The sequence below is a fragment of the Staurois parvus genome, unplaced genomic scaffold (genome assembly GCF_062004578.1).
Source record: "Staurois parvus isolate SC_StPar_1 unplaced genomic scaffold, SC_StPar_1.0 ptg001681l, whole genome shotgun sequence".
In the NCBI taxonomy this organism is placed as follows: Eukaryota; Metazoa; Chordata; class Amphibia; order Anura; family Ranidae; genus Staurois; species Staurois parvus.
In genome coordinates, this window is record NW_028319477.1 from 23,391 (window position 1) to 95,479 (window position 72,089).

Sequence of the window (72,089 nt, forward strand, 5' to 3'; positions counted from 1 at the left end):
TCAAGCCTTCAATTTCACCTCATGTTGCTACAGAAAAGAATTTTCATGGCCAAGAATTTTCTTTTCTTTCCAGGTCACGGTTCACACTCATTTTTTTTTCGTTTATATTTCTCACACGATTCTCCCATCATTGATTCAAAATTCGTTCGTCATTCAAAAAATTTCCAACATGCCCTATCACTCAAATTCGATTCACACGAAAATCGGCCATTTCTGTGACCCACAAGGACCGATCATCCGATAATCGGATCGTTAGTACACAGCTTTTGAGAGCCGATCACGACAATTCGTACGACAATATCCGAAGGGACAAGCGCAAAAACTTTTCTCGTACGATACCAGATCGTATGATTTTCATTTAATCAGTACAGTAATGCAGGCCATAGATGATTTATCGGCCAATTTTTGCACTGTTAATGGGTTAATTGGTCGGCCGTTTTTCTGGATTTTGGCACATTTTTTGATCGGTAAAGTTGTAAAAAAAATCGGCGGATTTTCACGGCAATGATGGGCAAATCGGCCGATCTTTTTACCGATAAAAAAATCGGCGCATGAGAGGAGATGAAGGAAGAAAGAAAGATGAAGGAAGAAAGAAGAAGAAGGAGGAAGGAAGGAAGGAAGAAGAAGGAGGAAGGAAGAAAGAAGAAGAAAGAAGAAGAAGGAAGAAAGAGGAAGGAAGAAAGAAGAAGGAAGGAAGAAAGAAAGAGGAAGGAGAAGGAAGAAAGAAGAAGAAGAAGGAAGAAAGAAGAAAGAAGAAGAAGGAAGAAAGAGGAAGAAGGAAGAAGAAGGAAGGAAGAAAGAGGAAGAAGAAGGAAGAAAGAAGGAAGAAAGAAGAAGAAGGAAGAAAGAAGAAGAAGGAAGAAAGAAGAAGAAGGAAGAAAGAAGAAGGAAGGAAGAAGAAGGAAGAAAGAAGAAGAAGACGGAAGAAAGAAGAAGAAGACGGAAGAAAGAAGAAGAAGACGGAAGAAAGAAAAAGAAAGAAAGAAAAAGAAGAAGAATGAAAAAGAAGAAGGAAGAAAGAAAAAGAAGAAGGAAAAAAGAAGGAAGAAGAAGAAGGAAGAAGAAGAAGGAGGAAAGAAGAAGAAGGAGGAAAGAAGAAGAAGGAGGAAAGAAAGAAGAAGAAGGAGGAAAGAAAAAGAAGAAGGAAGAAAGAAGAAGAAGAAGAAGGAAGAAGGAAGAAGGAGGAGGAAAGAAAGAAGAAGAAGCAGGAGGAAAGAAGAAGAAGCAGGAGGAAAGAAGAAGAAGAAGGAAGAAAGAAAAAGAAGAAGGAAGAAAGAAAAAGAAGAAGGAAGAAAGAAAAAGAAGAAGGAAGAAAGAAAGAAGGAAGAAAGAAGAAGAAGAAGGAAGAAAGAAAGAAAGAAAGAAGGAAGAAAGAAGAAGAAGGAAGAAAGAAGAAGGAAGAAGGAGGAAAGAAGAAGAAGAAGGAGGAAAGAAGAAGGAAGAAGAAGAAGGAAGAAAGAAGAAGGAGGAAAGAAGAAAGAAAGTAGAAGAAGAAAGAAAAAGAAGGAAGAAGAGGAAGAAGAATTCCAGTCCGCTATTTTATTTGACATTAAAAAGTATTGCGGTTGCAACAATGTATCTATTTGTATCAGAATAAAACCATCTGTATCCGAAATGAATACAAATGGATACATTGTTGCAACCGCTATACTTTTTCATGTCAAATATAACAGCGGAGCTCTCTGCAGGGACAGAAGTAATTAATTGCCGGCCGTAGATGGGTCAAAAATCGGCCGATTTTGTTACCGTTGGTGGTAACATCGGCCTATTGAACGACTAATTTTTCGTTTTTTTGTTAAAAAAACTGCCAGTTTTCGACCCATCTATGGCCTGCCTAAGTCATCTAAAAATACAATACAAATACAACGCAATACATGACATCACTTTTGAAATTCTTTTCTTTCATAGGTGAATTTTTGGAACTTTAGTAACCTTTTCACTTTCGATGTGAGACTAGCAGGCAAAAAAAAATGGCCGATCGTTCGTCCGATTTTCTCATCGTGTGTACGGGGCATAATAGTGCGAAATTCGAACGAAAATTCTTAGAAAAGATTTTCGAAAGAATATCCTTTCTGATTTCGACCCGTGTATGGGCGGCTTAAGTCAGGGGAAGAGGCTGCCTTAAATTTGGCATCTAAAGTGGAATACTCCTTTTCCAATCCTGCTGGGGCTCTTCCTTAATTGGAGAAGCTATTTGGGTTATGCTGTCTCTAATAGCTGTTCTCTGGGCACAATACATTATTCTTTCATCCCTCCTCTATCCTAGTCTATTGGGGGGTCCCGTTGTCTTGACTCTGGGCTTATGATGGAGATCCTTTACTTTTTCCACCTTTGGTGTAGGCGTGTGCGGTTCTATTCGTTCCGAAATGAAATTTGGGCGAATTTTCCATTTGGAGATTTGGATGTATCAAATTACAATAGTAACAAATTTAGAGGCAAATACATCTTTATTTTATTTTAGTAGAAACATCATAAAAGAAAAGAAAGGTACATACAGGTTATGCCAAGCCAACTGGAAAGTGCGCAAACAACACGCGTAATGAAAGTCTACACGACTCAGAGGCAAAACGGAGAATATAACGTATGAAGTCCATGTGAGCGCTACATGAGCAAAAACAACAGGATGCGTCTGGAGGAATCCACTTGGCGAGGAACATCACATGGTACAATGATAAAAGTGGAAAATGTAGAGAGCGAGAGCCGGGCAAGAACAAGAAAGGTAGTCTGAGAAAGCTAAAGAGAGAGAGGAGGAGAAAAAATAAAAATAGAAGAAAGTAAAAAGATTTTTTTGGGAGGAGGGAAGGTAGTGGGTTAGGGGGGGTGAGAGTCAGGACCAAAACAGGGAGCATCAAGATGAGGAAGATCAAAATGAGGGGTTGGAGCAACCATGGACACATAGGCCAGATGTCAGGGGAGTGAAACAGGATGAGACCAAGTGAGGGGTGGAGAGATGTGCCAAGAAGCGTTCCACAACTAGCCCATCTATGAGGGTGAGGCCTCGCTGTGCACTTCAGGTGGTAGCATCTCCTTAAGGGCGGCTGAGGAGGAGAAATGAAGCCAGATAAACCAAAGCATTTTATATTTCTCAGAAGAAAGAAGAATAAAGGACACAGGATAGGAAAGTAGAGGAGAGAGAGGGTAGGATCACCAACTCCGTTTAGGGCAGGGCATGGATGAGTGTAATTATAGAGATGGAATCCACCCGAAAAGTAAGAAAAAAAGGGAGAGCCACTAGGTGGGGTGGCTCTAAAAAACACAGAAAACATAACAAATAATGGACAGAAATCTGTCCAAACATCAAACAATGCACAATGGTAGCACCGAGAGGTGAGGAACGTCCAAAGAACATAGAGCAGAACAAAGCCCAGGCCTCCCACAGGGAATGAATGGCGTGGAAGGCCACTCAACTGGGTGAGTAACACATAAAAAAGTTGAAGTAGACCCTCATACAAAAAAAGAGCTACTATTTTGGTTTTTATTAACCACACAAACAGATTAAGTGTGCTGCATAGGGAGTTCCAGGGATACCCCGAAAGCAATAATTATGAAATACCCCATAGGATTGAAGGAAGCCCCACACTACCCACCTAGGAGACACACAAGGGGATGTGAGAGCCTTCCACAATCCAAGGTGGTCAGAGCATGAAATCATTATTGGATATCAACAGAAGCAATCAACCAGCAAAACCTCATAGATCGCAGGCCAAGGGTAAAAACCCTCAAGGAGGAGGCAAAGAGGGAACACCCCCCCATTTAGGCAGAGAGTCAGTCAATCATCTGGGGCCTTGTGGGAGGAGGACCTTGAACGTTTCTTCTTGCCTTGTCATTGCCATTACGGGTTGCCTTGTCGTTGCCATTACAGGGTGAAAGGTAAACCCGGCGTTGTCGGTGGAAAAGGCCAATCCGGTAAAGACACTTGGGACAGTTCGAAGGTGCCAAGGAAGGCAGGTAAATCTCCAAAAGTGCGAAACTGTGCAGTCTTGCCATTGTGGGAGGCCTGGAGTTGATAAGGGAATCTCCACTGGCACCGGATTTGGCGATCTTGAAGTAGTTACGTGAGTGGATTTAAGGCCATGGGCATATTCAGGGTCTGATGGGAGAGGTCTGGAAGGATCATGACAGGAGTCTGGTTAACCCCTTGACGCCGACGTCACACAAATATACGGCCCCGCGGAACTGGGCTTTTTTCCGTGGGGGCCGCATATTTGCTCACCTGTCTTTGTGCTGGGAGCGCACCGCACTGCACGATCCCAGCACAAAGACCGTGGTGTCACTGAGAGCTCCGGGTCCCATTCTAACGGTCGGGACCCGGGACTCCCGATTCCGGGTCACATGATCACTGTGATAGCCTCTGATTGGCTATCACAGTGATCAGTCACTGCAGCATGGCCCCCTTGTTTTTTTCTCTCTTTCTATGAATGGAGAAGAGAGATACATTGTATCTCTTGAACTCCTGGCATGGAGAGAAAAAAAAAGTTTGTAAAGAAAAAAAGCTAAATAAATATCTATTTAAAAAAAAAAGAAAAAAAGAAAATATAGCTAGATCAAGGTTTGATCTAGTTCAGTGCCAGGGTTATTGTTTGGGTCAAGGTCAGGGTCAAAGGTCAAGATTAAATAAAAATTAGGTTAGTGTCCATATCAGTGTGTTTTAGGTAAAAAAAAAAAAAAAAAAAAACTAAAACAAAATGCGCACTATTGTTTCTGGGCTGTACTCCTGTACTCCGGGTACAAACAACAAATACATACACATATGTGGTATCGCTGCAATCATCAAGAGCTGGAGAATTTATTTTGGGTTGTTCTTTGGTGGTAGGTTATGGTAGTAACAAGACACACACAGCTAATTAAAAAAAATATTTTTTTTTTACTATTTTGGGTCAGTTTTCTTTTGATAATAAAAAAAAAATCAGGAGATATCCATTACCATTTACCACCAAATGAAAGCCCAATTTGTCCTGAAAAAAACGCGGTATAATTCACCCGGATGTACAACATAGTTGTGATGATACGGACGGTTTTACTAACACGTGTCAAAGTTGCAAAATTCTGCGTAGGCATTTAGATTAGTTTTACCCTCAGGCGTGAAGGGGTTAAAAGAGTATGGTGTCCTGCGTACTGGCTGCGCGCTTGATGGCATCTTTGACCTTGTGATAATGAACTCTGCACAGCGTGTCCCGAACAAATGAGGGGTCGGGATTTCTCGGGTCTAAGGTCCTATGTACCCGATCCAATTCAATGGGCGCATCTTTGGGCTGTTTCATTAGTTGACTGAAAATAGAAGTAGCTGCTGCTGCTAAGTCTTTAGGTTCCACTGATTCTGGAATGCCCCGAATTCTGATATTGTTGCGACGGTTCCTGTTTTCGGTCATCCTGTTGGTACATAAGTTGCTGTAATAGTACCGTGTGAGAGCTGAGAGTCTCTTCATGGGATTGCAAGGCGTTACAAAGTCCATCAGAGGTGTTTTCAATTTCTTCCATTCGGACACATATATATATATATCTCTTTCTTAAGTTCTGATATCTCCTGTTTATATGTCTTTTCAATGCGCTCAAAATCATCCTTGGTAGGTAGGGATTTAATATAAGAATGCAGAGATCTGATGTGGGACTGCAGGTCCCAGCCGTCCCCGGAACATAAAGAGGTTTGGGAGAGGCTGCGAGAGCGTTGAGATAGCCGGTCCTCCTGGGGAGGAGAGGTGATTGAGGGACCCGTAGGTCGGCCAAAGGCTCTGGTCCAGGAGGAGCAAGAGGCGCCATCTTGCCAGCCGGGGTTGGCGAGGCTGCGGATCTCGTGAAAAAGCGGCCCAAATCGCCTCCAGAGCGGCCCCCTCCTGACTTTTTCGGGTCCCTCTGCTGGTTCTTACCCCTGTGTGGGGTTTAGAGATCCTTGGTGAGGGTACATAGCCCTGCGGGAGGAGTGAGGACCGGGAGCTGCCGAGGGACACGTCCTACAGCTCCATGGGCCAAGTCATGCCCCCTAGTAACAAATTTAAATGAATCCGAAATAACAAAACAAAATTTGACCGAAATTCGAATCGATTCGAACTCGAGACAAATTCTAAGGCAAATTCGAATTCAAAGACAAATTCAAAAATAAATTTGAATTCGAAAACAAGATAAAAATAAAATAGAATATAAAAATAAAAATAGATTAGAATAGAAGATTAAGGAATAGAAAAGGATAGAAAAAAATAGAAAATAAAAGAATAGAATAGAAAAGAATAGAGAGGAAAAATCACAACACAAAAGAAAAGAATAGAAAAGATAAGAATCAATTAGAATAGAAAAGAAAATATTAAAATAGAATAGAAAATCAAATAATAGAATAGAAAAGATTAGAAAATAATAGAAAATCAATAGATAAGAATAGAGGAAAAAAAGAACAGAATAGAAAAAAACTGAACGTAATACAAAGAAAAGAATAGAAAAGAATAGAATCAATTAGAATAGAAAAGAAAAAATTAAAATAGAATAGAAAAGATTAGAATCAATTAGAATATAATAGAAAAGATTAGACTAGAATAGAAAATCAATTATTAGAATTGAAAAGATTAGAACAGAAAATCAAAGACTGGCAAACAATAGAATAGAACAGAAAAATAGAATAGAATGAAATAGAAAGAATATAACGGTCTTATGAAATTCAATTTTGAATAGAATGAATTTTAATAGAATACATTGGAATAGAATGTAAAATAATAGAATAAAATAGAAAAAAATAGAGGAAAAAATAACAGACCAGAAATTAAAAGAACAGAATACAAAAGAAAATAATAGAAAATAATAAAATAAAACAGAACAAAAGAGATTAGAACATAAAGAAATAGAATAGAAAAGAATAGAATCAATTAGAATAGAAAAAACGGAAATAGAATAGATAAGATTAGAATCAATTAGAATATAATAGAAAAGATTAGACTAGAATATCAAAGAATAGAATAGAAAAGAACAAATAGAGAAGATTGGAATAGAGAATCAAAGAATAGAATAGAAAAGAAGAGAATTGAACAGAAAAATAGAAAAGAATGAAATAATGAAACAGAAAAATTATAACTGTCTTCCGAAATCTGAATTTCGAATAGAATGAATTTGAAAACAATACATTGGAATAGAATATAAAATATCAGAATAGAATAGAAAAGGAAAGAATAGAAAATATTAGAATAGAGGAAAATAAAAGAATAGAACAGAATACAAAAGAAAAGAATAGAGTAAAACAGAACAAAATAGACTAGAACATAAAGGAATAGAATAGAAAAGAATAGAATCAATTAGAATAGAAAAAATTGAAATAGAATAGAAAATCAAAGAATAGAATAGATGAGATTAGAATCAATTAGAATATAATAGAAAAGACTAGACTAGAATAGAATATAAAAAAATAGAATAGAAAAGATTAGAATAGAAAATCAAAGAATAGAAAAGAAGAGAACTGAACAGAAAAATAGAAAAGAATGAAATAGAAATAATATAACTGTCTTCTGAAATTTGAATTTTGAATAGAATGAATTTGAAAACAATACATTGGAATAGAATATAAAATATCAGAATAGAATAGAAAAGGAAAGAATAGAAAATATTACAATAGAGGAAAACAACAGAATACAAAAGAAAGGAATGGAATAGAAAAGAATAGAGTAAAACAGAACAAAATGGAATAGGAAATAAAGGAATAGAATCAATTACAATGGAATAGAAAGATTAGAATAGAATCTGAAAGAAAAAAATAGAATAGAAAAACAATAAACTAGAACAGAATAAAATGAAATAGAAAGAATATAACGGTCTTCCAAATTTCTAATTTTGAATAGAATGAACTTGAATTCAAATAAAATTCATTAGAATAGAAGATAAAATAATAAAATAGAATAGAATAGAAAGAATAGAACAGAAAATGAATGAAAAGTTTGCTGAAAAAAATAGAAATTTCCAATATGGTCGCCCAACTCTTCCTATCGCCCGTACACCATCAGAAACGCACACAGGTTGTGGATTATGGACTGTAACGCTTTAATTATTATTGAGTCCGTTAGAATGATTTTTAAATCCGATCGAAGTTTCGCATTCGAATAAATGAAACGAATTCCGAAAAACGAGTTAAATGGATCGAACGGAACGAGTCAAACAAGGAAGTGAAGAGCTTATCCCTGTGCTGCTCTACAAGGTTGACTCCACCACAGGGGCGGACTGACTATTCGAGCACTCGGGCGCTGCCCGGGGTCAGTATGGGGGCCCCATAAAATGCCTCTGGTACCTTTTATAGGCTTTTTGGGGGGTGTTTGGAGTGTGGGCACAGGGGCCCCATGATCCCCAATTGCCCGGGGGCCCCATGAGTTGTCAGTCCGCCCCTGCTCACACCAGATCTACTTACGGGAAGGAATGGAAGGCGGCCGAAAGGCGATTTTAGAGACAACACGATGCGAATTCAGACTCAGAATACTTTATTAGTCCCGACATTCTGACATCACACTGATATCTTCACCAACAGCGTTTGGCTCCACAGGGAGAGCGAGGGCGGCGATTGGTCTCAGCAGGTTATATACATGCAGGTCAGGACCACGAGATGAAGTAGAGGGCACAGTGAGCAGCAGTTGCCATGCGATTTTCCAGCTGGAAACAGAAGAGAACGATCGTTTTGAGTGAAGCGATTTATATAACCCAATATGATTCCCCTCTAGAGCAGTGTTCCTCACCCAGGGTGGCATATAGGCTCCCCCCCCCCCACCCCAGGGACCCAGTTTGGACTGGATTACTGTCTCGAGTTGCCATGGTGTAGGCAGGCTGGCCTCCAGAACCATCATGACCAGGGGCGGACTGACCATTCAAGCACTCGGGCACTGCCCGAGGGCCCGGGGTCAGTAGGGGGCCCCATAAAATGTTCCTTGTCCCTTTTATAGGCTTTTTTGGGTGTGTTTTGAGTGTGGGCAAGGACACAGGGGCCCCATGATTCCCAATTGCCCAGGGGCCCCATGAGTTGTCAGTCCGCTCCTGATCACGACCAATGACGTTCTAAGGCCAAGACACAAGGCGTCATTAGTTGTCATGGTGTTGATGGTGGCCCACTTCCCCAGCATTCAGGAGAAGATGTAAGTCCACAGAGCCAAAAGGTAGGGCTCTGATGTGAGGAGGGGACTGTGTGATTGGGGGAGGGGGCTCTGTGATGGCACACCGTGAGATTGGTGGGCTCTGTGATAGAGGGAAGGGTTGTGTGATTGGCTGGCTTTGTGATAGGGAATTATAAGACTGGTAGATTGAGATTGTGATGGAGGGGGTTGGGTCATTCTAACGTGATGAAAGGACTCTAGGATAGGGACTCCGATGTGATGGGGGGTTCTCATGTATAGGGGGGCTTCTGTGGTTGATGTGATTGGGTGACTCCCTAAAGGGGGGGTGCCTTTGGGCTTCCCCAAGGTGGTAGATTGAGATTGTGATGGAGAGTGCCGTGTCATTCTAACATGATGAAAGGACTCTAGGATGGGGGACTCTGAATTGATGGGGGGTTCTCATATATAGGGGGGCTTCTGTGGTTGGCTTGATTGGGTGACTCCCTAATGGGGGGGGGGTGCCTTTGGGCTTCCCCGAGGTGCCATACGTACAGGAACCAGTTTGCCCTCAAGAGTTGACATGGTGCAAGCAGACTGGCCTCTAGCGCTATAACAACCAATGGTGTTCCAGGGCCTTGACGTACTGCGTCGTTCGTTGCTCTGGTGTTGGTGGCCCACCTGCACCATGACATTGCATGATACTAATCCCGCACAGGCCTGCCGCCACATTCAGGAAGGGAAGGAAGTCCACCTCCTCCAAAACTGCTCCATCTCCCGAACCTCTGCCATGAAGCTGAAGCCAAAAGCTAGGGCTCTAATATGAAAAGAGGACTATGTGGGCACTGTGATGGGGGGCCTCCGATGTGATGGGTGGCTTATGAGTTGCCATGGTGCAAGCAGACCAGCCTCCAGCACCATACCAACCAAAGATGTCCAGCATCATTCATTGCTGTGGTGTTGGTGGCCCACCTGCACCACGGTATCTAATGATCCCAGGAAGACCTTGCCTCACCATTCAACAGAAGAAGGCATCCACCTCCTCCAAACCTGCTCCATCTCCTGACTTCTGCTATGAAGCTGAAACCAGAAGCTAGGGCTCTAATGTGAAAAGAGGACTATGTGGGCACTGTGATGGGGGGCCTCCGATGTGATGGGTGGCTTATGAGTTGCCATGGTGCAAGCAGACCAGCCTCCAGCACCATAACAACCAAAGATGTCCAGCATCATTCATTGCTGTGGTGTTGGTGGCCCACCTGCACCACGGTATCTAATGATCCCAGGAAGACCTTGCCTCACCATTCAAGAGAAGAAGGCGTCCACCTCCTCCAAACCTGCTCCATCTCCTGACTTCTGCTATGAAGCTGAAACCAGAAGCTAGGGCTCTAATGTGAAGAGAGGACTGTGTGATTGAAAGGCTCGCTGATGGAGAGTCTGTTTAATTGGTGGGCACTGTGATGGGGAGGCCTCTGATGTGATGGGGGGCTTATGAGTTGCTATGGTGCCGGCAGACCAGCCTCCAGCACCATAACAACCAATGATGTACAGCATCATACGTTGCTGTGGTGTTGGTGGCCCACCTGCACCATGGTATCGAAAGATCCCGGGAAGACCTTGCCTCACCATTCAAGAAAGGAAGGAGTCCACCTCCTCCAAACCTGCTCCAACTCCCACCTTCCGTAGGGCTCTGAGGTAAAGATCATGGTAGGGCCCTGCATGACTGAAAGGCTCTCTGATGGGGAGTCTGTTTAATTGGTGGGCACTGTAATGGTGGGACCTCTGATGTGATGGGGGGCTTATGAGTTGCCATGGTGCAGGCAGACCAGCCTCCAGCACCATAACAACCAATGATGTACAGCATCATTCGTTACTGTGGTGTTGGTGGCCCATCGACACCATGGCATTGAATGATCTTGGGAGGACCTGCCCCCCACCATTCAAGAGAGGGAGTCCACCTCCTCCAAACCTGCTCCATCTCCCACCTTCTGTAGGGCTCTGATGTGAAGATCATGATAGGAAGGCCCTCTGAGGGGGAGTCTATCTGATTGGTGGGCACTGTGATGAGGGAACTGTGTGTATCGGTGGGGACCAATGGGGGAGACCTCTGATGTATAGGGAGTCTCTGACGTGATGGGGGGACTAGTTTTGGGGTGCCGCAACTGAAAAAAGGTAGAGAAACGCGACACTAGAGCGCATACATAGTTGTTCTGGCCTAAAAAAGACAAAAGTCCATCCAGTTCACCCCCCATACCTTTGTACATCTGGCCTCCGCTGTCTTCGTTGAGGGCCAACGTTAGAGCTACCTGCTGTTCCATGTCTAGCGCTTTCTTCTGCTGATCGGTTACTGCGTTGGCCTGAGACCAGGAGAACATCCGCAGCTGCTGGGCTGAGAATGATACCTGGGATGGTGAAGAGCGGAAAAGAGAAAATATTCAATGGAAACTGGCAGCCAAATAGGAACGTACACGCAAGGCTGCTGTTAGAAACCACAAGGCCCCATACAGCCAACCTGACAGGCCCCCCCCCCCCAAAAAAAAACACAGTTTACTATGTTACGGTCACTATTTATGAATGAACACAGCTAATGATCATTACCGATCACTCATTGTGTTCATTCAGGAAGGGAAGGGGCTGGTAAATGTGACATATTTATCGGACTCTTTCCCCATTCTCCATCCTGAAGGATCCTATTGTGTGCTGGCAGCTGCCAATGGGAAAGAGGGGAGGGGAAGCCGGCAGGACTGTGAGGGTGGGGGCAAACAGGGAAATGTATAGTGCACAGGGAGGGTGATTGGCACAGTGGGAGGGGGGCAATTACTGAGTTATTTGCCAGACTCTCCCCCCCCTCTCCACCCTGAAGGATCCTATTGTGTGCTGGCAGCTGCCGGAGGGAAAAAGAGGAGGGAAGCCGGAAGCACTGCGGGGGTGGAGGTACACAAGGGGGCCTTGGCAGCAGGGGGGTGATGGGTGGGGTGGGGTGTGGGGCAATTACTGGAACCGATCCCCTGTGTGGTTCTCGCTGCAGCAGCTGAAAGCCAGTGGGAGGGAGAGGAGAAGAAGTCGGCTTTCAGCTGCTGCAGAGAGAGTCATACAGGGGATCGGTTCCAGTAATTGCCCCACACCCCACCGCACCCATCATCCCCCTACTGCCCAGGTCCCCCTGTGTGCCCCCACCCCCGCAGTGCTTCCCTCCTCTCTTTCCCATCGGCAGCTGCCAGCACACAATAGGATCCTTCAGGATGGAGTGTGGGGGAAGAGTCCGGCAAATATCTCAGTAATTGCCCCCCCTTTACTGTGCCGATCACCCTCCCTACCCACATCCGAATCTCCCAGCTGCCTGGGACCCCCCTGCTGGCCTGGGCCCCGTACAGGAGGACTGGTGGTATCCCCTTATCCATGGCCCTGTGTACACGTGCCGCTGCCGCAGCGCAGTCAGTTATCCCCTCTGTCATATTCAGCGGGCAGAACCATCACCGAACATGACCCATTCATGGAAGAAAAATATATTTGAAATACTACAATTTTGGCCATATTCAATATATTTAAAAATATATCTCAATAAAAAAAAAAAATAAAAAAAAAATATATATATATATATATATACACACACACTGTATGTTGAAATGCATTTTTATTACAAAATATATGAATATTTTTTAAAATACTTTTCAAATATACTGTACGTCTTTAAAAATACAAATCTACATTTTTGGAACACATTTACAAATCTATGTAAAGATACAGTATATGTTAAAATGACTTTTTTATGTGAAAAAAAAATCTGAAGAATATATTTTAAAAATATATATTTTTAAAAATATATAATTTTATACGTTAAAATTTTTTTGAAGAATCTATTTTAAAAATATATATTTTTAAAAATATATTTAATTTAAATATATTCTTCAGATTTTGTTTTTAACATATAAAAAAGTCATTTTAACATATTTTTACATATATTTGTAAATGCATTCCAAAAATGTAGATTTTTATTTTTAAAGACATGAAGTATATTTGAAAATGTATTTTTAAAAATATTTTTCATATATTTTGTAATAAAAATGCATTTCAACATACGGTATATATGCGGTGACTTGTAGCAGGTGTCACCCGGTGCGGCGCGCACCCCCCGCACCTCCCTAGGGACACCCCGCACTGGGCAGGATATGGTGCACAGAGGGGCTATTACTGGAACCGATCCCCTGTATGGCTCTCTCTGCAGCAGCTGAAAGCCAGCAGGAGGGAGAGAAGAATCCAGCTTTCATCTGCTGCAGAGAGAGCCAACCAGGGGATCGGTTCCAGTAATTGCCCCCCCCCCCCATCGTGCCGATCACCCTCCCTGCCCATGCCCGGTTCACCCAGCTGCCTGGGCCCCCTTGCTGGGCTGGGCCCCATACAGGAGGACTGGTGGTACCCCCTTATCCACGGCCCTGCTCACAAAAATCACCTTCAGAACCATGTCCTGTGAACACAGAGCTGTACTTACTGCAAACTTTGTAGGTTGGATGAGGGACACAGCAAGAGGGGTGAGACCCTGAATCTGCTGTAAGACCAGTGCGGAGAGTTCCATATCATCCAGTCCAGCTGTTAGGAGAGAAGATCCAGGACAGAAAAGGTGAAGCTGGGGGGTGACGCTGCAACAATGGCGGTCACACGAATCATGAACAACGTGCTAAGCGGAAAACTAACAACCGCTGTATGATGTGTGACACAAACATTTCCGAAGTTGTCTCACAGCCAAACTTACAAAAAATACATAAAATGATACAATATGTTATAATAGATTGGATATTATAATCATTTATTATTTAGAAAATGTAACACTGTAACTGTTGGGGCCAAGGAGAGGTAAGTCTATGCAGGGCAGGGAAAAGGGGGGTGGGGGGGGAGGGAGGGCAGGAGGGGAGGCCGCCCCAGGAGCAGAGGTCTTGGTGGGCTAGGGCAGGGCACCTACTCACTGCATGCTCCAGATTAGTGGCTGGAAACCAATGAGCCGTGGCTTCCTGTCTTCTCTACTGCCGTACTGTGCTCCAGGGCTGTTGTTCAGCGGGAACGCAGTTCCGGCACCTCCAGCACTGAATGTATGAAATGGCAAGGGATGCTGGGGAGTGCTGGAGGGTCTATTGATGCTAGCTGCTGGGGATCTATTGTTGTGGGGGTCTATTGTGCTGGGGAGGTCTATTGATGCTGGTGGGGGATCAATTGATGATGTAACGGATCTAATGTTGAAAGAGGGGTCTATTATTTCTGATTGTTGAAGAGTCTACTGATGCTGGCTGCTGGGGATCTATTGTTGCAGGGGGTCTATTGATGCTGGTTCTTTCTTCCCCTCCTCTCTTTCTTTCTTTCCCTCCTTCTATACATCTCTATTGTTTTTCTCTCTCCGTCTCTTGTTTCCTTCCTTCTTTCTTTCCCTTCTTCCTTCCTTTCTCTTTCTTCCTATACTTCTCTTGTTCTTTCTCTCTCTGCCTCCTGTCTCTATTCTCTTCTCTTTCTTTCCCTCTCTCCCTCTGTGAACTGTTTCCCTCCTTCCTTCTTTCTATATGTTTCTCTTTCTCTTTCTCTCTCTCTCTCTCTCTCTCCTGTTTCTTTTTTTCTTTCTTTCTTTCTTTCTTTCTCTCTTTCCCTCCTTCTATACGTCTCTATTATTTTCTCTCTCTGTCTCCTTCTCTCTTTCTTTCCCTCCTTCCTTCCTATCCCTCCTTCCTTCCTTCCTACCTCTCCTTCCTTCCTATCTATCCCTCCTTCCTTCCTATCCCTCCTTCCTTCCTATCTCTCCTTCCTATCTCTCCTTCCTATCTATCCCTCCTTCCTTCCCCTCCTTCCTTCCTTCCCTCCTTCCTTCCTTCCCCTCCTTTCTTCCTTCCTATCTTTCCTGCCTTCCTTCCTATCTTTCCTGCTTTCCTTCCTTCCTATCTTTCCCTTCTTCCTTCCTTCCTATCCCTCCTTCCTTCCTATCTTCCTTCCTTCCTATCTTTCCCTCCTTCCTGCCTTCCTATCTTTCCCTCCTTCCTATCTTTCCCTCCTTCCTGCCTTCCTATCTTTCCCTCCTTCCTGCCTTCCTATCTTTCCCTCCTTCCTATCTTTCCCTCCTTCCTGCCTTCCTATCTTTCCCTCCTTCCTATCTTTCCCTCCTTCCTGCCTTCCTATCTTTCCCTCCTTCCTATCTTTCCCTCCTTCCTATCTTTCCCTTCCTTCCTTCCTTTTTCTCTTTCTTTCTTTTTCTTTCCTTTCTTTCTTTCTCTCTTTCTTTCCCTCCTTCCATTTTCTCTTTCTTTCTTTTTCTTTCTTTCCCTCCTTCCTGCCTTCCTTCCTTCCTTTTTCGCTCTTTCTTTCTTTCCCTCCTTCCATTCTCTCTTTCTTTCTTTCTCTCTCTTTCTTTCCCTCCTTCCATTTTCTCTTTCTTTCTTTTTCTTTCCCTCCTTCCATTTTCTCTTTCTTTCTTTATTTCTCTTTCTCTCTCTCTTTCTTTCTCTCCCTTCTTCCTTCCTCTTTCTCTCTCTCTTTCTTTCTCTCCCTTCTTCCTTCCTCTTTCTTTCTCTCCCTTCTTCCTTCCTCTCTTTCTCTCTTTCCCTTCTGCTTGCTTCCACCAAAGATAGTGCTCAAACAATATATACTGCACTCACCAGATAATGGTGAAAAAAACAGCTTTAGGGTTTTCATGGGATCCTAGACCCAGTTAGTATGCCTCCAGATCTCCACTCCACCAAAGAATAGCCAACCTCCAACCTCCAGGATCACCAGACTCCACTCTCCAAGAACACTCAGTGCAATGTCGGGAAAAAAACAAAATATATAGCGAAATACTGCAACACTTGGTTATACTCAATGCTCAGGTACCAAGCCACTCACATTCTTAATGATCAAAATCAGCATTTTTTCACCATTATCTGGTGAGTGCGCTATATATTGTTTGAGCACTATCTTTGGTGGAAGCACGTTTCATTTCTTTGGAAAGAGGACTTTCAGATATTTTTCTAATAATTTTTTCACTTATTTTGGAGTGGGACTTTTTTTATTATTTTTATTTTTCGTGTTATTTTATTATAATATTTTGGAGTGAAACACATTATATATTTTATATTTTTAATATTTTTTTTTGCGCTGTTTGTATGGTTTTAATATTTTTTGGTGTAGGTTTGCACTGATGAGTAGCAGCATTTATTTGTTTATATAATTTATTTATAATTTTGGCGCTGGTGATTTATGTTTTATTTTAGAATTTCCCACACAGCGTTCTAGTGCGAATGGGCGCTAACATGTGTGCAAAAAATGTGGAAATTGCTCCAGCAGACCAGTGATTGAAACTGAACTTCATGTACCTATGACAATCTCATCGATGAGCCTGTTTTTAAGTTTTTTTCTTTTTCTCTTCTACTGATTTATGTTTGCCTATACGACTTGTGTGACCAACCATCCCTTTGTGATAACATTTTGCCCTTTCTGTTCTGGTTTTATCCCCGTGTTAAGTGGTCTTCCCGTTCTCCCCTTGTTAAGTGGTCTTCCCGTTCTCCCCGTGTTAAGTGGTCTTCCCGTTCTCCCCTTGTTAAGTGGTCTTCCCGTTCTCCCCTTGTTAAGTGGTCTTCCCGTTCTCCCCGTGTTAAGTGGTCTTCCCGTTCTCCCCTTGTTAAGTGGTCTTCCCGTTCTCCCCTTGTTAAGTGGTCTTCCCGTTCTCCCCTTGGTTAAGTGGTCTTCCCGTTCTCCCCTTGGTTAAGTGGTCTTCCCGTTCTCCCCTTGGTTAAGTGGTCTTCCCGTTCTCCCCTTGGTTAAGTGGTCTTCCCGTTTTCCCCTTGGTTAAGTGGTCTTCCCTTTCTCCCCTTGGTTAAGTGGTCTTCCCGTTCTCCCCTTGGTAAGTGGTCTTCCCGTTCTCCCCTTGTTAAGTGGTCTTCCCGTTCTCCCCTTGTTAAGTGGTCTTCCCGTTCTCCCCTTGTTAAGTGGTCTTCCCGTTCTCCCCTTGGTTAAGTGGTCTTCCCGTTCTCCCCTTGGTTAAGTGGTCTTCCCGTTCTCCCCTTGGTTAAGTGGTCTTCCCGTTCTCCCCTTGGTAAGTGGTCTTCCCGTTCTCCCCTTGGTTAAGTGGTCTTCCCGTTCTCCCCTTGGTAAGTGGTCTTCCCGTTCTCCCCTTGGTAAACTGTCTTCCCGTTCTCCCCTTGTTAAGTGGTCTTCCCGTTCTCCCCTTGTTAAGTGGTCTTCCCGTTCTCCCCTTGTTAAGTGGTCTTCCCGTTCGCCCCTTGTTAAGTGGTCTTCCCGTTCGCCCCTTGTTAAGTGGTCTTCCCGTTCTCCCCTTGGTAAGTGGTCTTCCCGTTCTCCCCTTGGTAAGTGGTCTTCCCGTTCTCCCCTTGGTAAGTGGTCTTCCCGTTCTCCCCTTGGTAAGTGGTCTTCCCGTTCTCCCCTTGTTAAGTGGTCTTCCCGTTCTCCCCTTGTTAAGTGGTCTTCCCGTTCTCCCCTTGGTAAGTGGTCTTCCCATTCTCCCCTTGTTAAGTGGTCTTCCCGTTCTCCCCTTGGTAAAGCTGTATATGTTTAGCAGCTGTTATGTAGACAGGCATTCTACACTGTTTGTTTAGGGAAATGTGATCTTGTAGTCCTTCCCTCTCTCTGACCACAACCTGATTACCTTCTCTATCTCCTCGTCCTCCAACACCTACCCCTCCAAATGTCACACTACTACCAGCCGTAACCTCCGCAACCTTAACCCTGCCTCCCTCCACTCTGCAGCTGATCAACTCCACGACCGCATCCTCCCCCTGTCCTGCCCCGACTTGGCTTTGACCGCCTACAACAATGTGCTCTCAACAGCCCTCAACTCACTAGCGCCTTTAACCACACGCAACATCAGACCCCGACCGCTCCAGCCCTGGCAGACTGATCACACCAAAACCCTCAAACGACAAAGTCGTGCCCTGGAGCGACTATGGCGCAAAACCAAATCCCAACAAGCCTTCACCCGCTATAAATCTGCCTTCCGCACCTACACCTCCTCCCTCCATGCTGCCAAACAGGCCTACTTCTTGACCCTCATCAAGGCCCTCTCCTCCAATCCTCTCCGACTCTTCTCTGCCTTCAGCTCTCTACTCTCTCCACCCCCACCTCCACCCAGCACCTCACTCACTGCCCTTGAGATTGCCAATCACTTCAAAAACAAGATTGACACAATTCGCAAGGACATTGCCGCAACTCACACGCCCTCTCAACCCGTCCCCTCTCACACAGCTACCCCCTTATCCCCCCTCCCCCTCGACATAACCCGCAGGGACTTCGTCGCTGCTCAAACTCTCTCCAACCCCCTTCACCCTCACTCAGCTACCCCCTCATCACCCCTCTCCCACGGCCCCACCACTCCACCCTACATTCCTCATACTGAAGCTCCCCCCACACTCCGCACCTTTGACCTTACTACCATCGAGGAAGTCTCCAAGATCCTCTCTGATGCCCGCCTCACCACCTGCCCCCTCGACCCTATCCCCTCACAACTCCTACGACCTTCCTCCTCCTCCATCCTACGCTCCCTCACCCACATCTTCAATCTCTCCCTCTCCTCAGGCACTTTCCCCTCCCCTCTGAAACATGCACACATCACCCCCATACTTAAAAAGCCCTCCCTGGACCCCAATGACCCGAACAACCTCAGACCCATCTCCCTGCTCCCATTTACATCTAAACTCCTCGAGCGCCTAGTCTACACCCGCCTATGCTCTCACCTCAACGACAACAACCTCCTCGATCCCCTACAGTCCGGCTTCCGTCCCCTACACTCCACCGAAACTGCCTTACTCAAACTCTCCAACGACCTGCTAACCGCCAAATGGCCACTATTCAGTGCTCCTACTCCTTGACCTCTCTGCGGCCTTCGACACAGTCGACCACCCCCTCCTCCTCAAAAAACTACACTCCCTCGGCCTCAGAGATTCTGCTCTCTCCTGGCTCTCATCCTACCTGTCACAACGTTCCTTCAGCGTTACCTATAATGCTACCACCTCCCCCTCACTCCCCCTCTCTGTTGGGGTCCCTCAAGGCTCTGTCCTCGGGCCCCTTCTCTTCTCCATCTATACCTCCTCCCTTGGCCAACTCATACACTCTCACGGCTTCAACTACCACCTCTATGCCGACGACACACAAATCTATCTCTCAACCCCCCACCTCACCCCCTTGGTCGCAGCCCGAATCACACACCTACTGAGCGACATATCAGACTGGATGTCGCTCCACTTCCTTAAATTGAACCTCTCCAAAACTGAGTTTCTTGTCTTCCCCCCAGCCCGGACACCACCCCCCATTGATTTCTCCGTCACGTCCAACAACGCTACCATCAAACCCGCCCCGCAGGCCAGAGTACTGGGTGTCATTCTGGACTCCAACCTATCCTTCCAGCCCCAAGTCCAATCTTTAACAAACTCGTGCAGACTCCACCTCCGCAACATCGCCAAAAACCGCACGTTCCTAACCCCAGAAACCACTAAACAGCTCATCCAGTCCCTCATCATATCACGACTCGACTACTGCAACTCCCTCCTCACTGGCCTGCCTCGCCGCTGGCTATCCCCGCTTCAGTCCATCCTGAATACGGCTGCCAGACTCATTCACCTTTCCAACCGCTCCGTATCCGCCACCCCCCTCTGCCAATCCCTCCACTGGCCTCCACTCAGTCCTCCACCCCCTTCTGCCAATCCCTCCACTGGCCTCCACTCAGTGTCCTCCACCCCCCTCTGCCAATCCCTCCACTGGCTTCCGATTGCGCAACGGATCAAATTCAAAATCCTAACGCTGACGTACAAAGCTGTCCACCATACTGCCCCGAACTACATCACTGACCTAATATCCAAGTACCGCCCAACATGCACACTCAGCTCCTCACAAGACCTCCTTCTCTCTAGTTCCCTGGTCTCCTCCTCCCATGCCCGCCTCCAGGATTTCTCCAGGGTGTCACCCATCCTCTGGAACTCCCTGCCCCAACCCATCAGATTATCACCTACTCTCCTCTCCTTTAGGCGCACCCAGAAAACCCATCTCTTCAGGGAAGCCTACCCCACCCCCTGCTAACTTGCCGACCTCCTCCACTCTTCCTACCACTCCATCCCCCACAGCTATCTCCTCCTGTGCCACCACCCCCTCCCTCCTAGATTGTAAGCTCGAAAGAGCAGGGCCCTCGATCCCCTCATGTATCGCATTGTATTGGTATTGTTCTGTCACATGTTCTGTCGCCCTTTGTAATGTACAGCGCTGAGCGAACTATTGGGGCTTTATAAATACTGTATAATAATAAATAATAATAATATAGAGTTCATACTGTATTGTTGGGTTGTAGGGTTTTGTTGTGGGTGGGGAAAACTCGGTGCCAGACTGTCTGGTGGGGGTGAAGCTGTATATACTGAGCTGTAAATAAAGATTGATCCATTTCACCCTACACGAAGTTCCGACTCGTGGTTTGGGATAGCAGGGAAGGATTGGTTTTGAGCTCTAATACCTGCCTTGGGAGAGCAGTGGAAGACTTGCAGGATAAGGGGACCATTGGCTGAGACGCATCGCTCCGCACGAGGAAGCCCAGGCGAAACGGTTCCGCCACACTTTGTTTGTTATAAATGTTTAAAAATTAATAAAAAGATAATTTAAAAAAAAACCGAACTCTGGGGGAAAACAAAAATGCTCCCTTGCAGCAGGACCGCCCCTGCATCGCTCCAGCACTGCAAGTGGGAAGAGGATCACAAATGTATCATTTCACTGATTTTCTGTCATTGTCAATATTTGTTCTTTCCTTACCAGCCACGGATCCCATCTCCAGAAAGACTTCTTCTGTCCATCCACTGACTGGTCCAAACATACCGCTTCTGGTGCAGAGCCGCGTAAGAGCGTACAGTTGTTGCTCAGTGCATTGTAGAGCAAGCTGGCCCAGATACATGACTGCTGAACTACAAGCAGGAATAACAGCATGGAAGAAACTATCTTATATTTATTGCTGGATCTGCACTGCAGAGAATTCATTTAATGCAACAATCCACTCACCAGAATTCACTTGCTGGTATCTGTCCCAAGTCCTTCGCTGGGAGCCCACAGAGTGCATACCCGAGAGTCGCCAAATGCGAGGAGTCCAGAGCCTGAGCAGTGAGACCGCTGGACTTCATAAATCCACTGGCTACAATCTTCAGCTGCAAGAAGCAATTTAGTCATTGAAAGTGTGCCATTGTCACACCTTATATGTAGGACTCCTTACTATATTTGCGGTTTTAGGATACTTTAACCCCTCGCCCTCCAGAGGATTCCCCCCCTCCCCCTCTAGAGGATTTCCCCACTTCCTGACCAGGCCATTTTTTGCGATACGGCGCTGCATTACTTTAACTGACAATTGCGCGGGCATGCAATGCTGCATCCAGATAAGATTTATGTCCATTTTTCTCACAAATAGAGCTTCCTTTCGGTGGTATTTGATTGCTTCTACATTTTTTATTTTTTGCGTTTTAAACAAAAAAACCCGACAATTGGAACAAAAACCATATTTCTCCTTCTCTCTGGCTGCATTCTTGCAGCCATTGAGAAATAATGTGAGAGCTGTGATTGGTCACAGCTTGTCACATGGTACAAGGCTGTTGTGAATAGCCCTGTACCATGTGACCTCTGTGATGATTCACAGATTTCACACGTAGTAAGCAATGATGTCAGAAGTGACATCTTGCTTACTACTCTTCATGTGATCACTGATTGGCCAATCAACTTCACACAGAGGTCCCGTACAACGATCGGTGTTCCACTGTGTCCAGAGGACACAGCAGGCACCGGATTGCGGTGCTGTGTGCTCCCAGGGAGCGTGCACAAGCAGGGAGCATAGAGGACATTTATAAACGGCTTCCCACCCCTGCACTGCTCCCGTCCAGCCATTTATATACAAGGGCCAGAAGGGAAGTGGTTAATGGATAGACCAATGGCAGGTGGATATGAGGGAGCCCACCCCTCCTTAAAAGGTACAGGAGTGCACTGAACACCCAGCATTTAGCAGAATGGCAGCCAAGGTGTCCATTGCACCCCTTCACCAACAATTCAGCAGTACAAAAAATGGCCGCTGCCCCAGTTTATAACTGGCCTTCACAGCAAGGAGCACATGGAAGGAAGACGCATGTCAAACAACAAAAGAGAAGAATTCCCAGATCAGCCTGTCAACCAGCCTGCAAACAAACCGAATGAACTATTCATACTCTCCACCTGACAGCGTTTGGGCTTGGAAGCCCTCAGTCTCTTGTGCAGACTGTCCATAGGAGAACATAGGGAAGGAATCTTTATCGTCCCTCCTGTAAATTGAACCCATTGCTATGGGCAGCGTACAGGTACATCAATGCAAGACAAGTTAAATAATTTAGTAATCTGCTATCAATTCACTGAAACACAATCTGGTAAGTATTTCCATTGCGCAGTCAGAAAGCCCAAAGATTTCCAGCTCATACCTACCATGTTGTTTTCCAAAAATATTGAAGGGATAACCACTTTGTACAGCTAAAATAACAGAAACACCCAACAAATAATATATAGGATCAAAAAGAAAGGCAAATAGACTGCTCACTTTGCAAAGGAATTCTCTCTTAGCTGAGTGGAGTGTTTCTCAACCTTTCTCCAGTCAAGGCACCCTTTAAAATTATGCACAATTTCGAGGCACCCCTAATAGCAGCCTTTCTCAGTCTTTTCAATGCAGAGGAACCCTTGAAATAACGTTCTGGTCTCAGGGAACCCCTGCTAAAAGTTACCAAATCTACAACTCATGATACATTAGTGAGATGGTCCATGGGAAGAATGCTCCTTACACTTGTGGTCATTGGGAAGAGTTACCCCCCTTCCAGGTAGCTAAAAAGATCAATGGTGTCAGTGGGAACTTTTCTGAGAGGTAGAAATTGCTCATTGCTCAAGGAACTTCTAGCAACCTCTGGAGGAACTCTAGGGTTCCACTAGATCTACAGCTCATGATATATTAGTGAGATGGCCCATGGCAAGAATACTCCTTACTCTTGTGGTCATTTGGGAAGAGTTACGCCCTTCCAGATAGCTAGAAAGATCAATGGTGTCAGTGGGAACTTATCTGAGAGGCAGAAATTGCTCATTGCTCAAGGAACTTCTAGCAACCTCTGAAAGAACCCTAGGGTTCCGCTAGATTTACAGCTCATGATATATTAGTGAGATGGTCCATGGGAAAAATGCTCCTTACACTTGTGGTCATTGGGAAGAGTTACCCCCCTTCCAGATAGCTAGAAAGATCAATGGTGTCAGTGGGAACTTATCTGAGAGGCAGAAATTGCTCATTGCTCAAGGAACTTCTAGCAACCTCTGGAGGGACCCTAGGGTTGCACTAGATCTACAGCTCATGATAAATTACTGAGATGGTCCATGGGAAACTGCTCCTTACACTTGTGGTCATTGGGAAGAGTTACCCCCCTTCCAGATAGCTAGAAAGATCAATGGTGTCATTGGGAACTTATCTGAGAGGCAGAAATTGCTAATTTCTCAAGGAACTTCTAGCAACCTCTGGAGGAACCCTAGGGTTCCATGGAACCCCGGTTGTGAAACCATCTAATAGTTTTACATATTGCAGCAGCAACCACACACGTCGGGCACCCAATAGAGATGATTTATTTTTCTAAAGCAAATACATTTTTGCATGCTGGTACTGACCATATTCCAGCATTTGTGCTCACTAATTTTCTCTCCTCCATGTTGCTAATGTGCTGAAAGAGAGGGGTGAGGGGTCAAACAAGAATGCTGGGCAGGTGACAGACATCCTCCTTAGCAACTGATGGTGTCAACAGCTGTTAGGATGCTGGCGGCTGGCCCACAAGGCTATAATGGTGCACAATGAAAACCCGTGGCTTTGTGTAACAAAAAGGCAGGCTTGATCCACTCACTGGCTTGTACACAATTTTTTGGGCAATATTTAGACATTTTGTCAAGGCACCCCTGAAGAACCCAAAAGGCACCCCAAGGTGCTTACACACCCTGGTTGAAGAAGGCTGGCTTAGTGAATGTGGTACATATTTATTTTGCAAAGAATATCCAACCACATGCAAGGAACAAAAAAAAAAAAAAGCAGTATTTTTGCTCATTATTGGATAATCTAAGCCTGCAGAGCTTCATTCACTGAGCTATGGGAAAATTCCCTTGCAAAGTGAACTGCCTATTTGCCTTTAGCAAATCAATCTCAATTACTCTGCAAAAAATATACCTGTGCTATTACAGTTTCACTACCTTGCTTAAAGCGGAGCTCCACCCAAAAGGGGAAGTTCTGCTTTAAGCCTTTGTCCCCCGCTCCCCATTAAGGATTGGCACCTTTGGGGAGCGGGTGCCCAAATTTGACAGGTACCCACTCCCATTTCCGCTGCGATTACCTAGGCGATTGCAAGCGGAAGTTGTCCCCCCCCCCCTCCCTCCCCGTAGTGACAGGTTCCAGAAGACTACGGGGCCATTCACAAAGCGCAGCACTTCTTGCGCATGCGCAGTGGGCACCCGGCTGTGAAGCCGCAAGCTGTCACAGCCGGGTGCCCACATTGAAGATGCCGGCGCCGGGAAGAGAAGACGGCCGGTGAAACCAGCCATGGTGAGGACACCACTGGACCGAGGGACAGGTAAGTGGCTGTATTTTAAAAGTCAGCAGCTACAGTTTTTGTAGTTGCTGACTTTTATTTTATTTTTTTTTCAGGTTGAACTCCACTTTAACACCTGATATTAGACATATGTATGAAAAGACTTTTTTCGTTCTCCAAACAATAAACCTGTTATTGGTGGTGTGACTACCACCATAACTAAAAAAATCTCCCCGCGCTGAGATGTAAACAGCAATATACACCGTGTTCCAAATTATTCTGCAAATGATATTTTTCTAATTTCCCTTAATAATTGATGTAACTATCAGTCGGCAGAATTCTCAGGTTACAACTATAAGAGTACAATTCACATTTTATTGCACAAACCTCCTAATGATAACAGGATTTTTTTTAAGCATAAAACACTTACAATGACTGTTACAAATTATTCCGCACAGGAAGTTTCAAAACACTTTATAGGTTGTAAAGAACTGAAAATTGTCATTTGTTGAGTTTGCAGCAAATTTACTGAAATCAAAAGCTATTTCAATCAAACTTTTAACAACATTGTAACTTTGTAAACATTTGAATCGGTCACGTTACATTGTAACATAGGAGCCCTTATCTGATAGCAGATCACAAGTCTGGCATCCATTGAACTTGGGAGTTTTTGGACAGTTTCTGCTTGAATTTGTTTGCAAGATGTCAGAATAGCCTCCCAGAGCTGCTGTTTGGATGTAAACTGCCTCCCACCCTCATAGATCTTTTGCTTGAGGATGCTCCAAAGGTTCTCAATAGGATTGAGGTCAGGGGAGGATGGAGGCCACACCATGACTTTCTCTCCTTTTATCCCCATAGCAGCCATTGATGCAGAGGTATTCTTTGCAGCATGAGATGGTGCATTGTCATGCATGAAGATGATTTTATTACGGAAAGCATAGTTCTTCCTTCTGTACCAGGGAAGAAAGTGGTCAGTCATAAACTCCACATACTTTGCAGAGGTCATCTTGACACCTTCGGGGCCCCTAAAGGGGCCAACCAGCTCTGTTCCCATGATTCCGGCCCAAAACATGACTCCAGCACCGCCTTGCTGACGTTGCAGCCTTGTTGGAACAGGGTGGCCGTCCACCAACCATCCACTACTCCATCCATCTGGACCATCCAGGGTTGCACGGCACTCATCAGTGAACAGGACTGTTAGAAAACTAGTCTTCATGTATTTTTCTGCCCAATGCAGCCGTTTCTGCTTGTGAGCATTGGTTAGTGGTGGCCGAATAGAAGGTTTATGCACAGTTGCAGGACTCTGGAGGACTCTACACCTTGATGTCCGTGGGACTCCAGAGGCACCAGCAGCTTCAAATATCTGTTTGCTGCTATGTAATGGGATTTTAGCAGCTGCTCTCTTGATCCGATGCATGGATCTGGCAGAAATCTTCTTCAATGTGCCTTTATCTGCACCAACCCATCTGTGCTCTGAATCCGCCACAAATCTCTTCATAGTGCGATGATCACGCTTACGTTTTCCTGAAATATCGAATGTTTTCATCCCTCGTCCAAGGCATCGAACTATTTCACTCTTTTCGGCAGCAGAAAGATCCTTTTTCTTCCCCATATTGCTTGAAAATGACGCTCTGCTTAATAATGTGGAACGCCGTCCTTTAGGAGTTTTTCCTTCAATTGGGCTCAATGGCCAATTTAATTATCACAGGTGTCCCAGATTGTTTTCAGTGATCAAAAGAGCCCTGACACACAATGCCATCCATGAGTTACACTGAAAAACAAAATATTTCATCTTTGTGACACTTAAAAAGAATTTGCATCATCATTTGGAACACGGTGTAAGTGTATAGGAATATACCAGCAGCTAAACGCCTAGTCCTAGACCTGTAGGTAAATATAATACACTGAAAAAGCTGGTGTAGCGCTCAGTACCAAATGAATAAATAACACAATGCAGATAATATATATATGAAAAATGGGTGACACTCTGTGCTCAAAACAAAAAGGTCATAACAGACCTAATGATTGTCTAACGTATAGTGAACCCAATCCCATTAAGGGATCAAAGTATAAGTGGCCCTTTGTCCCCACAGATGGGACTCAACCTATATAAGCGTGAATCCCTGTGGAGGGATAGGTGCTCATCATATACACAAAGATAAACACACGTATAACACAATCCAATAAAAGTGAGCAAAAAGTGAAGACACAGCTGGGGTGCTTCAATCTTCTGGATCATGCAAGAACAACCGTGACCCACCAATAGGTGCTCCTCAAAAAATGGCTGCAGTGGCCTCTCACCTCCACTCAGCGACCCCTAGGGGCCACAAAGCCTTACGGATCTCTCCTTGATCCTCCTAGTATGGGAACTCCTGGTGGTCTAATGTCTGGGCTGAACCGGACCTCTAAACAGGTAGTGTCTTCACTGGGAACCTCTCCAGGTCAATGGGCAGGCAGGCAGGCACAACAATTCTCGGATAAAATTCCAATCAGCAGACCCATACAATAGAAGAATAAACCTCCATCGTGTAAAACGGTTTTATTATAATAGAAACCATTAACAGCAATTGCACTCACATTTGGGATGACATCAGTCGGCATTACCCATATAAGGGTGCATTGGAATGAAATGCAGGGTATTCAAAAATGGCGCCAGATAGCTAAAAAAATCAATGGTGTCAGTGGGAACTTATCTGAGTGGCAGAAATTGCTCAAGGAACTGCAAGCAACCTCTGGAGAAACCCTAGGGTTGCACTAGATCTACAGCTCATGATAAATTACTGAGATGGTCCATGGGAAACTGCTCCTTACACTTGTGGTCATTGGGAAGAGTTACCCCCCTTCCAGATAGCTAAAAAGATCAATGGTGTCATTGGGAACTTATCTGAGAGGCAGAAATTGCTAATTTCTGAAGGAACTTCTAGCAACCTCTGGGCATGCGTCACACCGGAAGCTACGTCACCACGCTGTACCGTCACGTTTGAAATCTGACTGAAAGTCAATCTAAATATGACATTTTCTACATAAAGGGGAGGCTAATACCACTGAAAGATAACAAAGTGTGTATTTTATTATGAAGGTATAGGCTGCTGACAAGCACTGGGTAGTGTAAAAGATAGTCACAGAAGGGATAGGGGAACCCGTCAAAATTTTTCTATGGAGTTCTGGGATTTGTAGTTCTGCCCCTGCCAATTAGGATGTGACAAAGGGATGAAAGATGACATATCTGTCCATATTACTTTTACTTCTTACAGCAGATTATATGCCTTGTTGCTTCCAGGTACAAATGGCAGCCCTGCCGTAAACTCCAGCTTTCAGGCTAAAAAACAGAGTTCAGTTTTTGTTAGGAATAGATCTCAAAATGCTGATTTCTTTGTAAGGTATTTTGGATGCCAAAGGGAAACTATAATGGTTTTTGGCTCAGTGTCAGGACTGGGATCTGAACCTACAACCTGTGCTGTGCCTGGCACTGGCTCTTCTTGCTGAGCCACCTGAGATGCTGGACAATTTGCTGTCTGTTCCCTTGGACAATCTCTTGTTTCTGGTGAATGTTGAACTTTTTGCTCCTCCGATGAACTGCCTAATTTAACCCCTTGCCTACCAGGCACTTTCACCCCCTTCCCGCCCAGGCCAACTTTCAGCGCTGTTGCACTTTGAATGACAATTGCACTGTCATGCAACACTGTACCCATATGAAATGTTTATATTTTTTTTCACACAAATAGAGCTTTCTTTTGGTGGTATTTAATTGCCACCGGGGGTAGGGGGGGGGATTTATTGCACTATAAACAAAAAAAGAGCAAAAAATTGGGGAAAAAAAAGGTTTTCTTTATTTCTATTATAAAATTTTGCAAACATGTAATTTTTCTCCTTCACTGATGTGCGTTGATGAGGCTGCACTGATAGGCATCACTGATGGGCTCTGATGTGGTGGCACTGATAGGCACTGATAGGCAGCACTGATGAGGTGGCACCGATGATGCTGCATGATATGGAGCAATTGATGGGCATTGATAGGCAGCACTGATGGGGGACACTGACTGGCGGCACTGCTGGGCGCTGATCATCAGGGCACTGATCAGTGCCTTGATGATCAGTGCGGATGTCCTCTGTGACATTTGCCGGTTATTTTTGCCGGTTAATTATCAGCAGTACTTTCCTCAGGAAAGTGCTGCCGATAACCAGCAACTGTATTTACTTGGTGATCTGCTGTGTCTTTGAAAAGGTCGCAGTGACTGGTCTTTTACATCATCAAGTGATCAGTTGTGTCTGTAGGACAGAGCGATCATAGACAGCACCGGGTGCGCGTTCCGGGAGGACGCCATATTACAACCTCCAGAGGCGTAGCTAGGATATTTTGCACCCGGGGACGAACTATAAAATTGGTGCCCCAGCCCCCCTCCCCGTTTAATCACATCAGTGACACCAATGATGGGGCACTATTCCTCCCACTGACACCAATGATGGGGCACTATTCCTCCCACTGACACCAATGATGGGGCACTAATCCTCCCACTGACACCAATGATGGGGCACTATTCCTCCCACTGACACCAATGATGGGGCACTATTCCTCCCACTGACACCAATGATGGGGCACTAATCCTCCCACTGACACCAATGATGGGACACTATTCCTCCCACTGATACCAATGATGGGGCACTATTTCTCCCACTGACACCAATGATGGGGCACTATTCCTCCCACTGATACCAATGATGGGGCACTATTCCTCCCACTGACACCAATGATGGGACACTATTCCTCCCACTGATACCAATGATGGGACACTATTCCTCCCACTGATACCAATGATGGGACACTATTCCTCCCACTGACACCAATGATGGGACACTATTCCTCCCACTGATACCAATGATGGGACACTATTCCTCCCACTGATACCAATGATGGGACACTATTCCTCCCACTGACACCAATGATGGGGCACTATTCCTCCCACAGACACCAATGATGGGGCACTATTCCTCCCACTGATACCAATGATGGGGCACTATTCCTCCCACTGACACCAATGATGGGGCACTATTCCTCCCACTGACACCAATGATGGGGCACTATTCCTCCCACTGACACCAATGATGGGGCACTATTCCTCCCACTGACACCAATGACACTTACCTTGCTGACCCCTGCTCCCGCCTAGGCTCCTTCCCTCTCCCATCCACAGCCAGCATACCTGGTTGCAGCAGCACCATCTGCACAGCACACTTACCGGTCAGCTGTCTTCTTCACTTGCTCCGACCGCTCCCTCACTCGATCTTCGCGCTGCCGCTCCTCCTCTCCAAGCTCCGCCACCTTGCAGGTGATTGGCCGCCTGTGTGCCTTTCCTGAGCTACAGTTCTGGCGCCCAATCACCGGTGAGGAGGCGGAGCTTGCAGAGGGAGGTACAAGCTGCAATAGACTGTCCAGTGATCCCGAGGGCATGGCCAGATGACAGGGGCGGCATGTCATCCCGCCCACACATCGCGTCCAGGGAAAAGAAGACACCGGACCTGCGGACCTCTCTACCCCTCCTTCAGCAGTGCCTCCTGGACTGGATTGTCGTGGGACTGGGCCCGGAGCCATGTAGGACACAGCAGCCCGCTGTGTCCCTTCCGTCGGAAGGGGGGGCGGCGGCAAACACCTTGCTTGCCTTGCGGCAAATACGCCCCTGGTTGTAAGCCTCATTTTGGCGCCCCTGTACCTTGGCACCTGGGTACATATGTACCCCCCTGCCCCCCCTAGCTACGCCTCTGACACCCTCCCAGATCTGGACAACTGCACTGTAGCCCTCTTTCAGCTATAGCGCGGTTGTGGAGTGGTTAAGCCATGTCTCTGCACTTCCTGATTGCCAGATTATTGTGCTCTTTCCAGCCGCCATCTTGCACCTTTGCACACCTGCAGTTGTCCCTATCTCCACTACCGCTCATTATTGACCTTTTGGCTTGTTCCTCAACTATGCTTCCAATTGATCCCAACCTGCAACCACTTGTTACCAACCTTTGGCTTGCTTACTGGCTACCCTTTTGCTTGATCCCTACCTGCCATATCTGCTCCTGGACCCCGGCTTGCTCACCTCCTGGTGGGGAGATCCCGAGAAATGTGACCTGGTACTAACATACAGCAAAACCCATCCCCACCATAAGGAGTTCTGTTGAATGACAGTTAGTGCTTAGACCTCGCACCTCCGCACCTCCGCACTATATGCCAGGGTGACTTGTGTACTTATCCAGATGGCTGGTGGGAGCATCTCTACTGCTATAGTTACTGGACTCCAAGCCTGACCCCTAACTGTGACAGTCAGTTATAGTGCCTTGAAAAAATATTCCTACCCCTTGAAATGTCCCCCATGTTGTCATGTTACAATGTATCCCCCCCCCATGTTGTCATGTTACAATGTATCCCCCCCCCATGTTGTCATGTTACAATGTATTTTTATTGGGATTGGATGTGACAGAACAACACAAAGCCGCACATAATTGTGCAGTGGAAGGAAAATGAGAAATGGTTTCCAACATTTGTGAGCAATAAATCTGTGAAAAGTGTGGCGACATTTGTATTCGGCCCCCCGGAGTCAATACTTTGTAGGACCCCCTTTGGCTGCAATTCCAGCTGCAAGTCTTTTTGGGGATGTCTCTTTGCACATCTAGAGAGGGACATTTCTGCCCGTTCTTCTTTGCAGAATCCCTCAAGCTCTGTCAGATTGGATGGAGAGCATCTGGGAACAGCAATTTTCAAGTCTTGCCACAGATTCTCCATTGGATTTGGGTCTGGACTGTGACTGGGCCATTCTAACACATGAAGATGCTTTGATCGGAACCATTCCATTGTAGCTCTGGCTGGATGTTTCGGGTCGTTGTCCTGCTGGAAGGTGTACCTCCACCCCAGTCTCAAGTCTTTTGCAGACAATCTCTTCTAAGATTGCCCTGTATTTGGCTCCATCCATCTTCCCATCAACTCTGACCAGCTTCCTCATACCTGTTGAAGAAAAGCATCCCCACCGCATGATGCTGCCACCACCATGTTTCACGGTGGGGATGGTGTGTTCAGGGTGATGTGCAGTGTTAGTTTTCCCCCACACATAGCATTTTGCTTTTAGGCCAAAAAGTCCCATTTTGGTCTCCTCTGACCAGAGCCCCTTCTTCCACATGTTTGCTGTGTCCCCCACATGGCTTCTCACAAACTGCAAACAGGACTTCTTATGGCTTTCTTGCAACAATGGCTTCCTTCTTGTCACTCTTCCATAAAGGCCAGATTTGTGGGGTGCACGACTAATAGTTGTCCTGTGGACAGATTCTCCCCCCTGAGCTGTGGATCTCTGCAGCTCCTCCACAGTTCCCATGGGCCTCTTGGCTGCTACTCTGATGAATGCTCTCCTTGCCCAGCCTGTCAGTTTAGGTGGTCAGCCATGTCTTGGTAGGTGTGCAGTTGTGCCGTACTCTTTCCATTTTCGGATGATGGATTGAACAGTGCTCCGTGAGATGGTCAAAGCTTGGGAGATTTTTTTTATAACCTAACCCTGCTTTACACTTCTCCACAACTTTATCCCTGACCTGTCTGGTGTGTCCCTTGGCCTTCATGATGCTGTTTGTTCACTAATGTTCACTAACAAACCTCTGAGGGCTTCACAGAAAAGCTGGATTTATCCTGAGATCACATAACACACAGGGGGACTCTGTTTACTAATTAGGTGACTTCTGAAGGCAATTGGTTCCACTAGATTTTAGTTAGGGGTATTAGAGTAAAGGGGGCTGAATACAAATGCACGCCACATGTTTCACAGATTTATTGATCACAAATGTTGAAAACCATTTCTCATTTTCCTTCCACTTCACAATTATGTGCCACTTTGTGTCGGTCTATCACATCAAACCCCAATAAAATACATTGACTGTTTGTTTCATGACAACATGTGGAGAATTTCAAGGGGTAAGGAAACTTTTTCAAGGCACTGTATAAAATCGTTATTTTTAATAAGTATTTAACACAAGGAGCACCCATGATGCTGGTATTACAGAACAGCGCAGGTTTTACAGAAACTTTCTGATTGAAAGGCCATATCGTTCCATAAGGAAATAAAAGGAAAGGAAAGGAGAAAGGAAGGGAAAAAAGGAAGGGAAAAAGGAGAAGGGGAAAGGGAAAATAGAAAAGGGGAAGGGGGAAAGGGAAAAGGGGAAAGGGGAAAAAGGGAAAGGGAAAAAGGGAAAGGGAAAAGGGAAAGGGAAAAGGGAAAAGGGGAAAGGGAAAAGGGGAAATAGAAAGGGGGAAGGGGGAAAGGGGAAGGGGGAAAGGGGAAAGGGAAAAGGGGAAAGGGAAAAGGGGAAAGAAGGAAAAGGGAAAGGGGAAAAGGAAATGGGGAAAAGGAAAGGGGAAAAGGGAAAGGGAAAAGGGAAAGGGGAAAGGGGAAGGGGAAAAGGAAAGGGAAAAGGGGAAGGGGAAAGGGGAAAAGGAAAGGGGAAAAGGAAAGGGGAAAGAGGAAAAGGAAAGGGGAAAAGGAAAGGGGAAAAGGAAAGGGGAAAGGGAAAATAGAAAAGGGGAAGGGGGAAAGGGAAAAGGGGAAAGGGGAAAAGGGGAAAGGGGAAAAGGGGAAAAAGGGAAAGAGAAAAAGGGAAAGGGAAAAAGGGAAAGGGAAAAGGGAAAAGGGGAAATAGAAAGGGGGAAGGGGGAAAGGGGAAGGGGGAAAGTGAAAAGGGGAAAGGGAAAAGGGGAAAGAAGGAAAAGGGAAAGGGGAAAAGGAAATGGGGAAAAGGAAAGGGGAAAAGGGAAAGGGAAAGGGGAAGGGGGAAGGGGGAAGGGGAAAAGGAAAGGGGAAAGGGAAAGGGGAAAAGGGGAAAGGGAAAAGGAAAGGGGAAAAGGAAAGGGGAAAAGGAAAGGGGAAAAGGAAAGGGGAAAGGAAAGGAGAGTAATTCCTCTGACTCATTCAGTTGTGTGAGAAAATATTCTCTTTTGGTATTGAGCTCTGTAAACATAAAGTTTTCTCCAACAGAGCAGAACTTCAACCCAACACAATTAGGGTTCCACTGCCATCTTTGAATATCCCATGCATGTGCAGATATGCTTCAAGTCTCTGTCTGGTCTTTGGAACCTGGCAGAGACATGTGTCATATCTGTTACCACAACATTGGTACCTGTGCCCTAGGTCTCTGCTGGGTCCTAAAGACCCGTGGCACATTTTCACACACTTGGAGTCCTGTGGCACATGTGCACCCATCAGTAAAACTGTCCCCTGGAATATGTGACATTACTATCTCAGGAGGCAGTGGTGATGATGGGGTGGGTGGGGGGTGCTATGTCACTGCCGCTTGGATGAGAAAGCATTAAAAACTCTTTCATAAAAAAAAAAATAATAATAAATATATATATATATATATATAAACCAATTGTGGAACAGGGAGGGGTGAGGAGCCAGGAGCAAAAAAAACAATTTTAATGGGTGAAGCTCTGCTTTAAGAAGACATGCAAACATGTGCAAAAGAGCCTAGAGCTCCACCTGCTGGCTGGAAATAAAGATTACATATTTAAATGTAACACTGTAAGTGTCTGACCAAAATTTTTTTTTTTTTTAAATGGTATTTTTTTTAGCTGTTAAAATAACACATAAACTTTACATACAAGATCACCTTTTACAACAACCTTCAGCTCTATGTCTGTCTGTCCAGAATTGAATGTAAAAGTATACATAGTAGTTTGAACCATTTGCAGGAAGGGATGCCTCCCCAGAATCTCAGGGCCCTGTGCCTCTGACATAGAAAACATCGTGGAAGTAAATTCTGATATGTTTTGCCATATTTTGGATGGAATTACCTGGTTCACAGTCCATTCTTTCTGTTTACCGAAAACTTCCATCACTTGCCAATCTTTCAGGGAAATCTGTCGTAACTGATTCTCGCTAAACTGAGTTGCCAAGCGGCCCAGGCGCATAAGGACGAGATTTGAGAGACTGGATGAGGGGCCCGCTATCTAGGAAAAATAAGAAATATTTAGTTTTATGTAAACTTCAAAACATGTATTTAAAAAGCAAAGAAGGGAACAAAAAGTGAAGTAACCTAACCACTTATCAACAGGGCCGCCATCGGGGGGAGGGACAGCCCATACACATGTAGGGTACCCAGGGCTGTCTTTAATGTGGGGCAAAAAGGGCAGCTTCCCCAGGCCCAGTCATTTTTGTGGGGCCCAAAGCAGCTGCCCTGTGAGCCCACGCTGCCCGCATAGTTGCCATGATTTTTATTAAGCTGTCCTGAGACGGATGTGTCCCATGCTGAGGGAGATAAGAGCTGCAGGTACAGAACAGCCCTGTCTGCTCTCTATTTCAGCTGTTGCACCTTCCCCACCACTCTCTCCTGGCCCTCTCCAACATCTTCCCATCACCACCGCCACAATTCTCCACCCCCGCAGCAATCTGTCCAATCGTGGGCATGTAGTGTGCCATCCAGACCCCCCCAATAGGCTCCAGCAGAGTGAGAGATTTGCAGCAGGAAGTTTGAATATGGAAGTGGGATCGATCGAAGCTCTGTGTCCGGAGAGAGCGAGGTGGGCCCCAGGAGGGACCGTACATTGAGGTATATCACCTGGATCAGGGCTGTACTGAGAGCACAGGAGGAATAGAAGAACTACAGAGGGAGGACACTGCGAGGGAGGACCAACATAACAGGGAGATGTGACTGGAGGAGGATGACATGGGATGGGGAAGTAGGACATGGGATGGAGGAGGAGGAGGACATGGGATGGAGGAGGACATGGGATGGTGGAGGAGGAGGACATGGGATGGAGGAGGAGGAAGACATAGGATGAAGGAGGAGGAGGACATGGGATGGAGGAGGAGGAGGAGGACATGGGATGGAGGAGGAGGAGGAGGACATGGGATGAAGGAGGAGGAGGACATGGAATGGAGGAGGACATGAAATGGAGAAGGAAGAGAACATGGAATGGAGAAGGACATGTGATGGGGAAGGTCTGAGAAGAGGAGGACATTTGATAGAGGAGATGAGACTGAAAGAGGAGGACGTGGGATAGGGGAGATGAAAACGGAAGAGAAAGACATGGGGTGGGGGGATTGGACTGGAAGAGGAGAACATGGGATGGGGGGATGGGACTGGAGGAGAACATGGGATGGGGGGATGGGACTGGAGGAGGAGAACATGGGACGGAGGAGGACATTGGGGACATGGGATGGAGGAGGAGGACAAAGTATGGAGGAGATGGGAGTGGGGAGGAGGAGGCCACGGGATGGAAGAGATGGGACTGGAGGAGGACATGGGAAGGAGGAGATGGGACTGGATGAGGAGGACATGGGATGGAGGAGATGGGACAGGAGGAGGGGGACATGGAATGAGGGAGATGGGACAGGAGGAAGAGGACATGCCCAGATTTGGTTGAGATACATTGATGATGTCTTCCTTATATGGAGAGGAACATCAGAGGAATTAAAACTGTTCATGGAGGAGTTAAATCAAAACTCCTTCAATATTGGACTCACATATGTGTTTGATGAGAGGTGTATTTCCTTTCTTGACCTGGAAATTAGACTTGAGGACAAGAGACTCCTTACAAAAACGTTTAGAAAACCAACTGCAGCTAATACCTTATTAGAGGCTAGAAGTTATCATCCACGTTCACTGATTTCAGGAATTCCGGTAGGACAGTTCCTGAGATGTCGGAGAAACTGTTCAAATATTAATGACTTTAGGATGGAAGCGCAGGACCTCTATAAAAGGTTTAGAGAACGGGGATATTCTCATTCCCAAATTAGAAAAGCTCGGAGACGGGCATATCAAACCAACCGGAAGAGCTTATTGTCCCCAAAAAAGGATGAAAAGGTTAAAGTAAGTGAACAACCTGTTAGAATGATAACTCAATTTGGAGCCCAATGGCAGGCTGTGAAACAAATGTTAGAAAAGCATTGGAAGATTCTAACCCAATGCCCCAAATTGAGCAAAATTGTAGGTGAGCGCCCCCAAATGGTAGCAAGAAGAGCACCAAATCTTGGTGACCTCCTTATCCACTGACTATCAACCGTTAAAGCAAACAACATGGCTGAAATCACGTACTAAAGGGATGTATAAATGTGGAAAATGTCAGATTTGTAAATTTGTGGATCGTACAGATTCTTTCTGTGATTCAAAAAATAGCACTCACTATAAAATTCAAAGTCTTATAAATTGCTCTACAGTAAGAGTATTATATAGAATGACTTGCCCTTGTAAAAAGATGTATATTGGTAAGACTAAAAGACAACTTAAAGTACGAATGGGTGAACACTTTAGAGATATCAGATCCAATGACCCTGAGAGTAATTTAGCTCAACACTATGCTAAGCATCATGGAGGTAAATTGGATGGTACAAAAGTGAAAGGCTTCTATGCATTGCATTTTCCCCAAAGGAGAGGTGATTTTGATAAAGAATTATTAAGAAAGGAAAAATATTGGATATATAAACTTGATACATTATACCCAAAGGGGTTAAATGTAGAGTGTGATCTCCAGGTATTTCTGGATAAATAGCTTTACACTGCATTTTTTCTATTTAATATTGCCAGTTTATGGTGAACCTGTGGTAATTCTCTATTTCCATTAAATGTTAAAATAACATATTAATGTAACATGATAAGCCCCTTTTTTTCTGTGGAGGTGTTCAACTGTCTGCTGGCTTAAATTTGAATTTAAATTTAAATACGATAAAAGATCAGCTATCGAGCTAATTAGCCTCCTTTCTATTGAAAATAAGTGTATGCTAATAAATGGTTATCGTGATTTCCAGGTATCTTTGGTGAAATAGCCCTATTTAGGGATTTCCTAATTAACATCACCATCTTCTGGTGGTTTTGTGGTAATTATTATTATGATCTTTAGATATCTTTAGTTAAATAGCCATATCTAGGGATTTCCTTATTAATATCGCCATCTTCTGGTGAGTTTGTGGTCATTTTTAATCTCCTTCAATACCAATAGAATTGTTAAGCCTTTCCTCTCTTTGATATATCCAGTAGCCTGTTCTTTTATATTTAAGTAATGACCAGTTGCTGTGCTAGTAATTAGCCCCTTTGTTCCCATTGAGAATAGCTGCAAGGTAATAATTTGCATAAGTGGGTGGGTTCAAACCCACTATAAATAGGAAGCTGGAATGCAGGAGTCTCATTGGTCCTGACGAAGCTGAGTGAGATACGCCCTTCGGCGAAACGCGTTGACCTCATATGTCAGACACGTCACTTCCGGTCATGCGCATTGGCGATATGCACGCCAACCAACGAGGAGGCAGCCATTTTCACATGCCATGAGTCATGCAAAAGCTGTACAGGCGCCATGGAGAAGTTGGAACTCGCGAAATGTCGGCTGATGTAAGCGGCAGTTCCCTGGATCAACATGACAGTACTCATGAAGGCTATTTTCTATTTCTACTACTCTCTGCAGAGGTGGTGAGTGGATTGTTGCAGGACTAACGAGAAAGGCTCCTTGCGATTTATATTATATATACAATAGAGTGAGAGCTCTCAAAGTGACTATTCTTATATCGTTTGTCTTATTACAGGATGGGGACATTATGGTGCTTTATATAGAAACAAGGCATACTACATGTATTGCAACAGGCGGAAGATCTACTGGGCCTCATCTTGTTTTAAATATCAAAGTGGTTTGTAGTCCACATGTCGTGGTGAAGAAACCATACACAGCAGACCTCTGCTAATTGCATCTATTTCTCCATCAAGACAACTACAGGGACTCTTTCACCTATAAGAATCCTTGCAAATATTCACGTTTATTTCGGATAAATGGGCCCCAACCACTTGTGCCTTCGTAGGGTTGTACTGCATATATCCTATACTATATTATTGGGGTTATTTCCCCATTTCCAGTCCATGTTTTACCCATATTGCCTTATATAGGCTTAGGGTTATGCTTCTCTCCAGATGGCAACTGTATTTGTCTTTTTTGCTTGCATGTGATTATATACCTATGGTATCATTTTTGGAAAATCTCCTTCAGGGAGTATAACCTAAATGGTAACAATATATGCTCTTATATCTATAGCATGTGATATTATATACCTACGGTATAATTTTTTGAATACACCTCCTACAGGGAGTGTAACCAATGTGCAGTGCTGCAAATGCTTTAGACTCTGGTGGTCATAGCCATTGCAGCACATTTATCCAGACCGGTCTTGGTGTGATTTTATTGTTTTAGGTCTGTGTGTATTGTCTCATACTGGGGTGATGGTAAACCAGGGCGATTGCCCGATTGTCAATCATTTAAGTGTAATAAAGCATCATTTTTGGAAATTTTTCTGAGTAGCGCATTCTGTTCATAATGTAGCCGCTTTCCTGTGAATCTCTTTTCACGAATCCCTTTTTTGGTCTGCATGTTTTTTGGCTACTGGATGGAAGCCATATATTGGGTGATACAGTAATTTATATTTAAACCTCTTAAAATTTATTTTTTACTAACTGGAAGAGGACATAGAAGCCTGACTTTTTTTTAATGTTTTTGGGAGACTGCATGTGATCAGCACAGGGCCAATCAACGCTGTCCAGGCAGAGGGTTAGGGGTTATGCAGCCTCATAGGACAATCAGGGGAGAATGAAAGCTCCTTTTACAAGCTTTAAACCAGTGCTCTGCTGGACCCTGATTTAAGTCACAAGACTGCTATATACTGCTGATGAGAAAAGGGATTTAGCAGTTTACGTTTAGTAAAATATTTGCATTTCCATGTTCTGTGAGAGACTGGATATAGTGAATGCGGGGTCCGGGGAGAGTGGATATAGTGAATGCGGGGTCCGGGGAGAGTGGATATAGTGAATGCGGGGTCCGGGGAGAGTGGATATAGAGAATGCGGGGTGCGGGGAGAGCGGATATAGTGAATGCGGGGTCCGGGGAGAGCGGATATAGTGAATGCGGGGTCCGGGGAGAGCGGATATGGTGAATGCGGGGTCTGGGGAGAGCGGATATAGTGAATGTGGGGTCCGGGGAGACCTGATATAGTGAATGCGGGGTCCAGGGAGAGCGGATATAGTGAATGCGGGGTCCGGGGAGAGCGGATATAGTGAATGCGGGGTCCGTGGAGAGCGGATATAGTGAATTCGGGGTCTGGGGAGAGCGGATATAGTGAATGCGGGGTCCGGGGAGAGCGGATATAGTGAATGCGGGGTTCGGGGAGAGAGCGAATATAGTGACTGCGGGGTCTGGGGAGAGCAGATATAGTAAATGTGGGGTCCGGCGAGACCTGATATAGTGAACGCGGGGTCCGGGGAGAGCGGATATAGTGAATGTGGGGTCCGGGGAGAGCGGATATAGTGAATGCGGGGTCCGGGGAGAGCGGATATAGTGAATGCAGGGTCCGGGGAGAGGAGATATAGTGAATGCGGGGTCCGGGGGGAGCGGATATAGTGAATGCGGGGTCCAGGGAGAGCGGATATAGTGAATGCAGGGTCCGGGGAGAGAGGATATAGTGAATGCGGGGTCCGGGGAGAGCAGATATAGTGAATGCAGGTTCTGGGGAGAGCGGATATAGTGAATGCAGGGTCCGGGGAGACCGGATATAGTGAATGCGGGGTCCGGAGAGAGCAGATATAGTGAATGCGGGGTCCGGGGAGAGCGGATATAGTGAATGCGGGGTCCGGGGAGAGCAGATATAGTGAATGCGGGGTCCGGGGAGAGCGGATATAGTGAATGCAGGTTCTGGGGAGAGCAGATATAGTGAATGCAGGTTCTGGGGAGAGCAGATATAGTGAATGCAGGTTCTGGGGAGAGCAGATATAGTGAATGCAGGTTCTGGGGAGAGCCTTCCCACTTAGCTGTTACTAGACCCAACTCCAACCTTTGAATGAACCTGGCATATCCACAACGGTACCCCTGCTCGCCTTACACCAGCACCCTCCAGTTCCAGTCCACAGTGTCAGCACCCAGGCTCAACTTCCAGGGGTGCTCAGATGGGAACTGAGCAAGAGGCCACCTTCATCATCTTGGACTCCGCATACCAGTACTTGAGAGCATAATGGGATTCAATCTTTCCAGCATTCGCACACAATGAATGTACACGCAGTTTTGCATTATAAATAGCTCTAAAATTTGTTAAAAAATACACCTCTAAGTATTGGGAACACCTTCATGTGATACCTGTAATACTCTGCCCAGCAGAAGAGCCAGCTCGCTGGTTGGGATAACAAGGTCCTCACCGATGACTTCCAGACAGTCCATGAAATCAGTGGGTGTCATGGCCAGGAGTAGATCCACACCCCATGCAGAGACAATGCTGTCACGAAGAATGTCGCACGTAGGACCACTTGCTGCATGACATTGTTAGAAAAATCATAATTTCTATCAGTCTTAGCAACTTTTATTTACACAGGATAAATACTATTTTTCAGCTTGGTGTAGAGTAGGGACCAGCTTGGGTTTGGTCTATTGGTAGGCCAGAGAGCAGCAGGCGGAAGATTTCCATTGCTGCAGCTGCATGTATAGAAAAGTGTGGGAATGTTTGTGACATCAATGTAGCCGCATGTCATGTTATTTGGTCATTGGCCTTGATCTACTATGGCCTCATCCCAATACTAGGCCAATGTTGTCATAAACATCTCTGCTCCTTCGAGAATGTGTAGCCGGAGGGAAGGGAATCTCCTGCCAGCAGCTTGTTGGCCCAGCAATCTTCAGGGTTCGGGTGAACTTGGGTTTCACAATGAACTCAAACATGAGCTTGTCACTGATGTGAAGACAAAAGTAACTGAATGTGTCAATGAAGATAAGAAATCACTACATATAATGAAAGTAAGGCCCATCGTGCTCATCTCTCTACTGATGCCGGCTTATCTGCCTAGGGAAAGGTACAAAATGGCTACAATAAAACTGGAAAAGGATGAGGCTCTGGGCACCAAGCTTAAGGTGTTATTACACCCCGGACCCCGCATTCACTATATCCGCTCTCCCCGGACCCCGCATTCACTATATCCGCTCTCCCCGGACCCCGCATTCACTATATCCGGTCTCCTCGGACCCCGCATTCACTATATCCGGTCTCCTCGGACCCCGCATTCACTATATCCGCTCTCCCCGGACCCCGTATGCACTATATTCGCTCTCCCTGGACCCACATTCACTATATTCGCTCTCCCCGGACCCCGCATTCACTATATCCGCTCTCCCCAGACCCCGCATTCACTATATCCGCTCTCCCCGGACCCCGCATTCACTATATCCGCTCTCCCCGGACCCCGCATTCACTATATCCGCTCTCCCCGGACCCCGCATTCACTATATCCGCTCTCCCCGGACCCCGCATTCACTATATCCGCTCTCCCCGGACCCCGCATTCACTATATCCGCTCTCCCCGGACCCCGCATTCGCTATATCCGCTCTCCCCGGACCCCGCATTCACTATATCCGCTCTCCCCGGACCCTGCATTCACTATATCCGCTCTCCCCGGACCCAGCATTCACTATATCCGCTCTCCCGGACCCCGCATTCACTATATCTGCTCTACCCGGACCCCGCATTCAATATGTCCGCTCTCCCCGGACTCCGCATCAACTATATCCGCTCTCCCCGGACCCCACATTCACTATATCCGCTCACCCCGGACCCCACATTCACTACAGTATATCCGCTCTCCCCGGACCCCTCATTCACTTTATCCGCTCTCCCCGGACTCTGCATTCACTACAATATATCCGCTCTCCCCGGACCCCGTATTCACTATATCCGCTCTCCCTGGACCCCGCGTTCACTATATCCGCTCTCCCCGGACCCCGCATTCACTATATCCGCTCTCCCCGGACCCCGCATTCACTATATCCGCTCTCCCCGGACCCCGCATTCGCTATATCCGCTCTCCCCGGACCCCGCATTCACTATATCCGCACTCCCCGGACCCTGCATTCACTATATCCGCTCTCCCCGGACCCAGCATTCACTATATCCGCTCTCCCGGACCCCGCATTCACTATATCTGCTCTACCCGGACCCCGCATTCACTATGTCCGCTCTCCCCGGACTCCGCATCAACTATATCCGCTCTCCCCGGACCCCACATTCACTATATCCGCTCACCCCGGACCCCACATTCACTACAGTATATCCGCTCTCCCCGGACCCCGCATTCACTTTATCCGCTCTCCCCGGACTCTGCATTCACTACAATATATCCGCTCTCCCCGGACCCCGTATTCACTATATCCGCTCTCCCCGGACCCCGCGTTCACTATATCCGCTCTCCCCGGACCCCGCATTCACTATATCCGCTCTCCCCGGACCCCGCATTCACTATATCCGCTCTCCCCGGACCCCGCAATCACTATATCCGCTCACCCCGGACCCCACATTCACTACAGTATATCCGCTCTCCCCGGACCCCACATTCGCTATATCCGCTCTCCCCGGACCCCGCATTCACTATATCCGCTCTCCCCGGACCCCGCATTCACTATATCCGCTCTTCACGGACCCTGCATTCACTATATCTGCTCTCCCAGGACCCCGCATTCGCTATATCCGCTCTCCCCGGACCCTACATTCACTATATCCGCTCTCCCCGGACCCCCAATTCACTATATCCGCTCTCCCCGGACCCCGCATTCACTATATCCGCTCTCCCCGGACCCCGTATTCACTATATCCGCTCTTCACGGACCCTGCATTCACTATATCTGCTCTCCCCGGACCCCGCATTCGCTATATCCGCTCTCCCCGGACCCTACATTCACTATATCCGCTCTCCCCGGACCCTGCATTCACTATATCCGCTCTCCCCGGACCCCGCATTCGCTATATCCGCTCTCCCCGGACCCCGCATTCGCTATATCCGCTCTCCCCGGACCCCGCATTCGCTATATCCGCTCTCCCCGGACCCCCCATTCACTATATCCGCTCTCCCCGGACCCTGCATTCACTATATCCGCTCTCCCCGGACCCCGTATTCACTATATCTGCTCTCCCCGGACCCCACATTCTCTACAGTATATCCGCTCTCCCCGGACTCCGCATTCACTATATCCGCTCTCCCCGGACTCCGCATTCACTATATCCGTTCTCCCCGGACCCCGCATTCACTATATCCGCTCTCCCCGGACCCCGCATTCACTATATCCGCTCTCCCCGGACCCTGCATTCACTATATCTGCTCTCCCCGGACCCCGCATTCACTATATCCGCTCTCCCCGGACCCTTCATTTACTACAGTATATCCGCTCTCCCCGGACCCCGCATTCACTATATCCGCTCTCCCCGAACCCCGCATTCCCTATATCCGCTCTCCCCGGACCCCGCATTCACTATATCCGCTCTCCTCGGACCCCGCATTCACTATATCTGCTCTCCCTGGACCCTGCATTCACTATATCCGCTCTCCCCGGACCCCGCATTCACTATATCCGCTCTCCCCAGACCCCGCATTCACTATATCGGCTCTCCCCGGACCCTGCATTCACTATATCCGCTCTCCCCGGACCCCGCATTCACTATATCTGCTCTCCCCGGACCCCGCATTCACTATATCCGCTCTCCCCGGACCCCGCATTCACTATATCTGCTCTCCCTGGACCCCGCATTCACTATATCCGCTCTCCCCGGACCCCGCATTCACTATATCTGCTCTCCCCAGACCCCACATTCACTATATCCGCTCTCCCCGGACCCCGCATTCACTATATCCCCTCTCCCCGGACCCCGCATTCACTATATCTGCTCTCCCTGGATCCCGCATTCACTATATCCGCTCTCCCCGGACCCTGCATTCACTATATCCGCTCTCCCCGGACCCCGCATTCACTATATCTGCTCTCCCTGGACCCCGCATTCACTATATCTGGTCTCCCTGGACCCCGCATTCACTATATCTGGTCTCCCACAGCACACAGTACATGGAAATGCAATTATTTTAGTAAATAGAAACTTCTAAAGAAAATGGATAACGATCTCTTTAGAAAAATGATAGCTGCTTGTCATTGGCTCTTGTACATTCAGGTGGTGACAGGGTCTCTTTAACTAGTTGCAGACTTTGGGCATGCTGCACACACCTATAAAAAAAGGTCATCATTGTACACAGGACATGTGTAGCACGTCCAGTCCTTCCCTCCTTCACTCCCCTCCCAGTAGACAGCAATTCACTTCTTATTAAAAAGGAAGTATGGGGAATACAAACAAAATACATAAAATATACTTGCCTGGATGGCTGCAGCGCTGATCCCAGCTTCAGTTGTCCCCCGTCGTTTCTACCTCGAGAACTAAGCGATCAAACACCACTGATCGCTCAGTTCTACAGCTCTGCTCTGGGCAGAGAGGGGTGACTGTCAGTCACCGGCTCTCTGTTCTGCCCCCCCCAATGGGAGGGCCTGGCTCAGGATGTCAGCGCCATGCTAAGAGGCTGAGCCAGCTGCTAGTCTAGGCATCTGGGTGTTTCCCAACGGTAAAGTCGGGATCTTTGCCAAGCCTGGATCGGCTGAGTGAGGTCGAACGAACTGCACTTCTGTGATCCATAGAACAGCCAAAACAACTTTGTCTATATGACTTTGTTTATAAATACAATTGCTCAGGTGCTACAGAAAGATACAATGTAACATATTGTTACCTTTGTATCAACTTTTGTATCATTCTGTTCATTCATCTGCAGATCGAAGGGATGAATATCCATCTGTGGATGATGTCAGTTAAAGTGGTACTAAAGGTTCAGGCTAGGTTCACATACATGCGGTGCGGTACATCGCATGTGATTCGCACAGGAACCGCACCGCATTCCTATGTAAATCACATGCGAATTCTGTGCGGTGCAAGTTGAGCCATACATTATGCTCCCCAATCCGCAGATCCGATCCATCCTGCGGGGATCGTCGGCTTTCTTTACAACTTACCTTTTCATGGAGCGGGTCAGGTGTCACCCGATGCGGTGCTCACCCCCCAGCACCTGCCTCCTGGAGGTGACGTCATCGGTGTGTGGCTTTCTTTTTCTTGGTGTTGGTTAGGAGGACCGTTTACAGGGGATATTGGAGTCAAGTAGGTGAACTTAGAATGTTAACACTCCTTACAGTACTTTGAGGAACAAGACAAGTCCTTGTATTTTGCTTCTCACCTGAAGTCAGAGATGATTTATTCAGCAACGTCCGCTGGCTCTGCATGCTGTCCTGAGACTCTGTTGCATCCTCTGCCCGTGTACAAGCGTTGCCCAGAGTGGACTTCCTCCATCTATGTTCTTCAGATAAGATCTGTATTACCCATTGGCTGGAGACTGCTGTCTAAAGGGCAAAGAATTGATGTGAAGCCGGGTGGAATTATCAAACAAAATGTGACAAAATAACATATATTTGGAGAAACGATTTTATTTGTCCTTTCTCTTTACACTTCAGTGGGACCTCACTTCCCCGAAGTTTTTTTTCCCTCTTACCTTGTCCACAAAAACATTCTCACCTGCCTAGAGAATCCAGCATTATCTGGTGTCAGCTGAGGCTGCATCCCAGCACTCCAGGTCCTGCACTGCCATCTTCTCATGTGACCTCATCAGGGGGCTGGCTGTCTCTTCCTGGTTGTGCACCTCCATCTTCTCATGAGACCTCATCAGGGGGCTGGCTGTCTCTTCCTGGTTGTGCACCTCCATCTTCTCATGAGACCTCATCAGAGGGCTGGCTGTCTCTTCCTGGTTCTGCACCGCCATCTTCTCATGTGACCTCATCAGGGGGCTGGCTGTCTCTTCCTGGTTCTGCACCGCCATCTTCTCATGTGACCTCATCAGGGGGCTGGCTGTCTCTTCCTGGTTGTGCACCTCCATCTTCTCATGTGACCTCATCAGAAGGCTGGCTGTCTCTTCCTGGTTGTGCACCTCCATCTTCTCATGAGACCTCATCAGAGGGCTGGCTGTCTCTTTCTGGTTGTGCACCTCCAACTTCTCATGTGACCTCATCAGGGGGCTGGCTGTTTCTTCCTGGTTGTGCACCGCCATCTTCTCATGTGACCTCATCAGGGGGCTGGCTGTCTCTTCCTGGTTGTGCACCTCCATCTTCTCATGAGACCTCATCAGGGGGCTGGCTGTCTCTTCCTGGTTGTGCACCGCCATCTTCTCATGTGACCTCATCAGGGGGCTGGCCATCTCTTCCTGGTTGTGCACCGCCATCTTCTCATGTGACCTCATCAGGGGGCTGTCTGTTTCTTCCTGGTTGTGCACCGCCATCTTCTCATGTGACCTAATCAGGGGGCTGGCTGTCTCTTCCTGGTTGTGCACCTCCATCTTCTCATGAGACCTCATCAGAGGGCTGGCTGTCTCTTCCTGGTTGTGCACCTTCAACTTCTCATGTGACCTCATCAGGGGGCTGGCTGTCTCTTCCTGGTTGTGCACCGCCATCTTCTCATGTGACCTCATCAGGGGGCTGGCTGTCACTTCCTGGTTCTTTAGGCCAGCCCCCCCCCCCCCCCCCCCCCCCCGATGATGTGGTGCATATGTAGTGTGGTCGAGATAGCCCTGTGTATGCGCAGCTTGGTGTAGATTGACCCAAAGCCTCCTTGTAGGCTTTTTGGCAGGGCGGGCAGGGCTGGGTGGGGGTGGGGTGGGGGAACGTCATTTTCTGCCCAGGGCAGGTCTGAGTCCTGCATAAAAGCCACTTTTAAAGTACAACTAAAATCTAAACTTTTTTTTTTTTTGAGTTTTGGATAGAGATTCACCCTCTCGGTTTGTCCTGGTGACCATTGTCACCAAAAGTGAAAGAAAATCCCACATTTTGGGTTGTCACCAATAGGGAGGTACTGACAGCCCTCCTGAACGGATCCCAGGCCTCATCAGGTCATCGGGGTCTGTCAGGGGGTACCTCTAGACATCTCACATTCCACAAACTTCCTATGCCCGAGTCCCCCCCTTTCTCTGCTCCTTATCCCTGACTACACCCACCGGCTCATAGCAGGGAGGGGATATATCCAGGACAAGCCAGTTGAATGGAAACTTTAGAGGATTGGCTGTGAGCTGTGAAGAGGGCTTCCAATTACGACACTACAGAAGGAGCAAGGAGAGGGTCAGCATACAACCCCCCCCCCTCCCAGATGAAGCTTCAATCTAAATCCTGAAGACAGGAAGAGCCCCCCCAAAAATGGCAGGGAGCGTTTGTGTGTCAGGGGGATGCAGGGAGTGCAGAATGAGGCATATTGGAAGATGCAGAGGTTGCAGGTTAATGGTGGATATAAAGTGAGGTGCACTAGAGATACACAGGTTGCAGAGCGCAGGTTGGGGAGGGGGTGCAGGGATACAAGGTGCAAGGTACAGAATATTGGGAGATGCAGGTGGTACAGGGTGCATGGTAATGGGGGATTCAGGGGGTATAAAGTAAGGTGTAAGGGGGGATACAGGGGTTGCAGGGTGAATTCTAACAGGGATAGAGGGGGTGCAGAGTGTGGGGTAATGGGGGATGCAGTGTGCGGGGTAATGGGGGATGCAGTGTGCGGGGTAATGGGGGATGCAGTGTGCGGGGTAATGGGGGTGTGAAGGTAATGGGGGTTGCAGGGTAATGGTGGATGCAGCAGCTGCAGACCGTGGGGCAGTTTGAGGCATTATGGATACAAGTAAAGTGGATTCAGATAGAGTATTGGGAGATGCAGGGGGTGTATACAGCTGAGTGATCGGGAATGCAGGAGTGTTTATGTGGGGTGCAGGGGGTGCAGGGTAGAGGGGATAAAGGGTGTGGGGAGTGCAGGGTAATAAGGGATGCAGAGTGCGGGGTAATGGGGGATGCAGAGTGCGGGGTAATGGGGGATGCAGTGTGCGGGGTAATGGGGGATGCAGTGTGCGGGGTAATGGGGGATGCAGAGTTCGGGGTAATGGGGGATGCAGTATGGGGGATAATGGGGGATGCAGAGTGCGGGGTAATTAGGGGATACAGAGCGCGGGGTAATTAGGGGATGCAGAGTGCGGGGCAATTGGGGGATGCAGAGTGCGGGGTAATGGGGGATGCAGAGTGCGGGGTAATGGGGGATGCAGAGTGCGGAGTAATGGGGGATGCAGAGTGCGGGGTAATGGGGGATGCAGAGTACGGGGTAATGGGGGATGCAGTGTGGGGGATAATGGGGGATGCAGAGTGCGGGGTAATTGGGGGATGCAGAGTGCGGGGTAATGGGGGATGCAGGAGCTGCAGATTGTGGGGTAGTTGGGGGCATAAGGGATACAAGTAAAGTGCAGGGGCGGACTGACCATTTGGAAACTCGGGCACTGCTCGAGGGCCTGGGGTCAGTAGGGGGCCCCATGAGATGCCCCTGGTACCTTTAGGGGGCCCCATGAGATGCCCCTGGTACCTTTTTCATAGGCTTTTTTGAGGTTGGGCAAGGACATAGGGGCCCCATGATCCCCTATTGCCCGGGGCCCCATGAGTTGTCAGTCCGCCCCTGGTAAAGTGTAAAGTGGATTTATTGGGAGATGTAGGGGGTGCATACTGCTGAGTGAATGAGAATGCAGGGGTGTTCATGTGGGGTGCAGGGTGTGATGAGTGTATGGTAATGACACAGGGTAGCAGGGCCCCCCAATAGAGGGTATTTGGGGGTGGGGGCTGTCAGGTAGGCTATACAGCACCCCATGATTTCTAATAATGATCTAGTTGTCACCAGAACAGGAATAGAGGGGAAATCTTCCAATGAGGCGCTAGTTCTGATGACTACCAGGGATTCCCACACTTTGAAGGGATTCCTGTTTTGGCTATAGGACAAGAAGTGAAGAGAAATCTCCCCAATAAGACAGAGATGGAAAAAAGTTACACTATCAAAAAAAAACAAAAAACCTGAAGTTTTGCCTTTAGTTCTACTTTAATCTGCCCCCACCCCAAACAAATGTAATATTCATTTGTGGCGGGAGAAAAATTATGTCAATTAAAGAAGAGGGTGAAGGTCCACTTTAAATCCTTCAGCAGAATGAAAATGGATAGGATATTTAAAGTCTGCTAAGTGGAGTATCAAGACTCTCAGCAACTCAAATAAAAGGACTGATTTAAAGTGTTACTAAACCCCGGACCCTGAAATCACTTTATCTGCTTTCTCCGGACCCCGCATTCACTATATCTGCTCTCCCTGGACCCCGCATTCACTAAATCTGTTCCCCCCCAGACCCTGCATTCACTATATCTGCTCTCCCCGGACCCCGCATTCACTATATCTGCTCTCCCCGGACCCTGTATTCACTATATCCGCTCTCCCCGGACCCCGCATTCACTATATCTGCTCTCCCCGGACCCTGTATTCACTATATCCGCTCTCCCTGGACCCTGTATTCACTATATCCGCTCTCCCCGGACCCCGCATTCACTATATCCGCTCTCCCCAGACCCCGCATTCACTATATCCGCTCTCCCCGGACCCCGCATTCACTATATCCGCTCTCCCCGGACCCCGCATTCACTATATCCGCTCTCCCCGGACCCCGCATTCACTATATCCGCTCTCCCCGGACCCCGCATTCACTATATCTGCTCTCCCCGGACCCCGCATTCACTATATCCGCTCTCCCTGGACCCTGCATTCACTATATCCGCTCTCTCTGGACCCTGCATTTACTATATCCGCTCTCCCTGGACCCCGCATTCACTATATTCGCTCTCCCCGGACCCCACATTCACTATATCCGCTCTCCCTGGACCCCACATTCACTATATCCGCTCTCCCCGGACCCCGCATTCACTATATCCGCTCTCCCCGGACCCCGCATTCACTATATCCGCTCTCCCCGGACCCCGCATTCACTATATCCGCTCTCCCTGGACCCCGCATTCACTATATTCGCTCTCCCCGGACCCCACATTCACTATCTCCGCTCTCCCCGGACCCCGCATTCACTATATTCGCTCTCCCCGGACCCCGCATTCACTATATCTGCTCTCCCCGGACCCCGCATTCACTATATCCGCTCTCCCTGGACCCCGCATTCACTATATCTGCTCTCCCCGGACCCCGCATTCACTATATCCGCTCTCCCCGGACCCCGCATTCACTATATCCGCTCTCCCCGGACCCCACATTCACTATATCCGCTCTCCCCGGACCCCACATTCACTATCTCCGCTCTCCCCGGACCCCGCATTCACTATATCCGCTCTCCCTGGACCCCGCATTCACTATATCTGCTCTCCCCGGACCCCGCATTCACTATATCCGCTCTCCCTGGACCCCGCATTCACTATATCTGCTCTCCCCGGACCCCGCATTCACTATATCCGCTCTCCCCGGACCCCGCATTCACTATATCCGCTCTCCCATAGTACACAGAACATGGAAATGCAATTATTTTAGTAAATATAAACTACTAAATACCTTTTCCCATCAGCAGTATAGAGCAGTCTTGTGACTTCTATCAGCGTCCGGCCGAGCACCGGTTAAAGCTTGTAGGTGGAGTTTTCACTCTGCTCTGACTGTCCTCTGACGCTGCATAACTCATGACCTCTGAACAGTGCTGATTGGTTCTCTGCTGATCACATGCACCCTCCCAAGGAAAAAAAAAAACTCTCTAGCGATACCCACCAAACTGAGCCTGTGCAGCTTGCCCCCAAGGCTCTGTGCTATGAGCAGTTGGACTGGGCACAGTAGAAGGGGAGGATCATAGAAGACAGGATCAAACAGCCTTTTTTACCCAATGCAGAGGATTAACCCCTTAGGTTCCACAGTGAACAAGCGTGCATTGCTGCATCTACAGACTGATTCTACTGTTGTGGGTTTAGTAACACTTTGAGGGTTCCCACAATAAGTATAGTGCAGGCGTGGCACAGAAAAGCAAATAGAAGAATACATAAAGTAAATGGTGTACTTACTGTGCTGAGGGACTGCAGAGTGCTGACTGGCAGTAAAGGGACCAGTCTATCCAATCGCTCCAGTAATGAGGAGGTCCACAATGTTGGAGACCTGAATACAAAGCTAGAGTTGATCAGTCGCCGCGGTACAACCAGCACAATCATTCCTCTAGAAGCACCGCGCCCAGGATCTGCCTAAAGCCAACCTTCGGGCAAACACAAATACACCATTGAAATACATACCAATTAATTGTTTTATTTGCCAAAGCCTTTGTCATTTTCTTGGGGAAGTGCTGCGATTTGGGGGAACCAGCCAGACAGCACCATCAAATCCCGAACCTCTACGCAGCACATACGTAATGCAGCTTGGTTTTGGACCCACCTCTACTGATTTCACCGCAGCAGATTGAGATCTAACCAGGGGCGGACTGACAACCCATGGGGCCCCCGGGCAATAGGGGATCATGGGGCCCCTGTGTCCTTGCCCAAACTCAAAAAAGACTATGAAAAAGGTACCAGGGGCATCTCATGGGGCCCCCTACTGACCCCAGGCAGTACCCGAGTTTCCAAATGGTCAGTCTGCCCCTGCACCCAACTCTTCATTGGTGGAGAACTTGTATCCATTGGAGGTTTTCAGATATCTACCTTCTAACCCTCCCTGCCCACATCTGATTCCCCCAGCTGCCTGGGGCCCCCTGCTGGCCGGGGCCCCATACAGGAGGACTGGTGGTACCCCCTTATCCACGGCCCTGGCTACAGCCATGCTGCAAGTGTAAAGGCAGGGGCGGACTCTGAAGAGGATCTTGATGTGGGACCCTGATATAGAGGGGACACTGGTGGAGGACCCTAAAGAAAGAAGTGACTCTGATGTGGATTCGAATATAGGGAGGACTCTGATTTTGTTGTAAGGGGGACTCTGATGGGGACAGTGATGTAAGGGGCGACTCTGATATATGGAAGACTCTGATGTAAGGGGGAACTCTGATGGGGACCCTGATGTAAGGGTGAATTCTGATGGGGACCCTGATGTAAGGGAGGATTCTGATGGGGACCTTGATGTAGGGGAGGATTCTAATGGGGACCCTGATGTAAGGGAGGATTCTGATGGGGAACCTGATGTACGGGAGGATTCTGATGGGGACCCTGATGTAAGGGAGGATTCTGATGGGGACCCTGATGTAAGGGAGGACTCTGATGGGGACCCTGATGTAAGGGAGCACTCTGATGGGGACCCTGATGTAAGGGAGGACTCTGATGGGGACCCTGATGGGGACCCTGATGTAAGGGAGGACTCTGATGGGGACCCCGATGTAAGGGAGGATTCTGATGGGGACCCTGATGTAAGGGAGGATTCTGATGGGGACCCTGATGTAAGGGAGGATTCTGATGGGGACGCTGATGTGGAGAAGGACTCTGATAAGTGTTTAACTCTGATACAGACTCTGATGGGGCTCTGATGAAAAAGGCGCAGGCTGAATATATCTTTTGTAGTTAGCTCAAGTTTATTTGGAACTTCTTTGCTTTGTTTTACTGAAATCCTTTCTCTGCTGGTCTGAATCAGATTAGGTTTTTTAAAAAAAAGCTCCAAATAAAACATATTAATGTATTTATAAACTGTTTTTTTGGCCTGCAAGTATTTGCAATGTATATGATGCGCCCGGGGTCGGGACAAGGGGTGGGGCAGGAGGGGCGACTGCCCTGGGCGCAGCGGTTTACTGTAGGGATGGGGGGCCAGTGAGCTCATTCTGACACGAGGCATTTTGAGAAGTGGATGACTGCCGGGGGCAGAATACCCTAAGCTTGCACACAATGAAGGGGGTGGGGGCGAAGGTTGGCTTCTTTTCCCTGGGTGCTGCATGACCTTGTCCCGGCACCGGATGTCCCCCTCAGTATGGTGACTCCTGATGTTCTCTCCCAGTAGGTTTGGGTTGTGGAAGAATTTCTCAGCAGTTTAGGTTTCAGAAGCCTGATCTTCCATTTGAATCTCTTGGTGTCAGTGCACATGAACAATGACTTGTGAATTTCTACAAGCTGCTGCTCTCTCCATCACTATAGTGACAGGGGGCGGACTGACAACTCATGGGGCCCCCGGGCAATAGGGGATCATGGGGCCCCTGTGTCCTTGCCCAAACTCAAAAAAAGCCTAAGAAAAAGGTACCAGAGGCATCTCATGGGGCCCCCTACTGACCCCGGGCCCTTGGGCAGTGCCCGAGTTTCCAAATGGTCAGTTCGCCCCTGTGTCCTTGCCAACACCCACAAAAGCCTATGAAAAAGCCAATGAAAGGTACCAGGGGCATCTCATGGGGCCCCCTACTGATCCCGGGCCCTCAGGCACTGCCCAAGTGCTTGAATGGTCAGTCCGCCCCTGAGTGGGTCTTAGTGATGGGCTGCATGTTCAAGTCGAACATGGGCCATTCGTGTGAACAAACGAACGGTATGGGCGTTCGCTCGCCACTCCCCATAGTGCACTGTGCCCTGACAGTGCATTGTGATTGGCCATAGGTCAGCTGCAATGCTTTGGCCAATCACAGGGCATCATGACATCACAAGGGGGGGAGGCCCCCTTGTGAAGTCATCAGTCTATTTAACCCCTTCACGTCTGAGGGTAAAACAAATCTAAATGCCTTAGCACAATTTTGCAATGTTGACCTGTGTTAGTAAAACTGTCCGTATCATCACAACTACTTCGTACATCCGGGTGAATTATACCGCGTTTTTTTCACAATTGGGCTTCCATTTGGTGGTAAATGGTAATGGATATCTCCTGATTTTTTTTTTTATTATCAAAGGAAAACTGGCCCAAAATAGTAAAAAAAAATGTTTTTTAAATTTAGCTGTGTGTTTCTTGTTACTATCATAACCGACCACCAAAGAGCAACCCAAAATAAATTCTCCGGCTCTTGGCAATCGCAGCGATACCATCTATGTGTATGTTATTTGTTGTTTGTACCCCATAGTACAGCCCAGAAACAATAGTGCACATTTTTTTTGTTACCTAAAACACACTGACTCTGTTGCCAAATTTTTTTTTTAATTCCTGACCTTTGATCCTGACCTTTTGACCTTTGACCCTGACATTGACCCAAACACTTACCCTGGCACTAAACTAGATAAAACCTTGATCTAGGTATTTTTTCTTTATTTTTTAATATTTCTTTATTTAGTCCTTTTTTTTTTCTTTCCTTCCCCCCAATGCCAGGAATTAAAGAGATACAATGTATCTCTCTCCTCCATTCATAGAGCGAAAAAAAAAAGAAAAACATGGCGGCTGGGCTGTGCAGTGACTGATCACTGTGATAGCCAATCTGAGGCTATCACAGCGATCATGTGACCCGGAATCGGGAGTCCCGGGTCCTGCTCTCAGTGACACCCCGGTCTTTGTGCTGGGAGCGCGCTGTGCGGCTCCCCCTTTCCTGACCTGCTGGGCTGCATGCTCGCATAAGGGTCTGGTATGGATTTTGGGGGGGGGGGACCCCCATGCCATTTCTTTTTAAATTTTGGCATTGGGGTTGCATACAGTCAGGTCCATAAATATTGGGACATCGACACAATCCTAACATTTTTGGCTCTATACACCACCACAATGGATTTGAAATGAAACGAACAAGATGTGCTTTAACTGCAGACTGTCAGCTTTAATTTGAGGGTATTTACATCCAAATCAGGTGAACGGTGTAGGAATTACAACAGTTTGCATATGTGCCTCCCACTTGTTAAGGGACCAAAAGTAATGGGACAATTGGCTTCTCAGCTGTCCCATGGCCAGGTGTGTGTTATTCCCTCATTATCCCAATTACAATGAGCAGATAAAAGGTCCAGAGTTCATTTCAAGTGTGCTATTTGCATTTGGAATCTGTTGCTGTCAACTCTCAAGTAAATCAAGTAAGTTGTCATTCCTACACCGTTCACCTGATTTGGATGTAAATACCCTCAAATTAAAGCTGACAGTCTGCAGTTAAAGCACATCTTGTTTGTTTCTTTTCAAATCCATTTTGGTGGTGTATAGAGCCAAAAATTTTAGAATTGTGTCGATGTCCCAATATTTATGGACCTAACTGTAGTTACATAGTTAGTCTGGCTGAAAAAAGACAAAAGTCCATCCAGTTCAACCATAGGGTTCCCCTCAGAATCCATACCAGACCCAAAGGGCTTGGTATGGATGCTGTTTTGTTTTTGTTTCTTTTTTTTTATTGTTTAATTCTTTTGACATTCAGCTGACAACATGGAACCCCACTGACAGCTGAGACATGAAGGAATGTCTCACTACTAAAATACCGCGTGACTTCATCATAGAACTCAGGCTGGATTGTAGTAACTGAGCCGTATCTCACCACATACTCAGATGCACAAATTGTCCCCGTTCAAAGTTCGCGGTCGAACTTTCAGTAGGTTGGAATGTTCAACCAGGAACCGAACAGGGGGATGTTCAGCCCACCACTAGTGGGTTTTCACAAGCCATTCATTCTCAGAATTGAAAAACGACCTTGAAGGCACCGTTCCATTACAAACCTGAAAGCCTGTGGTGCTTGCAGCAGTTGGGCAAGCAGCAGTCGAGTCTCTTGTGGGTAGCAGTAACTGGTCACTCGCTCCACACTCTGCCTCATTATATTCTGGGACAATACCTGGTAGGTTGCTCCTTTGAGAAATGGAGTTAAGACCCCGAGGTCTACAAGTTTTTCTGTTGTGGATATGGTCCCTCCTGAATTCTGCAAAGAGAGTTGGAGGCCACAGATTACCAGGATGTAAGGCTTCCAAAGAAGGGAGGACTAGGGACATTCATCTAAGGGGGGCCATACACATCCAGTGACCCTCGGAAGGGGAATTTTACATTGTGCTAAGACGCACCACACAACCAAGACAAGATGGTGGAAGATAGAGAGAAAAGAAGACGCAAGAGTGGAATGTGGAGGAGAAGGAGAGAGAAAGAAGTGGGGCAGAATAGTGGAGAGGAGGGGGACACCATCAAGACTGAACTGTAAATGCTTTTATTGGATAAATATATATATATATAATTGGGGAGCAAGTTGTATCCTTAGGTAGACAGATTAAACCTGGTCCTCCATTAGGACCTCAAAACAGGAAGGAGCCGTCAATCAGAGACAGATCCTGCCCTCTGCAGTATTGTCTCTGTCCAAGTTTAGTGTGGAATACTGGTAGGCTGTAACCAGCCTGAGCTAATAACGACCTTTTTTGGCCCCTGTATGTTTTCCCTATGTCTACTGGGTTGATTTCTTCAGCCTGTTGCTGGAAGGAGGTTCCAATAATCGCTATGGGAAGGCCAATCCCTAGGTCAAGAACATTTATCTTACCTAGTCCATCCTTGATGGTTTTGTTCAGGGGTAAAGCCTGAGAAGATGTTTGGGAGCACCATCCCAGAACTCTCTTTCCCCTGGGGCTCTTCCCCTGGGAGGATGAGTGAAGACTACTGTTTGGACCAGGACATGGGATGTGCTATGCCACCACGTAAGAGTTGGTGCAGATACCTGAAGGGAACTGAGCTGAACAGAGACACCTTTACTTTAAGAGGGATGCAGAGTAGCTGAGATGAAAGCTGCCATCTGGACCTGGGAAGATGGTTCTTTGGTCAGGGACGCTAGAATGTCTCTGCCTACAGAGTGACAGAAGTCAAATACTGTTGAAAGACAACATGGAGAGAAATTCAATATAGCCTTTGCAACAGTTTTTTGGTGGGATTGCCCCTTTAAAAAAAAATTGGGCAGCACAGTGGCTAAATGGTTACCACTTCTGCCTGGCAGTACTGGGGGTTGTTGGTTTAAATCCCAGCCATGGCACCACCTGACTGGAGTTTGCATGTTCTCCCTGTGCCTGCCTGGGTTTCCTCCGGGTACTCCGGTATCCTCCCACACTCCAAAGAAATACTGCCCGGGGGCCCCATGAGATGCCCCTGGTACCTTTTTCATAGGCTTTTTTGAGTTTGGGCAAGGACACAGGGGCTCCATGATCCCCTATTGCCCGGGGGCCCCATGATTTGTCAGTCCGCCCCCGCTGGTAGGTTAATTGGATCCTGTCTTAATTGGCTCTAGTATGTGTATGTATGAATGGGAGTTAGGGACCTTAGATTGTACGCCCTTTGAGGGTTACGGACCAGGGGCGGACTGACCATTTGGAAACTCGGGCACTGCCCGATGGTCCAGGGTCAGTAGGGGGCCCCATGAGATGCCCCTGGTACCTTTTTCATAGGCTTTTTTGAGTTTGGGCAAGGACATAGGGGCCCCATGATTCCCTATTGCCCGGAGGCCCCATGAGTTGTCAGTCCACCCCTGTTACGGACTGATGTGAATGTACAATATATATGTAAAGTGCTGTGTAAATTGATGGCGCTATATAAGTACCTGAAATAAATAATAAAAAGGCTTGCCCCGGGAAGCTGTAATGAAAGTGACAGCTTTATTACTTAGTGCTCATGGTTGCTAGGATGCTGGAAGCCACTGGCATCCTAGCAACCAGCGATAGCACCCAGCCCCTTATCAGGTACCAGCAGAGATTCCTGGCCAGGATCACAATGTGTACAAAGGGGTGTGGATACTGGTGACATCATTGACCAAATATGACCATGGCCAGGGGTCATTTTCATGGGACCTTCTGCTTACTCGGTTATCTGTCCTCCTATGTGCTCTTGGGTATCCTGAAACCCCTAAACCCTATCTCTTGTATTTGAGTGCTACAATAAAAATACCCTATTGACTTTAATCTCATTGTTACCACTGGAATTTTCCTTGGGTTGTTTGGTCCAGATACAAGGCAGGTAACCCAAGGAAAGTTCAATTATTTCCGATGGCTCCCTAGAGAATCATCGCTAAAATTATATAGATGCCTTCTCCATGCTGTGATCTGGGCCTTCTATCACTGGCTTCTTCTGAGACTCCTAACATCTCAGAGCTGCATTGGAGGTTGGTAATGGAGACTTCCCACTACCAGGCACTATTGATTTTATGGGTCTGATCAAGACTTAGGTAGCTATATAATGCCCCCAAAAAAGTCTTATCTACAAACTTATGCTCAGCTGTGGGGGGCTGATTTCTAGCCATATGGAGATGTCAGGTAGGGCTGATTTAACAAAAAAAAAAATTGCTAATTAAATTGTGTAGATCAGCCACATAACATCTCTGAGCTGCAATGGAAGTTAGTTCTGGAGACTTCCCATTGGCGGGCGCCATGGTCGCACGGCTGAACAAGCATTACGGAGCTATAAATCACCATCAGCAGCTGTCACTGATTGTGGGTCCACACAGATCGAGGTCCGAAATATCTCCATTCAGGGAAACCTAATATATTAATAATATAATATTTGCAGTGGCCCAGGGGGCAAATGTCCCCTGTGCCCCTGGTCTTCCCCTGCTTCTAGGTATAAACATGTCTACCCAGTAAGGCAATGAAAAGAGATGAAGCACAAGTACAGTAACCCATTCAGGTGAACTGTCACTGGATCACTGATGAATTCTGATTGGTTGCCTTGGGTTGCAGCGGCTCTGCTTTGCTCATTGCTCCATTGGATAGTCCAATAAACATTTAAACACTCACCAGGCATTGTACCAAGGCATCGAGAAGGGCAACGCGACGTTGCTGGGGTAATTCGGCCACAAACTGAGCCTCTGACTTCAGCGCGTTTAACAAAATCCTACAAGATGTCTGTGGAAGAAGAGACACCACAGTGGGGCTAAAAGACAAAAAGAAAACAAAAACTTGGAGTAAAAGACATCAGACATCTGAAATGGTCAATACAAGTCATTTTATTTGGCTGTTTTTACTTTTCACTTCCTATGGCAGGGAGATCAGACATAAAAAATTTACAAAAAGTCAGTATTTAAGCAGCCATTGTCAACCAGGGTTTAGTGAAAAATGAAGGTTCCTTCAGAGGTTGCTTGAGCTTTGGCTACTTGACTATCAATTTGATGGTGTCTGCATAGTCCCGGGGTAAACACCACTTGGCAAAGACATCGGTATGACACCAATGATCTTATTAGTTGCCTGTAAGGTGAGCATTCTTCCCTCTGACCCCCAATGTAAGGGACATTCTTTCCACTGACCCCCAATGGAAGGGACATTCTTCCCTCTGACCAACAATGGAAGGGACATTCTTCCCACTGACCCCCAATGTAAGGGACATTCTTCCCACTGACCCCCAATGGAAGGGACATTCTTCCCACTGACCACCAATGTAAGGGGCATTCTTCCCACTGACCTCCAATGTAAGGGACATTCTTCCCACTGACCCCCAATGGAAGGGACATTCTTCCCACTGATCACCAATGTAAGGGACATTCTTCCCACTGACCACCAATGTAAGGAGCATTCTTCCCACTGACCCCCAATGGAAGGGACATTCTTCCCACTGACCCCCAATGGAAGGGACATTCTGCCCACTGACCTCCAATTGAAGGGACATTCTTCCCACTGACCCCCAATGTACAGGACATTCTTCCCACTGACCTCCAATGTAAGGGACATTCTTCCCACTGACCTCCAATGGAAGGGACATTCTTCCCACTGACCACCAATGTAAGGGACATTCTTCCCACTGACCCCCAATGTAAGGGACATTCTTCCCACTGACCCCCAATGTAAGGGACATTCTTCCCACTGACCCCCAATGTAAGGGACATTCTTCCCACTGATCCCCAATGTAAGGGACATTCTTCCCACTGACCCCCAATGTAAGGGACATTCTTCCCACTGATCACCAATGTAAGGGACATTCTTCCCACTGACCCCCAATGTAAGGGACATTCTTCCCACTGACCCCCAATGTAAGGGACATTCTTCCCACTGATCACCAATGTAAGGGACATTCTTCCCACTGATCACCAATGTAAGGGGCATTCTTCCCACTGATCCCCAATGTAAGGGACATTCTTCCCACTGATCACCAATGTAAGGGACATTCTTCCCACTGACCCCCAATGTAAGGGACATTCTTCCTACTGACCACCAATGTAAGGGACATTCTTCCTACTGACCACCAATGTAAGGGACATTCTTCCCACTGATCACCAATGTAAGGGACATTCTTCCTACTGACCACCAATGTAAGGGACATTCTTCCTACTGACCACCAATGTAAGGGACATTCTTCCCACTGACCCCCAATGTAAGGGACATTCTTCCCAATGACCCCCAATGTAAGGGACATTCTTCCCACTGACCACCAATGTAAGGAACATTCTTCCCACTGACCCCCAATGTAAGGGACATTCTTCCCACTGACCCCCAATGTAAGGGACATTCTTCCCACTGACCCCCAATGTAAGGGACATTCTTTCCACTGATCCCCAATGTAAGGGACATTCTTCCCACTGATCCCCAATGTAAGGGACATTCTTCCCACTGATCACCAATGTAAGGGACATTCTTCCCACTGACCCCCAATGTAAGGGACATTCTTCCCACTGACCCCCAATGTAAGGGACATTCTTCCCACTGACCACCAATGTAAGGGACATTCTTCCCACTGATCCCTAATGTAAGGGACATTCTTCCCACTGACCACCAATGTAATGGACATTCTTCCCACTGATCCCTAATGTAAGGGACATTCTTCCCACTGACCACCAATGTAAGGGACATTCTTCCCACTGACCACCAATGTAAGGGACATTCTTCCCACTGACCACCAATGTAATGGACATTCTTCCCACTGACCCCCAATGTAAGGAACATTCTTCCCACTGATCCCCAATGTAAGGGACATTCTTCCCACTGATCACCAATGTAAGGGACATTCTTCCCACTGATCACCAATGTAAGGGACATTCTTCCCACTGATCCCCAATGTAAGGGACATTCTTCCCACTGATCCCCAATGTAAGGAACATTCTTCCCTCTGACCACCAATGTAAGGGACATTCTTCCCTCTGACCCCCAATGTAAGGGACATTCTTCCCACTGATCACCAATGTAAGGGACATTCTTCCCACTGATCCCCAATGTAAGGGACATTCTTCCCACAGACCCCCAATGTAAGGGACATTCTTCCCACTGACCACCAATGTAAGGGACATTCTTCCCACTGACCACCAATGTAAGGGACATTCTTCCCACTGACCACCAATGTAAGGGACATTCTTCCCACTGACCCCCAATGTAAGGAACATTCTTCCCACTGATCACCAATGTAAGGAACATTATTCCCACTGACCCCCAATGTAAGGGACATTCTTCCCACTGACCACCAATGTAAGGGACATTCTTCCCACTGACCCCCAATGTAAGGGACACTCTTCCCACTGACCCCCAATGTAAGGGACATTCTTCCCACTGACCACCAATGTAAGGGACATTCTTCCCACTGACCCCCAATGTAAGGGACATTCTTCCCACTGACCCCCAATGTAAGGGACACTCTTCCCACTTATCCCCAATGTAAGGGACATTCTTCCCACTGATCCCTAATGTAAGGGACATTCTTCCCACTGACCCCCAATGTAAGGGACATTCTTCCCACTGACCCCCAATGTAAGGGACATTCTTCCCACTGATCCCCAATGTAAGGGACATTCTTCCCACTGACCCCCAATGTAAGGGACATTCTTCCCACTGATCACCAATGTAAGGGACATTCTTCCCACTGACCCCCAATGTAAGGGACATTCTTCCCACTGACCCCCAATGTAAGGGACATTCTTCCCACTGACCCCCAATGTAAGGGACATTCTTCCCACTGATCCCCAATGTAAGGGACATTCTTCCCACTGACCACCAATGTAAGGGACATTCTTCCCACTGACCACCAATGTAAGGGACATTCTTCCCACTGACCACCAATGTAAGGGACATTCTTCCCACTGACCACCAATGTAAGGGACATTCTTCCCACTGACCCCCAATGTAAGGGACATTCTTCCCACTGACCACCAATGTAAGGGACATTCTTCCCACTGACCCCCAATGTAAGGGACATTCTTCCCACTGATCACCAATGTAAGGGACATTCTTCCCACTGACCCCCAATGTAAGGAACATTCTTCCCACTGATCCCCAATGTAAGGGACATTCTTCCCACTGACCACCAATGTAAGGGACATTCTTCCCACTGACCTCCAATGTAAGGGACATTCTTCCCACTGACCAACAATGTAATGGACATTCTTCCCACTGACCCCCAATGTAAGGAACATTCTTCCCACTGATCCCCAATGTAAGGGACATTCTTCCCACTGATCCCCAATGTAAGGGACATTCTTCCCACTGATCACCAATGTAAGGGACATTCTTCCCACTGATCCCCAATGTAAGAGACATTCTTCCCACAGACCCCCAATGTAAGGGGCATTTTTCCCACTGACCCCCAATGTAAGGGACATTCTTCCCACTGACCCCCAATATAAGGGGCATTCTTCTCACTGACCACCAATGTAAGGGACATTCTTCCCACTGACCACCAATGTAAGGGGCATTCTTCCCACTGACCCCCAATGTAAGGGACATTCTTCCCACTGACCACCAATGTAAGGGACATTCTTCCCACTGATCCCCAATGTAAGGGACATTCTTCCCACTGACCTCCAATGTAAGGGACATTCTTCCCACTGATCCCCAATGTAAGGGACATTCTTCCCACTGACCACCAATGTAAGGGACATTCTTCCCACTGATCACCAACGTAAAGGACATTCTTCCCACTGACCCCCAATGTAAGGGACATTCTTCCCACTGATCCCCAATGTAAGGGACATTCTTCCCACTGACCCCCAATGTAAGGGACATTCTTCCCACTGATCCCCAATGTAAGGGACATTCTTCCCACTGACCCCCAATGTAAGGGACATTCTTCCCACTGACCCCCAATGTAAGGGACATTCTTCCCACTGATCCCCAATGTAAGGGACATTCTTCCCACTGACCCCCAATGTAAGGGACATTCTTCCCACTGACCCCCAATGTAAGGGACATTCTTCTCACTGACCCCCAATGTAAGGGACATTCTTCCCACTGACCACCAATGTAAGGGGCATTCTTCCCACTGATCTCCAATGTAAGGGACATTCTTCCCACTGACCCCCAATGTAAGGGACATTCTTCCCACTGACCCCCAGTGTAAGGGACATTCTTCCCACTGATCACCAATGTAAGGGACATTCTTCCCACTGATCCCCAATGTAAGGGACATTCTTCCCACTGACCCCCAATGTAAGGGACATTCTTCTCACTGACCCCCAATGTAAGGGACATTCTTCCCACTGACCACCAATGTAAGGGGCATTCTTCCCACTGATCTCCAATGTAAGGGACATTCTTCCCACTGACCCCCAATGTAAGGGACATTCTTCCCACTGACCACCAATGTAAGGGGCATTCTTCCCACTGACCCCCAATGTAAGGGGCATTCTTCTCACTGACCACCAATGTAAGGGACATTCTTCCCACTGACCCCCAATGTAAGGGACATTCTTCCCACTGACCACCAATGGAAGGGACATTCTTCCCACTGATCCCCAATGGAAGGGACATTCTTCCCACTGATCACCAATGGAAGGGACATTCTTCCCACTGATCACCAATGTAAGGGACATTCTTCCCACTGACCCCCAATGTAAGGGACATTCTTCCCACTGACCACCAATGGAAGGGACATTCTTCCCACATTGAGGATTTGTACTAGAAGGGGATATTTTTTTTTGGGAGGGGAGGGGGGAATGTGCTAGTAGGGATAATTGGGGGGTATTTGTGCTAGGAAGGGAAATGTGTGAGGGGGGGATTTGTGCTCAGAGGGGAAATTTGTAATGGGAAGTGGGATGGGGGGAAGAAAAGACAATACGGTTGGGGGGGATTTGCACTAGAAGGGGAATTGTTTATTTTGGGGGGGATGTGCTAGTAGGGATGATTGGGTTGGGGGTAGGGATGTGTGCTTGGATGTGTGATTCGAAATTTGTGCTGGGAGGGGGAATTTTGGAATGGGGGGGAAGAGGATTTGTGCCCGGAGGGGAAATTTGGGGAATGATAATTTGGGGGGATTTGTATTGGAAAGTAAGGTGGGGAAGAGGATTTGTGCTAGGAGGGGGGGATTTGGTGCTAGAAAAGGCAATATGGTGGTGGTGGTGGGGGATTCGTGCTAGACGGGGATTTTTTGGGGGTGTGTGCTAGTAGGGATGATTGGGGGGTATTTGTGCTAGGAAGGGAAATTTGTGAGAGGGGGATTTGTGCTGGAAGGGAGCAATGTGGAGTGGGATGGGGGAAGATTTGTGCTAGGAGGGAGTATTTTAGGGGGGGGGGTGTGCTAGAAAAAGGCAATATGGTGGGTAGAGGAGAATTTGTGCTAGAAGGGGATTTTTTTTTTCGGGGGGTGGGGGAATTTGCGTGCACGGATGATTGGGGGTATTTGAGCTCTGAAGGGAAATTTGGGGGGGGGGAGTTGAATGGAGGATTGAAAATTTGTGCTGGGAAGGGGAATTTGGGTGAGGGGGGGAGAGGATTTGTGCTCGGAGGAGAAATTTGAGGGGCAGAGGATTTGTGCTAAGAGGGGGGATTGGGGGGGGAGGTTGTGCTAGAAAAGGAAATATGGTGGGGGGGGGGTGAAGATTTGTGATTGGATGGGGGAATTTGGAGTGGAGGGGGCTATTTGTGCTCGGAGGAGGACATTTATTTTGGGTGGAGATTTGTATGGGGGCATAATTCTCATACATCTTGGGGGGGGGGGATTTTTGCTGACATTTAATGCTCATACATCTTGGGGGGGGGGGGATTTTTGCTGACATGTAATGCTCATACATCTTGGGGGGGGGGTGCAATTTGGCACGTTAGCCCCGGGCTCTAGATGACCTGGTCCCGGCACGGAGTATCAGCCCTGCCCCGTTGTCCTTTGCTAAACTACTGAAACCCTCCCAGTCTCCTCACCTCTTCCCCATAGACACTGGTTGGGTTGTAGCCCGGGATTAGGACTCCTAACACAGGTAGTGTGCACAAGACTCACAGCAGCTCGAAACTTCTGACACGATCAATGCACGTTTATTAGCACTCATATATAACAAAGCACTCTAAGCCCCGGTTCACATTGATGTGGTGCGATTTCAAGTAGCCGTTGCGGTGCGATTCAGCTGCGATTTCTGTTCTGGACAATTTAGTGACATTAGAAATAGATGCATCCTTCTTGGTTTCAGTGGAGTGGTCTCTCTCTGTCGCACTGAAATCGCACTGCATTTGAACACCATCTGCTTTCACAACTGTTTTCATTCAGCCATGGTTCATGCTGATGCGGTGCGATTTCTCTGCATTTTCAAGTGCAATTCTGCAGCTGTGATTTCTGTTCTGGCTAATATGACATTAGACATACAGTGCAGGAAATGTGTATTTGCTCCCCGGCTGATGTTGAATGTTCGCCCCTCACACAGAAATGATCGGTCTAACAATGGAATGTTCGCCCCTCACACAGAAATGATCGGTCTAACAATGGAATGTTCGCCCCTCACACAGAAATGATCGGTCTAACAATGGAATGTTCGCCCCTCACACAGAAACGATCGGTCTAACAATGGAATGTTCGCCCCTCACACAGAAATGATCGGTCTAACAATGGAATGTTCGGTGTAACACTGAGAGACAGAATACAACAACAAATTCAGCAGAAATGCGTCTAACAAATGATGACTGATCTGCATGTTCATGAGGGAAAGAAGGATTTGATCCCCTTCACAAAACATGACTTAGTACTTGGTGGCCAATCCCTTGTTGGCCATCACAGAGGTCAGACGTGTCCTGGAGTTGGCCCCCAGGTTCGCACACATCTCAGGAGGGATTTTGGCCCACTCCTCTTGGCAGATCCTCTCCAAGTCATTAAGGTTTGGTGGCTGACGTTTGGCAACTCGAACTTTCAGCTCCCTCCACAGATTTTCAATCAGATGAAGGTCTGGAGACTGGCTAGGCCACTCCAGGACCTTAATGTGCTTCTTCTTGAGCCGCTCCTTTGTTGCCTTGGCCGTGTGTTTTGGGTCATTGTCATGCTGGAACACCCATCCACCACCCATTTTCAATGGCCTGGCTGAGGGAAGAAGGTTCTCACCCAAGATTTGAGGGTACATTGCCCCGTCCATTGTCCCTTTGATGCGGTGCAGTTGTCCTGTCCCCTTAGCAGAACACCCCCCCCCCCCCCAAAGCAGAATGTTTCCACCACCATGTTTCACAGTTGGGATGGTGTTCTTGGGGTCATAGGCAGCATTCCTCCTCCTCCAAACACGGCGAGTTGAGTTGATGCCAGACAGCTGGATTTTGGTCTCCTCTGACCACAACACTTCCCACCAGTCCTCCTCGGCATCATTCAGATGTTCAGTGGCAGACTTCAGACGGGCCTGGACATGGGCTTTCTTGAGCAGAGGGACCTTGCGGGCACTGCAGGATTTCAGTCCTTGTCGGCGTAGTGTGTTACCAATTGTTTTCTTGGTGACTGTGGTCCCAGCTGCCTGGAGATCATTGACAAGATCCTCACGTGTAGTTCTGGGATGATTCCTCACTGTTCTCATGATCATTGACACTCCACGAGGTGAGATCTTGCATGGTGCACCAGACCTAGGGAGACTGACACTTGTTTTGTGTTTCTTCCATTTGTGAATGATTGCACCAACTGTTGTCACCTTCTCACCAAGCTGCTTGGCCATAGTTTGGTAGCCCAGTCCAGCCTTGTGTAGGTCTACCATCTTGTCCCTGACATCCTTGGACAGCTCTTTGGTCTTTGCCATGGTGGAGAGTTTGGAATCTGATGGTTTGATGGCTCCTGTGGACAGGTGTCTTTTATACAGGGAACACAATGAGATTAGCAGCACTCCCTTTAAGAGACTGCTTCTAATCTCAGCTTGTTACCTGTATGAGAGACACCTGGGAGCCAGAAATCCTGCTGAATGATAGGGGATCAAATCCTTCTTTCCCTCATGAACATGCAGATCCGTCATCATTTGTTAGACGCATTTCTGCTGAATTTGTTGTTGTATTCTGTCTCTCAGTGTTACACCGAACATTCCATTGTTAGACCGATCGTTTCTGTGTGAGGGGCGAACATTCCATTGTTAGACCGATCGTTTCTGTGTGAGGGGCGAACATTCCATTGTTAGACCGATCGTTTCTGTGTGAGGGGCGAACATTCCATTGTTAGACCGATCGTTTCTGTGTGAGGGGCGAACATTCCTTTGTTAGACCGATCGTTTCTGTGTGAGGGGCGAACATTCCATTGTTAGACCGATCGTTTCTGTGTGAGGGGCGAACATTCCATTGTTAGACCGATCGTTTCTGTGTGAGGGGCGAACATTCCATTGTTAGACCGATCGTTTCTGTGTGAGGGGGAACATTCAGCATCAGCCGGGGAGCGAATACACATTTCCTGCACTGTATATATATATTTGTCTGTAATGATGACACACATTGTATACAGTCCAGGGGAGCAAATACTTATATCCTGCACTGTATGTACTCCGGTGTCATTCCCCAGATTTCTTCAGTGTCTTCATGGTTTCAGGCCAAAATTATGTCTTACATCCCAGGAGTCTCCAGGAGGGGAGGAGGGGCTTTCCTAGCTTCGGGAAGTCATGAATTATCTGCCCTTACTCAAGATGGCCGCAGCTAGAAATGTTAAGGGGGGTGTTTTTCAAATTGATTTCTCAGCAGAATAAATCATGGAGACATGAATGGATGGGGGGAGTTTGCTTGAATATTAAATATTTGTTAAATCGTGGTTTCCGTTTTGTGGGCTTCTTACGTTTGGGCGGAGCTAGTCCTGACAAAAAGGCACGCTGCGCTGGGGAGCGATTCCTCTTCAGTAGAGCTGTCGGCCAACAGTGAGAGATAACTACTCCCTTCTTTTGCAGCCACACTTCTGGCAACTGCGACTGCAGAGCTGCGACTTGATAATTGTGTCGCCCTTCAGAAGTTGTTGTAACTTTTATATCTTTCTCTTTACAGGCACAGAGCTGGTCCTCCTATCCAGCAGAGGGCGCCTCATGCTGCGCGGGTTAAATCAGAAGGGAAGCTGCGGTCAGAGGCCTGGACTGGAGAGTGACAACACTGGACTCCGGATTAGGGAGCTGCTGTCCGGGATTGGCTCCGTGTCAGACAGGTGAGCACTTTGTTTATTGGGACTCACAGGTGACCTTCCATCAGGACAACGATCGCCAGGAAACGTTTATAAGATCGACTTCTGTTTGCCCGCCGTTACTCTAAATGGAACTAAACCCTCCTATTCTTCACAGCCAAGGAAGCTGCCATCTTGGCCCCCGTTTGCCATCTTGGCCCCCGTTTGCCATCTTGGCCCCCGTTTGCCATCTTGGCCCCCGTTTGCCGTTTCCATAGTGCTGCACATGTGGTCAGCTATGACAGCAGCCATTTGATGGCTGAGAACACGAGCAACTGTGACCGTTCCCATTCACACCACGCCTTCAGTGTAACTGTTTTGGGAACTGTGAAATCTGAAGGTTTAGTTCCACTTGAACCCTTTCGCAGCCAGAGCCGTTTTTTCCATTTTTCGCACACATTTAAAAAAAATAATTTTAGGCCTGAAGATTAAACAAAACCCCCGAAACGATCTATTTTCTGAACGCAGACACCCCGGAGAACAAGATAGCGTGAGACCCAATTACTCCGCACCCCCCGGATTGTGTATTGCAGCCGGTGCTGGCCGGTCCCTCCGACACACAGACTTGGCAGCGAATATGAGCCCCTATAAGGGGGATAACAACCATCAGGCTGCTTTCACACTGATCCTCGCAGCGCACCTCCGGCTTTCCTGCGGGTTAGCTGCAGCGAGCCATAGACTTCTGTTATATCCTGCGGGGGTGGTGCGCACCTGATTGCAGGAGTTTTGGTTTGCTCTCTGAAAAGGCCCCACACCTGCAGGATATAATAGAAGTCTAAGGCAAGGCGCAGCCAACCCGCAGCAAAGCCACAGACGCACTGCACTGCACCCGCGGTGCCGATAAACCGCATCAGTGTGAAAGCAGCCGGCTCAGGATAGTAAAGGCTCATTTACATTTGCGGTTTGAGGTGGGGGGGGGTCAGTAAAACCCCATAGTTGAGACGTATTTTTACCACACACCCCAGCCACTGGTGTAATGTCAGTGATAGCAATACCAACCCCGCCCCATGCTCCAGGGGGGCCTATGCGGCCTCCCTGTCACTTTACATATGGACAGGAGGGGCAACGGGGTTGGCATATACAGGAACCAGTCCTCTCCATTTTCCTCCTGCAGCCACTGAAAGCCCGCTTCTCCTCCTCTCCCTCCCACCAGCATTCAGTGGCTGCAGGAGGAAAATGGAGAGGACTGGTTCTTGTATATGCGGCCTCCCTTTCACGTTACATATGGACAGGAGGGGCGACGAGGTCGGCATATACAGGAACCGATCCTCTCCATTTTCCTCCTGCAGCCACTGAATGCTGGTGGGAGGGAGAGGAGGAGAAGCCGGCTTTCAGCGGCTGCAGGAGGAAAATGGAGAGGATCGGTTCCTGTATATGTGGCTTCCCTGTCACTTTACATATGGACAGGAGGGGCGATGGGCAGCGGCATATACAGAAACCGATCCTCTCCATTTTCCTCCTGCAGCTGCTGAAAGCCGGCTTCTCCTCCTCTCCCTCCCACCAGCATTCAGCAGCTGCAGGAGGAAAATATTCATGATGCCGTTCAAAATAAAAAGATTTAAATTCTGAACTATTGACAAAAAGGTGAGCGCCCCTATAAGAGGACGTGGCTGGGCAACGGCCTACATGGCGGGATCACCAGGAACACATTTTCACGAAAACTGAAAAATATTGGAAATGCCCATTTGGACCTCTTGACCAATCAGATTGGTTGCCAATAGACTCTTGCAGTAGCTCCTCCCCTTTCTGTAAGGTTGTGTCTCTGCAGAGTATCTCGCTCCTCCCCTTTCTGTAAGGCTGCATTGTGTCTCTGCAGAGTATCTCGCTCCTCCCCTTTCTGTAAGGCTGCATTGTGTCTCTGCAGAGTATCTCGCTCCTCCCCTTTCTGTAAGGCTGCATTGTGTCTCTGCAGAGTATCTCGCTCCTCCCCTTTCTGTAAGGCTGCATTGTGTCTCTGCAGAGTATCTCGCTCCTCCCCTTTCTGTAAGGCTGCATTGTGTCTCTGCAGAGTATCTCGCTCCTCCCCTTTCTGTAAGGCTGCATTGTGTCTCTGCAGAGTATCTCGCTCCTCCCCTTTCTGTAAGGCTGCGTTGTGTCTGCAGAGTATCTCGCTCCTCCCCTTTCTGTAAGGCTGCATTGTGTCTCTGCAGAGTATCTCGCTCCTCCCCTTTCTGTAAGGCTGCATTGTGTCTCTGCAGAGTATCTCGCTCCTCCCCTTTCTGTAAGGCTGCATTGTGTCTCTGCAGAGTATCTCGCTCCTCCCCTTTCTGTAAGGCTGCATTGTGTCTCTGCAGAGTATCTCGCTCCTCCCCTTTCTGTAAGGCTGCATTGTGTCTCTGCAGAGTATCTCGCTCCTCCCCTTTCTGTAAGGTTGCGTTGTCTCTGCAGAGTATCTCGCTCCTCCCCTTTCTGTAAGGCTGCATTGTGTCTCTGCAGAGTATCTCGCTCCTCCCCTTTCTGTAAGGTTGCGTTGTCTGTGCAGAGTATCTCGCTCCTCCCCTTTCTGTAAGGTTGCGTTGTCTCTGCAGAGTATCTCGCTCCTCCCCTTTCTGTAAGGCTGCGTTGTGTCTCTGCAGAGTATCTCGCTCCTCCCCTTTCTGTAAGGCTGTGTTGTGTCTGCAGAGTATCTCGCTCCTCCCCTTTCTGTAAGGCTGTGTTGTGTCTCTGCAGAGTATCTCGCCTGAAGTCGGCCGTCAGTGAGAAGAGAAGGTCATTACAGAAGCTGAACCAGGCGATGTCACTCAGCCGCCAGCTCCTGTCCGGTGATTGGACGAGCGGTCCCTTGCAGTGTGACGTGAGGACGTCGTGGACCCGGATGCTGCAGACGGACTGTATCACTGTGTCCTGCACCCTGGAGAACGGGACTGACTGTGTCCTGGAGGGAGGATGGACTGTGTGTGTCCTGATCTCCTCCGACACCTCCTATTCCTTTCCTCTTCCATCGCTAAAACCCGGAGAGAGGACGGGGATGACCTTCCCTCTGCCTGCTCACACCTACCGCTGTCTGGATTTCCCCATCAAAATGGCCTTCACTTTGTTTTATGACTTAGAGGGACTTATCAGGGACTCCGGTCTGCCTGCAGCTCCTTCCCCGGCCCGGCATGGGGTGTGTATACCTCTACAGGAGCACAGCGTGGACTTACTGCAGTGTCTGCGCACTGGTCCCCAAACAAGCCGCCATCTTGAGTCTCTTCATGTGATGCCGGAGGATGTGGCCCGAGTCTTTATGGAGGCGTCAGATGAGACGCGGCGTGCAGCCATTGATGACCAAGGAGCACCGCTAAGAGCACGACTTCACGTATCCGCTCCTCCTTATTGGCCCACGCCTTGCAGAATGGAACTTCCGGTGAGCAGACGGGGACAAATGGGTTTTATTTTCATTAAAATTAACCCCTTATGGGGAAGTATAGCTTTAATGCCACAAAAATACCCTATATTGCCCCAAGTATTGTTCCCCCCCCCCCCCCCCCCCGTACATACACTATATTGCCCCAAGTATTGGTCCGCCTGCCTTCCCACACACATGACCTTTAATGGCCTCCCAGTCTTAGTCCGTAGGGTTCAATATTGAGTTGGCCCCGCCCTTTCCCCTGCACATGACCTGTAATGGCCCCCCCAGTCTTAGTCCGTAGGGTTCAATATTGAGTTGGCCCCGCCCTTTCCACGCACATGACCTTTAATGGCCCCCCAGTCTTAGTCTGTAGGGTTCAAT

General features: G+C 47.5%; 2 protein-coding genes across 2 annotated transcripts; one reads left to right on the plus strand and one right to left on the minus strand.

Annotated features, from left to right (window-relative positions):
* Nucleotides 1-8,424: 8,424 nt before the first annotated feature.
* Nucleotides 8,425-58,981, minus strand: LOC149434768 (stereocilin-like). The gene is made up of 11 exons (XM_089663410.1): nucleotides 58,852-58,981; nucleotides 55,819-56,015; nucleotides 51,331-51,421; nucleotides 45,642-45,804; nucleotides 40,701-40,870; nucleotides 34,395-34,550; nucleotides 21,036-21,178; nucleotides 20,793-20,941; nucleotides 13,528-13,625; nucleotides 11,293-11,440; nucleotides 8,425-8,610 (listed from the first exon to the last, which is right to left on the minus strand). The coding sequence occupies exons 2-11, from the start codon at nucleotides 55,911-55,913 to the stop codon at nucleotides 8,528-8,530; spliced, it is 1,296 nt and encodes a 431-aa protein (XP_089519536.1). The 5' UTR covers nucleotides 55,914-56,015; nucleotides 58,852-58,981; the 3' UTR covers nucleotides 8,425-8,527.
* Nucleotides 58,982-68,096: 9,115 nt separating this feature from the next.
* LOC149434769 (Fanconi anemia core complex-associated protein 100-like) lies at nucleotides 68,097-71,723 on the plus strand (the record flags this gene model as incomplete). The annotated part of the gene is made up of 2 exons (XM_089663411.1): nucleotides 68,097-68,362; nucleotides 71,048-71,723. Coding segments are annotated over exons 1-2 (792 nt in total), but the record flags the coding sequence as incomplete, so codon positions are not given.
* Nucleotides 71,724-72,089: the final 366 nt, after the last annotated feature.

Coding starts and splice junctions, on each gene's coding strand:
- LOC149434768 (XM_089663410.1), bottom strand. CDS start 55,913: ATGAGGCAGAGTGTGGAGCGAGTGACCAGTTACTGCTACCCACAAGAG. Junction 45,805..51,330: donor CTCTGCAGTCCCTCAGCACA/GTAAGTACACCA, acceptor TTTGCCCTTTAG/ACAGCAGTCTCCAGCCAATG. Junction 20,942..21,035: donor ATACCAGCAAGTGAATTCTG/GTGAGTGGATTG, acceptor TCCTGCTTGTAG/TTCAGCAGTCATGTATCTGG.